Source organism: Moschus berezovskii, chromosome 6, assembly GCF_049115385.1.
Source record: "Moschus berezovskii isolate FMDL1 chromosome 6, NW_MosBer_1.0, whole genome shotgun sequence".
NCBI classification, from domain to species: Eukaryota; Metazoa; Chordata; class Mammalia; order Artiodactyla; family Moschidae; genus Moschus; species Moschus berezovskii.
Genome location: NC_142465.1, coordinates 32,025,908 through 32,093,704, shown reverse-complemented (window position 1 = coordinate 32,093,704; position 67,797 = coordinate 32,025,908). Strand labels below are relative to the sequence as shown.

The following is a 67,797-nucleotide window of genomic DNA, read 5'->3' as shown; positions in this document are numbered from 1 at the left end:
CCCAGAGCTCCCCAAGGGCAAGGGGGCAGAGGTAGGGTTCTCCTCTCAGTAAAGATGCCCTGAAGGCAGCTCTCCACCTTACAGCCCACCTGCTCAGCCCTGCCCTCATACTCTTACAAAGCAGACCCTCCTTGAACCTCACAAACCATCTGAAGCTCTCCGACACCCTTGCTGGGCCTGGCATTGAACAGGCATTCAAACAACACTGGAGGCAGGTATGTATGAACGATGAATTCAGAACCTATAAGTCATCCAACTCCACTGATTTCAACCAATTTACCCTCTCTGCAGGGCACTCCAAACACTGAACTCAGGCCCCCCTGAGGTCCTGTCACCTGTGTCACCCTCCAGGAGCTGAGGACCTGGGCGTCCCACCTTCCACTTCATGATGTAAGTTTGGGGGTGTAAGGTAGCTGCTCCCCACAAACTGGGGAGCACTTGGAGAGCAAGGAGAGCCCATTGGACACATCTATGTCCACACCTTGGCTGGAGTAGGGCATAGGGACGCAAAATAGGTATCCAGGACCTGCTGGCTGACTGGGCGTAGCTAATGCTCAGGGGGGAGGGGAGCGGACAGGGGGTGGGGGACCGAGCAGGGGTTCATGTCCAGACCAGAATTCGGGGTCAGCAGCGGGAGGTGAGACTAGTGGTGGTGCTGGGGGGAGCAGCCCCATGAGCTGTCGATGACCTTCAAGTTCTGGGCTTGGTTGCAATGGGGGTGGGGGCTGGAATGCCACTTTTGGTGACGAACTGGAGTCAGCTGGGCACTTCCACCCTGAAGCTGAAAGGCTGAGTTGCGGAGGCAGGTCCCAGCCTTGGGGGTGCAGCCGCCATTAGCTGAAGTGGGGGTGGAGATGGGGATTCTGGCTTGCGTTTGGCTGGGAGCTGGGCGGGAAGCAGGTGGCAAAGCCTGAGTGAGTAACCGCCTCCCCGGAGCAGCAGATCTTGCCGCCTCAGGAAGTCCCACAGACACGCTGCAGCCTGTCCCCCGCCCACGCCCACCTTCGCTCCGCCGCGGCGCGTGGCTCCCCAGCACTCTTGACCTCATCGCGGACGCCCACACCATCCCCCTCTCCCCGACAACCTTTCCTGCGTGTCCTCCCCTCATTCTTTGCCCCACTGGCACCCGCCGCCTCTCCAACCCCAAGGCCCGGATACCCTTTAGAATCGAGGGAAGGCGCCCCAGGCGCACCTCCCGGCTCGCTGGATCTGGGGAGGGGCCGTCCGGGAGGGGGCGTGGCTTGGGAGGTTTGCGGAGTTTGGGGCGGTGTCGCCCTCTGCTGGGCAGATCCGGAAATTGCTTCGCCTCCGTCGCCGCGTCTGTCCACTGCTTGTTGGCCCACCTGTTTTTGGACCTTCCTTGCTGATTGCAGCCATGAAATTAAAAGACGCTTACTCCTTGGAAGGAAAGTTATGACCAACATTGATAGTATATTAAAAAGCAGAGACATTACTTTGTCAACAAATGTCCGTCTAGTCAAGGCTATGGTTTTTCCCGTGGTCATGTATGGATGTGAGAGTTGGACTGTGAAGAAAGCTGATCGCTGAAGAATTGATGCTTTTGAACTGTGGTGCTGCAGAAGATTCTTGAGAGTCCCTTGTACTGCAAGGAGATCCAACCAGTCCATCCTAAAGGAGATCAATCCTGTGTGTTCATTGGAAGGACTGATGCTAAAGCTGAAACTCCAATACTTTGGCCACCTCATGCGACGAGTTGACTCACTGGAAAAGACTCTGATGCTGGGAAAGGTTGGGGGCGGGAGGAAAAGGGGACGTCAGAGAATGAGATGGCTGGATGGCATCACCGACTCGATGGACATGAGTTTGAGTGAACTCCGGGAGTTGGTGATGGACAGGGAGGCCTGGTGTGCTGTGATTCATGGGGTCACAAAGAGTCGGACACGACTGAGCAACTAAACTGGACTGAACTGACTTCTCTGCCATCTCTCTCCTTTCCTTGACCTGACCCTTGCAGGACTCCGACTATGCAGATGTCGGTCCTGGCTCCAGCTCTGTTACCTTCTGTGTGAGGCAGAGTCGCTGCCCCCTGGGACTTGGCTTCCTTCCCTGTGAAATAGCAGTCATGAAGTCCAAACATGGGACTGTGAAAGAAGACACTTTGTAAACTGAAAGCGAGCATCTGAAGATGAAGTGTGGTTGTTGCTAAAGCTAAGGGCGTCCTCTCCCGCCTTCTGGAAGAAGAGGCTTAGTTCATCCCTTGGGATCACATTTTGATGCATTGCTTTACAGTCTTTTTTAAAAAATGATATATACATAGTCACATTTGCATTAAATATATTTATTATATATTGTATATTTGGGGCTTCCCTGGTGGCTCAGGGAAAAAGAATCTGTCTGCAATGCAGTAGCCGCAGGAGATGCAGGTTGGATCTCTAGATGGGGAAGATGCCCTGGAGCAAGTCATGGCAACCTACTCCAGGATTCTTGCCTGGAAAATTCCATGGACAGAGGAGCCTGGAGGGCTGCAGGCCATAGGGTCACAAAGAGTCAAACACAACTGAAGTGACGTAGCATGCATGCACGCACACTATGTATTTATATACTAAATATATAATATATGATAAGTATATATAATGCAAATGCAGCCATACTCTGCACAGTGTTTTATGTCCTATCTTTTTTTCCCCAAGTGCACACATCATTGTAAAAGCCTGGCTTCTGGAGTCAGACAAACCTGATTCAAGTCCTTTCTCAGTGATTTTGTATTTCCGTCTTCGGGAAAACCACATAACCTTTATTTTTCTCAGCCTCATTTCCCTCTTCTGCAAAATGGTGATAATGTCGGGAATATCCACTTCACAGGCTTGCAGTCAAGTCCTGGGTATAGAGAGCTCAGAGCTTATTAGCTGGTGTTACTGTGTTGCATGTGTTTCGCGAAGGACTCTTTTCCAACCGTCTGATTCTTGGGGCACGAGTCTGCTGTCTCCCTTGTACACGTGGCATAACCCTAAGAAAGGGAGAACTGTCCATCTCCGAACTTGCTGAACCCCAACACCGCCTTGGCCATGTGGGTCTTTTATTTTTCCCGCCCACCCAGAAATGCTCCTTCTAGTGCCCTCCATTCATCCTCAGCCTCCTTAGCTTTTTCCCCAGGAAAGGGCTCTCCCTCACTTCCCTAAAGTTCCTGCTACCTTGTTGCTTCCTCAGAGAAGCCTGTCTGCTTCTTCATCACCACCTCTGTCATTCTCTAACTACTATTTTTCTTCCTAGCACTTATTACATGACATTATGTTACATGGGTTTTCCCAGTGGCTCGGTGGTAAAGAATCTGCCTGCAATGCAGGAGATGTGGTTCAATCACTGGGTGGGGAAGTGGGGAAGATCCCCTGGAGGAAGGCATGGCAACCCACTCCAGTATTCGTGCCTGAAAAATCCCATGGACACAGGAGCCTGGCAGGCTACTCTCTAGGAGGTCACAAAGAGTTGGACATGATTTATTTTTAAAAATTTATTCAAGTATAGTTGAGTTTCAATGCTGGGTTAATTTTTGCCATGAAAATGAAAGTCGCTCAGTCGTGTCCTCCTCTTTGTAACCCCATGGACTGTATAGTCCATGGAATTCTCTAGGCCAGAATATTGGAGTGAGTAGCCTTTCCCTTCTCCAGGGGGTCTTCCTGACCCAGGAATGGAACCAGGGTTTCCTTCATTGCAGGCAGATTCTTTACCAATTGAGCTATCAGGGAAGCCCATGTATGGAAGCCCATACCTGAAAAAGAATGTATATATAACTGATTTCTGCTAAACAGAAAAGGAATTCAGTTATACATATATATATATACATTCTTTTTCATATTCTTTTCCATTATGATTTATCACAGACTATTGAATACTGTTTCCTGTGCTATATCAGTTCGGTTCAGTCGCTCAGTTGTGTGACTCTTTGTGACCCCATGAACCGCAGCACGCCAGGCCTCCCTGTCCATCACCAACTCCCGGAGTCCACCCAAACCCATGTCCATTGAGTCAGTGGTGAAATCCAACCATCTTATCCTCTGTCGTCCCCTTCTTCTCCTGCCCTCAATCTTTCCCAGCATCAGGGTCTTTTCCAGTGAGTCAGCTCTTTGCATCAGGTGGCCAAAGTACTGGAGTTTCAGCTTCAACATCAGTCCTTCCAATGAACACCCAGGACTGATCTCCTTTAGGATGGACTGGTTGGATCTCCTTGCAGTCCAAGGGACTCTCAAGAGTCTTCTCCAACACCGCAGTTCAAAAGCATCAATTCTTTGGTGTTCAGCTTTCTTTATAGTCCAACTCTCACATCCATACATGACCACTGGAAAAACCATAGCCTTGACTAGACGGCCCTTTGTTGGCAAAGTAATGTCTCTGCTTTTTAATATGCTATCTAGGTTGGTCATAACTTTCCTTCCAAGGAGTAAGCGTCTTTTAATTTCAAGGCTGCAGTCACCATCTACAGTGATTTTGGAGCCCAGAAAAATAAAGTCAGCCACTGTTTCCACTGTTTCCCCATCTATTTGCCATGAAGTGATGAGACCAGATGCCATGATCTTAGTTTTCTGAATGTTGAGCTTTAAGCCAACTTTTTCACTCTCCTCTTTCACTTTCATCAAGAGGCTCTTGTGTTCTTTCTGCCATAAGGGTGGTGTCATCTGCATATCTGAGGTTATTGATATTTCTCCTGGCAATCCTGATTCCAGCTTGTGCTTCATTCAGCCCAGCGTTTCTCATGATGTACTCTGCATAGAAGTTAAATAAGCAGGTGACAATATACAGACTTGGCATACTCCTTTTCCTATTTGGAACCAGTCTGTTGTTCCATGTTCAGTTCTAACTGTTGCTTCCTGACCTGCATACAGATTTCTCAAGAGGCAGGTCAGGTGGTCTGGTATTCCCATCTCTTTCAGAATTTTCCACAATTTATTGTCTTCCACACAGTCAAAGGCTTTGGCATAGTCAATAAAGCAGAAATAGATGTTTTCCTGGAACTCTCTTGCTTTTTCAATGATCCAGTGGATGTTGGCAATTTGATCTCTGGTTCCTGTGCCTTTTCTAAAACCTGCTTGAACATCTGGGAGTTCAAGGTTCACATATTGCTGAAGCCTGGCTTGGAGAATTTTGAGCATGACTTTACTAATGTGTGAGATGAATGCAATTGTGCGGTAGTTTGAGCATTCTTGGCATTGCCTTTCTTTAGGATTGGAATGAACGCTGACCTTTCCAGTCCTGTGGCCACTGCTGAGTTTTCCAAATTTGCTGGCATATTTTGAGTGCAGCACTTTCACAGCATCATCTTTCAGGATTTGAAATAGCTCAAGTGTAATTCCATCACCTCCACTAGCTTTGTTTGTAGTGATGCTTCCTAAGGCCCACTTGACTTCACATTCCAGGATGTCTGGCTCTAGGTGAGTGATCACACCATCGTGATTATCTGAGTCGTGAAGCTCTTTTTTGTACAGTACTTCTGTGTATTCTTGCCACCGCTTCTTAATATCTTTTGCTTCTGTTAGGTCCCTACCATTTCTGTCCTTTATTGAGCCCATCTTTGCATAAAATATTCCCTTGGTATCTCTAATTTTCTTTAAGAGATCTCTAGTCTTTCCCATTCTATCATTGTTTACCCATCTATATATAATAGCATCTGGAAGGAGAGGCTTAGTAATAGCATCTGCTAATCTCAAACTCCCAATCCATCCCTCTCCATCTCCTTTTCCTGGCAACCATAAGTCTGTTGTCTGTGTCTGTGAGTCTGTTTCATAGATAAGTTCACTTGTGTCATAATTTAGATTCCACATATAAGTGATGTCATGCAGTATTTGTCTTTCTCTTTCTGATTTACTTCACTTAGTATGATAATCTCTAGGTCCATCCATGTTGCTGCAAATGCAATACTTCATTTTTATGGCTGAATAGTATTCCCTTGTATGTATGCATCACATCTTCTTTATCCATTCATCTGACATTAAGGTTGTTTTCATATCTTGGCTATTGTGAATAGTGCTGCTATGAACATAGGAGTTCATGTATCTTTTTGAATTATACTTTTGCCTGGATATATTCCTAGGAGTGCTGGATTATGTGGAAACTCTATTTTTAGTTTTTTAAGGAAACTCCATACTATCCTTCATAATGGCTGAACCAATTTACATTCCCACCAATTGTGTAGGAAGGTTCCCTTCTCTCCACAGCTTTCCCAGCATTTGTTATTTGTAGACTTGGAAAAAAAAATTTTATTTTTAATTGAAGGATAATTTCTCTATTTGTGGACGTCTTCATGATGGCCATTTCAACTGGTGCTAGGTGGTCCCTCACTGTAGCTTTAATTTGAGTCTCTCACTTTGGCCACCTCATGCGACGAGTTGACTCACTGGAAAAGACTCTGATGCTGGGAAAGGTTGGGGGCGGGAGGAGAAGGGGACGACTGAGAATGAGATGGCTGGATGGCATCACTGACTCTGTGGACATGAGTTTGAGTGTACTCCGGGAGTTGGTGATGGACAGGGAGGCCTGGCGTGCTGTGATTCATGGGGTCGCGGAGAGTCGGACACGACTGAGCGACTGAACTGAACTGAACTGAACTGAATAATTAGTGATGTTGAGCATCTTCCCATGTGTCTGTTGTCACTCGGCAGGTCTTCTTTGGAGAAATGTCTGTTTACGTCTTCTGCCCATTTTTCAGATGGGTTGTTTGCGTTTTTGCTGTTGAGTTATATGAGATGTTTGTATACTTTTGGAAATTAACCCCTTGTTGGTTGTATCATTTGCAAATACTCCCCGCCACCCCGCATTCTGTAAGTTGTCTTTTTGTCTTGTTTATGGTTTCCTCTGGGCGTCTTCACTTTCACTTTTCACTTTCATGCATTGGAGAAGGAAACGGCAACGCACTCCAGTGTTCTTGCCTGGAGAATCCCAGGGACGGGGGAGCCTGGTGGGCTTCCGTCTATGGGGTCGCACAGAGTCGGACACAATTGAAACGACTTAGCAGCAGCAGCAGCAGCTGTGTAAAAGCTTGTAAGTTTGCATGTGCTTTTTATCTGTATCTCACCATCCAGTATCTCCTTGGAACGCAGGGACTTTTTGAGCTTTTCCTCCACCTCTGTGGCTCCTAGGAAACTGTCTGGCACATAGCAGACCCTGGACAGATTTTTGTGTGAATATGATTAAACCTACCACTTGCCTTCCCTTCGGAGGCAGCAGTCCAGTAGAAGCCACTTCTGTCCAGTAGAGGGCACCACTGTATAGCATTTTGGGGTCTCTAGGAGTTAGTGCTAGGAATGAAGGTATTTATAAAGCCTGAAAGTCTCTCTCCTCCCACTCTGTGGGCCGCTCAGTCGGGCTGGAACCGGAAGCAGGAGGGCCCCCTGTGCTAATCTACCCTGGCAGCGGGGAGCTGGCATGCACTGGCCGCTTCATCCGGCGGGCTCCGGTGCCCGAGGTCGGAATACCCTGACTTGACCGCTGTCCTGGACACACCCCTTAGCAGCTGAGGCTTCGGGACAGATCACACCCTGTCCCAAGCTCTGCAAAATGAGGCCAATGACAGGAGTTGGGCGGCTGGCTCCTGGCTTTTCTGTGAAGCCCAGACAGGAATGTGTGTGAAATGTTTTGTGAATGTAAACACCAGGGGAATATAATTTACACACGCCTTTATTGGTAGTGGCAGCAAATTAGCAACAAAAGAGGAGAGATTAAGGGGCACTTGCAAGGCTAAGTGAAGGTGGGTTTATGAAGGGGATTAAAATAGTGAAGGAGAAAGAAGTTAAAAATAACAACTACCTTTCACCAAGAGCTTATTAGGAGCCAAGGCTGAGGAAAGTGATCTCCAAACATTGTCTAATTATAGCCAACACTTAGATGGGGCTACCCTGTGCCAGGCACTAAATGTTTTATGTGTAGAAACTCCTGAGATCCTTACAATTCAGGGAGCTGGGTCATGTCACACTCTACAAGAGGACACGGAGGCATGGAAAGCTTAAGTAAACTGCCCAAGGTCACACAGACAACATAGGATTCAAACCTGAACAATCTGCCTCCTGGCAGTCCTCATGGTCACAACCACACGGAAAAGGAGATAGATCGTTGCATCGCCCATACAGGAAGCTGAGCTCAGCAAGCTGACAAAGCCTGCCCAAAGTCGTGATGTGAATACGTGTATTTGAACCCTGCTTAACCTCCAGGGGATATTTCCCAGTCCCCACTGGAGTCAGGGAGGGGGCTTCAAGGACAGGTACAGACTTCTGTTAGAGGGGCCAGCAGCAGACACACTTGGCTCTTGCTCTGAGCATCAGGGAAGGTAAGAGAACAGAGGTCGTGCAGGGCAGAGACCTGGAGGAGAGGCTGCTCGGTGGCCTCAAGTCCATGGGTGGAAGGAGCCTGGGTCATTTTCTGGGTCATATAATTTACAGACGCCTTTATTGGTAGTGGGAGGGAGGAAGTGAAAGTGTGCTAGGAGCCATCAGGCTGTCCACAGCGATTCCACCCAGGTCTGAGCCTCGCCACACACACCCACATGGGGAACAGGGGCTCTGAGGGTCTGGCCCGGCTGTGGGAGGAGGGAGCAGCCCCACCCCTCGCCACAAGTGCCCCCAGCCCAGCCCCTGGCTTCCAGCCTGTTACATAAGCTGCTGCGTACCCAGGGGCTGGAAATAGCCATGGCAGGGCCCAGGCTGGGCTGGGGGCATGATGAATGGTCTTCAGGAACATCAGCTGACCTCTCCTGAAGTGACCTGAGGGACTGCCGGTGGCTCAGGTTACCCAGCCCTCCCTAGAAGAGGCCCTGCCTGTCCTCCGTGACTCTGTGTCTGGACATTTATGGTGTGTCTGAGGGATCGTCCCACTCTCAAGCCTGAGTGGCTGAGGCAGCTCACAGCTACACTGCGCCCACTGGGGCCTCCCTGGGTGTTGGGGGACAGAGCCTCGCCCAGAGAAAGTGTTTGGGGATCTCTGCCACCAACTCCAAGGAGGGCTGGGATCTCTGCCCCTCGGGGTCCTCTGCTCAGGGTCCCAAGAGGAGAGCAAGAGGAGTCAGAGAAACTGGAGGTGGGAAAGAGGATGTTGTGGCTGCAGGCTCCATTATTCCAGGGCTGTGCTTCACTCCCATCCCCACACCTCTTTGTCACAGCTCTCTCTGTCACCACACTCATGGCCCCTGGGCCCAAGGAGATGTCCACATACTCTGGTGCCTGCAAGAAAGGACAGAGTCATATGCCCCCTCCAGAGACAAGGCACATACGCTCCTACTCCTCAGAGCACCTTGGGTAGAATTTGGAAGATCCCCCAGGGTGTTCTCCCAGGGTAGGGTGATCATGGGGTAAGACTTATTCGTGTGGCTATTCCAATTCTGTGCCTTTAAGACACCTACTCCTCTAAAAACAAAATCCTCTCCCTAAAAATAGGAAAATGCTTTAAATTACCTAACAGTTAAATTGCCTAATTACCACCCCCCCCCAAATCCTTCAGTGGAAGGGGCATTCTTAAGGAAATAGGACTTCTTTATTCCATGACCTCAGAACTCCCTGACAGAGAGTGAAAAGTGAAAGTGTTAGTGCAACCCTATGGACTGTAGCCCACCAGGCTCCTCTCTCTGTGGAATTCTCCAGGCAAAAATACTGGAATGGGTAGCCAGTCTCTTCTCCAGGGGATTTTCCCAACCCAGGGATCGAACCCCAGTCTCCTGTATTACAGGCAGATTCTTTATCTTCTGAGCCACCAGAGAAGCCCTTCTGATGGATAGGAATCCTCCAACTGGAGAAGGGTGGGAAATTTTACAAAGGAGCAGTGGAGGGCTGGTGAGTTGCCTTACCTTCTTGATGATAGATTTCCTGCTCAACGATCAGACACACACACACACACACACACACACACACAGAGCTGCTCTTCTCAGTGCTCAGGCGTGGGGGCAGGACCCCCTCCCCAAACTCCTATGGTAGCACTCCATAGAAGGGCCTGCTGTACCGAGGCACTGCCCCTGCCTCTGCTCCCCTCCTGTGTGCCTGGATTTCTGAGCTCATGGCAGAGGAATATGGGAGACAAGCCCAAAGATCACCAGAGAGCTAAGGGACACCCACCCCACTGCCAGATAAACCTGTATAGGGAAGGCTTGGCCTCCACTGTTCTCCTGCCGGCCTCCCTGTGTCTTCCAGGCCCTCCCCTGGGGAGTTGTCACTGGTAACCAGAGCTGGATCATCTGGTGAGAGCTGGAGGAGCAGCGTCGCTTGGCAACCCAGAGAGCACACAAGATCCAGCTAATCTGGGCTGCTCTGGCAGGCCCCTCTGTCTCCAGGGCAGCTGCCTGCTGGCTAGCAGCAGACCCTGTTCCCCTCCCTTGCAGGGGAAGATGCTTTAAAACTTCTACCTATTTCCACTTCAGCAAATCCCAAGTTCTAGGCCAAGATCTGGGCAGGGAAGACCCTTTCTCTCCCCACCCTCCCTCCCTCCCACCTAACTCCTTATTCTCCTCATCTTCCTTCACAGCACAGTGAAAAATCTACAGACTTCTCTGGGGATCCTAGCTCTGCTGCCAGCTATGAAGTGCAGAGCAAATCACTTCACCTCCCTGAACTTTCAGATTCTAAACCAGGAGGCCACAACCTGCGGTTCACAGGAGAGACTTTAGGCCACACCAACCTGGATACAAACCATGCTCTGTGATTTCTCAGCTGCGTGCGTTAGGCACGTTATTTAGCTTCTTGGAGCCTCAGTTCCCTCAATACTAAACAGGACCCACCTAAGAGTGCTGCTGAAAGGCAGGAAGAGATACAACAAGGAAAGTGCTCAGCACAGTGTCTGGCACGTGGCCCTCCACAATGCTTTTGCCCACCTCCAAGCTTTACCACGTACTGTTTCCTCTCCCTGGAACACTTGGCCCTTCCCCTGACTTTCCACCTCATAAATACTCTTCAGCTGAAAACTTCCTGAGGAAGGAGAAAAATTACTTCCCTTATCCACATTCCCACTTCTAAATTGCAGCTCTTCATTAAATATGTCATTGACATCCTACAACTCGTTTTCTCTTTAGGGCGCTTATTACTTATTTGCAAGATGCTTTAATGGCAGCCTGGGTTTTAAGAAGGCGCAGAGATAGGGACTGTGTCTGTTTTGTTCTTTGCTTTGTGTCCCCAGCGGGAGAGTTGTCCCCTTTGTTCTCCAAAGTACGGTTCAGCTTTCTGTTTATCTCTATTTATTTCTTCCCTCTCTTTCCAACTTGACCTAACTAATGTTTGCATCATTTCTTAGATTCACTGATCTCCAAGAAGCACGGATTAACTGGAAAGATAGCTCAATAATTATGGGCGTTTATCCTTAATTACCCTCTAGTCCCCACAGGAATGGCCGGACCATATTTGAGATGGAAAGTCCCCAACCAGCTCCTCTATGGATTTCTGGGCCACTCTTTTTTCTCAGCCCCGAGGCACCCCTTCCCCCGCCGCCCCGCGCCATCCTGGCAAAGAAGTCTATTTGCATACTGCATACACCAGATCCAAAGGCAGTGAACGCCCAATGGCTGATTTGCATGCGCTCGTGCTATTGGTTGGAAGGGCGGCACGGTAGCCAATGGTTTGCTGCGGTGTTTACCCAGCGGCGGGTCCGCGCCGCCGGGTGATGTAATGGAATCCTGGCTGGACCCGGCGCGGACTCCCTCCGGTCCGCTTGGTGACGTAGCGGCTTCCCCGAGCCCCACCCGACCCAACCCGGCCTGGCGCGGGGCATTACGGCTGCCCCCGGCAACACGGAGTGGGGCACAGCCAAGGCCGCAGCGCTGCAGCGGGGCCCGGCCCTATTCCTTCCGGCCTGGCGTTCCGGTCCCGGCCCGGCGTTCCGGTCCCGGCCCCTCTGGGAGGGCCCGCTGGGCCAGATCTGATCTCTGGCAACGTGGAGGGAAATCTGGAAGCAGACAGCAGAGGATTACCAAACTCGACTCCTCTGGGAATAGATTACCGGTCTCTCACTTCGTAAATCATCACGCAGTTCTGTAACGTTTTGCATTTGTTTACAACGAGCTTGTTTGATTTTGTAATTTAAAAAATAAGTTACAGAGGATTTCTGTTTGTTTTTAATAAAGAGCCTGGCTTGGATTTAGGGGAAATCGTGGTATTAATTCCAGCTCTGTCACTTCCAGCCTGGTGACTTTGGCCCCTGTTTCCTGTTGGCCCTGACGGCCTTCCATGGCAACTAGGGAAGAGCAAATGTGGAGACACTTTTAAAAGCACCCAACAGGGCACCTCTTCCTCCTTCTGTCATTCAGAGCATGTACGCCCATCTAGGTCACCCGTGGACAGCCATGATCCCTGGGACAGCCCCTGAAAGGCCTGGTCTTTTGCCCCCATTTTTTGCCTTTTAATTGCTCCTAAAACTGGGGAAGGGGTGGGGGGACCCCAGGCTGGTATTTCTTCATCCTCAGAGTGAGGAAGGGAACCACAAAGGGAATCCCCTCCACAGCCCCTCTCCTCATTGAGGGCTGGGACCTGGACAGGGGAGCCCCTTCAGGGCCCAAATGGTCTGGGGCACCCCCTGGGTATCCTTTTACCCCCGCCCCCAGTGGGTCAGGGTGGAGGTAAGGTGGATTGGTGTCTCCCTGACTGGGCGGAGTTGGGTTACCGGGTTCCGCTACTTTGAGATGGAAGGGCGTATGGGGAACACCACTAAGGGTTTGACTGACTGTCCTGAGTCCTGGGGCTTTGTGCCCCCAGAATCTCTACCCTATCCCCACACCATACCTGTGAACTCTGAGGTCAATCTTTGTCCTCTGTGGAATACTCTTCCTTCTCTCTGCCTTACCTGGTCCTGTCTGTCCCTTCATGCTGTGCCCATATTCTCTTCTGGCAGGGAGGTGTCTTGTGTCCTGCCTTCCCAGCTTTCTGTGGCAAGAGCTTGTCCTTCTCCCTTAGGAATTTCCCAGAATGTGGGACAGCACTGGATGGGGTGTCTGTTTCCCCTCTAGTCCTATGTCCTGAGCCGCGCAAGGAGTTGCCCTTCTCCCCCCTCAGTTTTCCCATCTGCAGTGTGTGCTCTGTGGTAGTTTCTGAAACTTGTGTAGAAAGAGGAGAGGCTAAGTTATGGAGAAAAGGAACAAGATGGTGCATACAAATTAAAGCACTGGTCTGGGAGACGGAAGATGGGGGCTGCCGCCCTGGCTTGCCCACTGACAAACTGGGTCAAGGAGACAAGAGGATTGAAATTTGCTGGACATCTGTCATGACATCATGAGGTGACATCACCCTCATCTGTGCAGCTCAAGCCTCCAGATAAACATACTCTGGAAAAGCCAGGGTGAGTACTTTGGATGTGCAGCTTGAAGATGAAGTCCCCAGCCCTGCCTTAACCCAAATCCTCTTGTGTGGAAATGGCAGTTTTGCTACTGAGTCCCAGACTTCTTGCTGCTCTCTTCTATCTGTCTATCAGATGCAACTATCAAAGATGCAATCTTCATGACAACTCTGTGAGAACGGTATCTTGTCATCCTTGTGTTTCCAACTAAGGCCAGAGAAGGTAAGTAATTGCCCTGAAGTCACATAGTTGGTAATAGTGGGGACCGGGGTCAGTCCCAAGCCTCTCGAACCTGTGTTCCTTTGGCCACCTCAGTCAGTCACCACTAACCACATGGGGTGTGTATTTTAACATAACGTATTTTAATATATTTTTATTTCATTATAAAACAGGAGAGTATATAATAAAGCCAAGTTGTGCTAAAGTATTTATAGAAGGGAGAGACCTCTGTGGGTTGGAATTCTTCATGGAAAAAGTGGTAACTCAGACTTTAAAAAAATTTTATTCTTCCTGTCCAAATAAATGTATTTCTCCTACACAGGCAAATATTTTTAAAATGTATTTCAAAAGTTAGAATTCTGGAAAAAGAAAAAGAGGAGGTGGGGGTAGTGGCTTCTTTAAAAAGCCCGTTTGAAAGGAACTTCTGGGGTAGGAAGGAGAGGAGGGTAGAAGGGGGAAGGAAAAAACAGACTGATAGCCCCCCCCCACCTTGCCATTTTTGAAGAATTGGTTATCTCCATCTTGGCCTAATATTTGAATCTGGGAAAGAAATATAAAGGTTCTGAGAAAGTGATTTTGAGACAAATCAGAGATCCTTGGGATCATTTTCAAAAGGAGAGAAAGAGACTTGTGAGTTGCAGCAGGAGTTGAGGACAGGTCCAGGAAAGATTTCTGGGGGTGGGCAGGAGGTGGGGAGAGGAATGTGGCCCCGGAATGAGGGCTGGGGGGGGGGCGCGTGGGGCCTCTTCTGGAGAGTTTTGAATGCAGAAGAGATTCTTTGCTGCGTGGGGCCCGGCCTGGATGCTGGGTTGATTAGCATGCTGATGATTTAAGGTGGCTCCAAACATGAGTACGGGCTGGTGGCTGTGACCACAGAGCACAGGACTGGTTCTGCCTGATGAGTGTCTCCCAGGGCCTTGCCTGCCTCGCAGCACTGGAGCAGACACCATAACCCCAGCCCCACTGCATTGGCCTTGGCCTGTCTCCCTGAACCAGCCCCTCAGAAGTGGGCTGCTGTTGAGAGACAAGGATTGATTTGCTCAAGACAAGTATAGTTCTCCCATTTCCAAAGAGTGTACCAGTCACGTGGGAAAGAGAAACCTTCCAAGACTCTCATCCCCAGGAAGGTTCTTACTGGGCAGAAGAGAGTGGGCCACTCAGGGCCTCCTGGCCACTGCGGGGGCCTCTGCATAGGTATCTCTTGCACTAAGCACCTCTTGCACTAAGCAGTTCTGTGGAATGGGAAAGTCAAATTCCTAGAGGAAAGCGAGGAGAAAGGAACTATGAGAACCTGCTGTGTACAAGGCAGTTTCACAGTTGTTCAGTCCTCCTGACTTCTGATCCCCAGAAAAGGATGATAATAGTGTCATCCTCATTTTATAGGTAAAGAAACAGGCTGAGAGGTGAAGTGACTTGCCCTAGGTCACACAGCAGTATGGGAGGAGCTGCCTCGGGAAATGCTTCTCTCCAAGAGAAATTTCACCTTTCCAGCAAGTCCTCTTTCTCTAAGTTGCCTTCTTGTGTGAATGCTGGATACCCTGCTGGCCGGGCTCCTTGCCCTTGTGGTGGCGTGTAGGCCAAGGAAGGCTGGTGTGGGTGTCCGGGGTTCTGAGGGCCGGGGTCCTGTCCTCTCGAAGCAGTCTAATTGCTGTGTGCCTTTGGACCGCTGCCGAGCCTCTCTGGGCCTCATTTTTTCCACCAATTCCTCGGGGAAGCCCCGGGTAAATTTACTTAGAAATCAGCTCTAGGTTTGCAGCCTCGGTCGGAAGGTGTTAGCAAGGCCACAGACGCTTCACCTGAAAAACAGCTCCCCCACCCCGGCCACAGCCGGGCGGATTATGTAACGGGGTGTGCGGCGAGGGTTGGGGAGGGGGGCCCGCGGGGCGGGGCGCTCGCGGCTATTCCGGGCGCCGCTATTTTTAGCCCCATTGATGAGGCTGCGTCGGCCGCGCAGCCGGGATTCCGGAGACGTCAATGGGCGCGCGTCACGGTCCCCCGCCTGCCCGCCCCGGGCTGGGACGGCGGCGCGGGCGGCCGCGGGCTGCGGGGGCGGGGGGCGCGGCTGCGGCCGGAACTGCGGGGCGGGGGGCTGCCCGCGGGCTGGGGGCACGGGGCCGCGGCGGCGCGGCGGCAGGAGCGCGAGGCGGCGGCGGCGGCGCCGTGGGGACCCGCGCGCCGTGCCCGCGCCCCCCTGCCGCCGGGGCCATGGGCGCCCCCGCGCTGCTGAGCCGCTCCCCGCCGGTGGGGGCGCGACCCCGGAAGGCGGGGGCGGAGAGGCCGGCCGGGAGAGCCGGGCCAGGTGAGGGGCCCGGGGGCCCGGGAAGAGGTGGGTGTGCATGGGTGCTCGTCGGGGGGCCGCGGGCGCGCCGGGAGTCCCGCTTGGAGACCAGGGTGGTGGGGGTGGTGGGGGACGGGGACTGGATTCCCGGGGGAACCAGCTAGCTCCGAGTCAGCCCCCGAGTGAGGCGGCCAGCGCTTTCTCACACCAGCCCGCCAAGGGTGGGGTTTGGCCCGCGAAGGGTGGCCAGGCCGGAGAAATTCCTTCCATTTACCCGTTGGCTGCGGGGAACGGGTTCCAGGAGTTCAGTCCGTGAGCTCGGCTGCCAGGACGCCGAGCCGGGAGGGACCCGAGTTGCCCACTGCAACGCACCCTTCGTGGGCCGCAGCAGAGAAATTGAGCCTGGAGAGGGTCTCGAGGGGTCAGGAGCGAAGCTGGGATTAGAAATGCTGCAGAAGTGGCATTTACGGTGGTTTCCAGTGGAGTATTAATTTGGGTTTGGGGGGGTGTGCTGAGAAAAGGAAGGCTGGGAAGGAAGAGGTAGGTGGGTTCACAACAGTTACGCCCAAAGGGTGCTGGTGGAGTACGGGGTTGATAAGAGCCTGGTGGGAGGTTTCAGTGGTGGCTTCAGACGTGGTCCTAGACCCTCTTGCTGCAAGTGACTTGGATGAAGACTTGAAAGGGAAGCCTGCCAACTCTTTGTATTGACCGAGAGCTGGTGGAACAATGACAAGTACATAGTACAATAAAGCCAAGATTCCAAGCGATGGCAGACAGGGGGAAGGATGGACCAAGCCCAACAGGATGAATGTGACTGATTGTTAATTTTGAGGCCTGCGCTGGAGTTTAGAAAATTAGCTGAGAAGTTCAGCCTAGCAACCCAGGCCCCAGAGCTTCCCACTTGCTCTCTGGTGTTGGCTATCAAACTGTTCTGTGCCCACCAAACAGGTCCAAGGAGGTAAGGGGGATGCCCAGGTTCTAATTATGGCTTTGTCACTTAACTAACTGTGTGACCTTGGGCAGGTTGCTTAACATTTCTGTGCCTTAGTTTCCTCCTTGTTAAAATGTTCATAATAATAATCGCTTCCTCGTAGTGTTGTGAGGTTAAAAGAATACATGGGTGTAAAGTGCTTAGTGATGTGTTTAGTACATCAAAAAAAGTGAAAGTGACTAATGCTCAGTGCCTCCGACTCTTTGCAATCCCGTGGAGTGTAGCCCACCAGACATCTTTGTCCATAGAACTCTGAAGGCAAGAATACTGGAGTGGGGTGCCATTCCCTTCCCTTCTCCAGGGGATCTTCCTGATGCTGGGATTAACTGGGGTCTCCTGCATTGCAGGGAGATTCTTTACTCTCTGAACCACCAGGGAAGTTTCTTGGTGTTCAACAAATATGAGCTGCTCTTTTTATTGTTGGTAAGAGTAATATGCCCACTTCTGGGTGGGGACATTAGCCAATGCAGAGTTTATGCTATCAGGAAGCCACCAGGGCTGCAAAGGGTCTGTCATTCATGTCCTGTTGCAAGTTTAGATAAGAAAAGTCTCAAATATGCCATAGGAGGGAGGAGGAGTTATCAGATGGGCATAGCTATGCAGGACTGGGATCCAGGGCTCAGGGCTGGACTCAGCTGTGACTCAACATAAGGAAGAATCCGCAGACTTTGGGTATGCCCCCAGATAGAAGGGAATCCTCCTTAACTGCAGTGTCAACCCTCCTCCCAGCCCAGTTCTGTTGCAGACATGTGTGAGTCCCCTTCTCCCACATTCCACCAGTACTTACTGAGCACCTGTTAGTGCTGAGCTCAGGTTTAGGTGCTGAACTCTGCAGTCATTGCAGTGTAAACAAATGAATGGCATTAGTCCTGTGGAGATAAATAGATTAACACTGCAGAGTGGGAGTGGAGGTGAAATGGGATCGCCAACCAGATTGATGAGAAGGAACTGGCCATACAGATATCATAGGCAGTGACTTTCCTGGCAGAGGAAACAGCCAATGCAGAGGCTCTGGTGGGTAAAGAGAGCCCATGGGGCTGGAGCACAAGGAGGAGGGGCAGCTGGAGCCGGGGACTGAAGTCTGGGCTGATGGTCCCATTTCTCTTGGGAGGGAGTCACTTTCTCCTCTCCTAAGCCCACTCAGCCCTCAGTTTGTCCTCTGCACAGTGCTGATTGTAATTAACCTTGATTCATTCCCCCTTGTAAGCTCCTGGGGCCCACAGATCTTGGTTTGCTCCTTGGATCTCCCAGTGTTCATGGTTCACTATCTGGTTCACAGTAGGCCCTCAGTAAATGCTTATGGAGGGACTGTTGATGTGGGACTGGAGATGGGATCAGGTACCTGCTCTGAGATGTTTTGAATCACTTTCTGGGTCACCAACTGGATCCCTGACTCTGGCCCCTGTTCTCAGATACAAGTGGGGCAGACCTGGGCACTCAGGTTGGGCCTGACTGTGGCAGAAGGTGTTTGGCCTCCCTTACTCCTCAGCTGTGGGCTGGAAAGGAGAGAAGGGGAAGTTGGTGGGAGCCGGGGGGCCAGGGCCTGACCGCAGACTGTTTCTGGGGTATGGGAAGATGACAGTGTCACTCTGGGAGGCAGGTGTAGGCCATGGGCTGGGCCAGGTTTGCAGCCTGCTTTTGCCTTCTGTTTTGCTTTTGCCCTTACGATTATACAGTGGAATTGAGAAACAGACTCAAGGGACTAGATCTGATAGAGTGCCTGAAGAACTCTGGATGGAGGCTCGTGACACTGTACAGGAGACAGGGAGCAAGACCATCCCCAAGAAAAAGAAATGCAAAAAGGCAAAGTGGTTGTCTGAGGAGGCCTTACAGATAGCTGTGAAAAGAAGAGACGCTAAAAGCAAAGGAGAAAAGGAAAGATACACCCATTTGAATGCAGAATTCCAAAGAATAGCAAGGAGAGATAAGAAAGCCTTCCTCAGTGATCAGTGCAAAGAAATAGAGGAAAACAATAGAACAGGAAAGACTAGAGATCTCTTCAAGAAAATTAGAGATACCAAGGGAAAATTTCATGCAAAGACCGGCTCAATAAAAGACAGATATGGTATGGATCTAACAGAAGCAGAAGATGTTAAGAAGAGGTGGCAAGGATACACAGAAGAACTGAACAGAAAAGATCTTCCTGATCCAGATAATCACGATGGTGTGATCACTTATCTAGAGCTAGACATCCTGGAATGTGAAGTCAAGTGGGCCTTAGGAAGCATCACTACAAACAAAGCTAGTGGAGGTGATGGAATTCCAGTTGAGTTATTTCAAATCCTGAAAGATGATGCTATGAAAGTGCTGTACTCAATATGCTGGCAAATTTGGAAAACTCAGCAGTGGCCACAGGACTGGAAAAGGTCAGTTTTCATGTCATTCCCAAAGAAAGGCAATGCCAAAGAATGCTCAAACTACTGCACAATTGCACTCATCTCACACATTAGTAAAGTCATAATCAAAATTCTCCAAGCCAAACTTCAACAGTACCTGACCCGTGAACTTCCAGATGTTCAAGCTGATTTTAGAAAAGGCAGAGGAACCAGAGATCAAATTGCCAATGTCTGTTGGATTATCGAAAAAGCAAGAGAGTTCCAGGAAAACATCTATTTCTGCTTTATTGACTATGCCAAAGCCTTAGACTGTGTGGATCACTGCAAACTGTGGAAAATTCTGAAAGAGATGGGAATATCAGACCACCTGACCTGCCTCTTGAGAAATCTGTATGCAGGTCAGGAAGCAACAGTTAGAACTGGACATGGAACAACAGACTGGTTCCAAATCAGGAAGGGAGTACGTCAAGGCTATATATTGTCACCCTGCTTATTTAACTTATATGCAGAATACATCATGAGAATACTGGGCTGGATGAAGCACAGCTGGAATCAAGATTGTTGGGAGAAATATCAATAACCTCAGATATGCAGATGATACCACCCTTATGGCAGAAAGTGAAGAAGAACTAAAGAGCATCTTGATGAAAGTGAAAGAGGAGAGTGAAAAAGTTGGCTTAAAGCTCAACATTCAGAAAACTAAGATCATGGCATCTGGTCCCATCACTTCATGACAAATAGATGGGGAAACAGTGGAAACAGTGACAGACTATTTTTTGGGCTCCAAAATCACTGTAGATGGTGACTGCAGCCATGAAATTAAAAGACGCTTACTCCCTGAAAGAAAAGTTATGACCACCCTAGACAGCATATTAAAAAGCAGAGACATTACTTTGCCAACAAAGGGCCGTCTAGTCAAGGCTATGGTTTTTCCAGTAGTCATGTATGGATGTGAGAGTTGGCCTATAAAGAAAGCTGAACACCAAAGAATTGATGCTTTTGAATTGTGGTGTTGGAGAAGACTCTTGAGAATCCCTTGGACGGCAAGGAGATCCAACCAGTCCATTCTAAAGGAGACCAGTCCTGGGTGTTCATTGGAAGGACTGATGTTGAAGCTGAAACTCCAATACTTTGGCCACCTGATGCAAGGAACTGACTCACTGGAAGAGACCCTGATGCTGGGCAAGATTGAAGGCAGGAGGAGAAGGGGACGACAGAGGATGAGATGGTTGGATGGCATCACTGACTCAGTGGACATGAGTTTGAGTGAACTGCAGGAGTTGGCGATGGACTGGGAGGCCTGGCGTGGTGCAGTCCATGGAGTTGCAAACAGTCGGACACAACTGAGCAACTGAACTGAACTTTGCCTTCTGTTTGGGGTTGGAAGCCCTCTGACTGATCCAAAATGCCTTCCCCTTCTTCATGCCCTGCTCCCCATTGTACACCTAGGGTCATTGGAGGTGCTGGTAGCTCTGTAAGAGGAGAGTCTGGGTGCTTTGGGCCAGAGGAATGCCCCTTGGCCTATGGACCCCAAGACAGAAGTTAGGAAGGTGAAGGGGCCCGTCACCTACCCTCTGGGACTTCCTCCTCATTCCCTCTACCACCTGCCCTGGGAGCATCTACTTCTCTTCTCCTAGACTTCGTCTCAGCCTGAAGGGCAGCCTGATAACTAGAGAAGATCCCACCTTGACTGGTCCTGCCCTCACCTTGGGGCCCAGTCAGGAAAGGAGAGGGCTGGGTAAAGGGAGGAAAAGGGTAGGTGAGAAGTGGGGTCTGGGTTGCCCTGGCTGAGGGCTCTGGCACCAGCAGGATCAGGGGAGGGCTTGAAGAGTTTGGAGGGATGGCACACACATGTGGCGTTGGAAGTGGAGCCCAGGTACACAGAAGCGGCTTGGAAGAGGGACCAGGGTCTGGGGTTAGCTTTTATGTGTCCTCATTCAGCTCCTCCTAATAACAGTAGCACCTATGTGTATCCAGCACTGAGTCCTTTGCATGCGAAATCATTTTAAACCTGCTGGTAACCTTATGGTTGTTAATTTTAGAGACGTTAATTACAGATAGTCATTTTCACAGATGAGGAACAGAGAAGTTATGTAACTTGCCCAAAGTTACAAGTGAAGGAGCCAGGATTTGAACCCAGGCAACAGGGATCGAGCATCCATGCTCTTCACCACTCTTCCCTCAAGCTGAGCCTTCCTGTTTTGTGACTAGAATCCCCTCACAGAAGATTTCCTGAAAGTCCCCATTGCTCAGATGAGAAGGCTGGGCCTCCTAGAGATAGGAGCATGGAGCTCTTGCCTTGTGGGGGCCTCTGAGGCTTTGGGGAACAAGTTGGAGCCTGTTAAGGAGAGAGGGGTGTTCTGCTGTGTCCTCACAGTGGCTCCCTCTTGTCTACCTCCAGCTGTCCTTTTGTGTACATCAAGGAGCTGAAAGCTGGGTTGAGGTACCACCTGCCACTGCACCCAGGAGTGGGGTGTAAGGTTGAGGGGCTGTGTCTCCAGGGCTTGGAGATGTTCCAGACACTGTCAGCAGCTCCTGGCCACACTCCACATTCCCAAGTGCTGTTTGCTTGGGGTGTGGGCCCCCAGCCTCTGATGCCCAGCTCAGGGGGCATTTTGGGCTGGCCTGTCCCCCATCATGACCTGGTCCTGCCTCTGCTCCCATGTCTGTTTCTGGCTGTACTGTCTCCAGGGAATGGCCCTGCTGGCTGATTTCTCCTCTCTCACACGACTCCCTCTGTAGGCCTCCACCATGGACAGAGGCCAGCCCCAGCCCCTCCCTGGTGTTGGCTCCTTCTGCCAGGCCCTGAAGGTCCTAAGGATGGTCAACTGTTGTTTAAGGTCCGTCAGTCCATCCAGAGTGGTAAGTGCCCTGCCTTTGCCCTTTATATGCCCCTGGGGCCTCCTGAGCTGGTTGGGGGGCCAAGGTGGGTGTGGGAGCTGCCTGAAGCGGATGTGGTTTGGGGGATGGAGGGGGAAGCCCTGCAGAGGTGCTGCTAGGCATGGGGAGATCTGATTTCTTCGGTAGTGGAGGTAGTGTGGGGGTGGGGAAGGGGAAAGCCTGACTTTCTTAGCAGGACAGGCTTGGGGGGGCCTCTGGGCCTGGGTGTCATGGGGTTGTGGGGAGTGACGGCTGCCAGGGCAGCATGTGCCTGGTTCCAGGAAGTTGATGGGGTGAGGCTAGGGGTACCAGAGTCCTGATTATATCTTTACCCAAGAGAGCTGGAGTTCAGCTTGGTGCCCTGAACAGGGACCCTGTGATTCTCTTTTTCCTTCCCCAGAACTGAGGGCCATCTCTGAGCAGCAACCCCCTCTCAGCCATCTCTGAGAGAGCCCCCCAGGTGAAGTGAGAGCTGGCCCAGTATCCCCGCCGGAACCCCAAACACTGTTGCCTCATGTGGCATTGGTGTTTAGGGTCCAGAGAGTCCAGAGAGGTGGTGGGGTGCAGAGGACAGGGTGTCTAGCCCTCCAAGCCTGCAGAGAAGGAGAGAAAGCCCTGGGAAGCAGGGCCTCCTGTGCTGGGGGCTGGGCTGGGTGTGCAGCTGGCCTCCTGATGGCAGCAGGCGCTGGGCCACCAACCTCGGGCGGGCCGGGGCAGGGAGGGGAGTTACTGTGAGTGGGTGAGGCAGGTGTTCCTGGTCAGCCGGAGGTCTGGATGCGGGAAGCACGTGAGTGAAGATGTCAGCGGTGGGCCGGGTGACTCCCTCCGCTCGGCCCCCACCTCCGCCCTCAGCTCTGACTCGGCCTCCTGAGCGCCCGGCTTTCCCTCTGGGTACACAGTGGCTCCTGTGGGCAGAATTCCTCGCATTCAATCTGTTGTCTGGATAAGGGAGGTGATTGGGTGGAATTCCCATGCCAGATATGCTGCCAGGGGCACCCTGAGGGGCTGCCAAGGGGGCCCCATGAGCTTTCGAGCTGCTGGTCTTGTGACGTGGGCACCTGTCTGCCAGGCCCGGGCATGAGCCCAGGGTCATGCTCATGCCGGGGCTCCCGTCAGCTGACTATTTTGGGCTCTCGCTGACCCGGGCCAAAGTCAGGCCTCAGCCAAGAGGGCTCCAAGGCAGCTCCCCCGTCCCCAGAGGCCAGCTCTGGTTTCAGCTATATAAACAGAGGAGGACACGCTGCCGTGGAGGCCGCTCCACGTCCTGAGCCCACTCAGCTGGCGCACAGCCGCGGCCGGCAGGACAAGCTGGCTGGGAGGTCACGTCTCTTCCCGCAGGGCTCCTCAAGGCCACCAGGAAGAGGCCCCATCCAGCCCTGGCTGTCTCCCTTGGTGCAGTTGTCCAGGACCTCTGAGAATCAAAGCAGGTTGTGTGGAGGAAGCTGGTGAGTCTTAGGAATGGGGAAACCAAGGCACCGGGGCTGGGCCATTTGGATCTCTTTTCATCATGACTGTCTGAGTTGTGGTTTCTTTGGCCTCAAGAGGGATGGAGGGAGAAACCAGGGTGGTCAGTCCTCTCAAGGAATGAGAGTGAAAGCTTGACGGCCCTGGGACGGTGGGACTTGGATCACATTGTGGTTGAGAACCAGGAGACATGGAAGTCTCCTTCCCTAGAGATCTGCAACAGGCTCTTCAATCCTCCTCTCCTGTTGACCCGCCCTGGATAAGGCACTGGTCTGCTCAGCCTGGGGAGGGACGCTGGAGAGAGCTGGTTATCAGACTCAGCACTGGTCCCTGGGTAAGGCCCCTGGCCCCCTCGCTGGTTGGGACTTGGGATCTGAACCCATAGATTGATGTCTCTGAGCCCTCGGCCCTTGCCCTGCCCTCCTAGCCTGGCTTCCCGGCTACTTGGGTGCCTGAGAAGCAGGGCTGGAGTGAGGCTTGGAGGAGCCGCCAACCAGCTTGCCACAAACACGCTCCCTGGGAGCCAGGCCAGGGGCTTGGACCAGCGTGGAACAAGCGGAGCTTCTTACGTGGGAGGCTCTGTGCTCTCCTTGGTTCACGAAAAAAAAATTTTTTTTTCCCTTTCTGAACGTGAGTCTCTAAACGAATCCAGAGCCTGTGACTAAAAATACTTTAACAATAGGAAAATGCATCAGTCTTTCCGGCTGGGACTCGTTATCAGAGGGTTTTTATTTTGGAATTTGAAATTTTGCCCAAGGAGGCTGGGTGGAGACCTTGGGCAGGGGCAAGAGAACTTGGTGGGTTGTTGATGTTCTGCAGGGTGGTGGGAGACTCTCCAAGGGTGGGGGAGAGAGGAGCTGGCCAGGATCTGAGCAACCTGAGGGGATGGAAGGAGAGCTGAGGAGGGTGCAAATGAGGCGTGGGCCAGCTTTTCTCAGGGAACTCCGTGATCTTGTCTGTGTTTTTCAATTCTGTCTGGATGTTATTCCTGAAGGCTGGTCTTGTTCTTTTATGCTGTATGTTGATTCCTTCTGGCCTGAGAGGGGGCTGGGGGTGGAGAAATTACTCAACTGAAAATGACCTCTGTGGAGAGAGGTCTGATCTCCTTAGTCAACCAGCTGTCTTCAGAGCATCAGTTGGGCACTTGCTGCATGCAGTCTGGAATTTTCCTGGTGCTGGGTGGAGCCCCATCTCTGGACATACTCTCATTTCCTTTCACTCAGCCCTGGAGGAGAGAGGCGGGGCAGGGGTACTATTTGTCTCCGATTCTTGGAGGAGGAGGGTGCGGGGGCCCCCTAGTCGAGCTGATGGCCCTGGGGTCTCCTTTCGTGCCCGCCACAGGATCCTGCCCTAGAGCCCAGGTCCCCAGACAATGCTCCCATTTCACTGTGGAGCCTCCCCCTTCTGTCAGTGAATTCTCACAGCACCAGGACTTGTGATGTTGTCAGCATTGGGCAGATGAGGAAACGCTCTGGGAGAGGGCACGGGACTGGCCCGGGTCACACACCAGGCTTGCTGGCTCCTAGTCAGAGATGCATCTGAGAGTTCCTGTGTCTTTTGCCCTGTTGGAGGCTGGGCGAGACGTACAGAGCGGTGGCTGACCTGTGTGTCCTTGGGAGCCAGTTTTCCCGGAGGGAACAACACGCCTGGTCATGGCAGGGCCTGGGCCGGGGCCAGGAGATCAGGCCTGGGCCTGACCCCACATCCCCAGTTCCCAGAGCCGTCTGTGGCAGCCCCTTGGGGCAGTAGGCAGCGCTTCCCTGCCCACAGTGCAAATCCCCCTGGCAGGAAGAGGAAGTGGCCGGGTCAGGCCTGGTGATGGGTCCTGGGGCTCAGGAGGGGAAGCTCAGTGGTGGGGGTGGGGGAGGAGGCAAAGCTCACTCCCTCTGCCCACCCCCTGGGAAGGGTGTGGAGGCCCATGGGTGGGGATGGTCTTGGTGAAAGTAGGACAAGTTCCTGCCCTTTGCTCAGCAGGGGCGGGGGCCAGCCTGACTGTGTGTGTGTGTGTGGGGGGGGGCAGTGTGGGAAAGGGGCAGTGCAGTTCCACTTCCTCCATCTCCTATTCACCCACCGTCTTGACTGGGGGACGATGGTGCACTCTGGCTGCCCATCTGGGGCCTGCCCTGGGCTACGTACTGTTTGAGGATGCCTCCTGCCAAGGTAGGGGAGACAGGGCCTTGCTTTCCTGTTCACACATTGGTTGCGGGGAGGGATGGTCTGAGCACAGAAGTCTGTGGGCCACAAAGGATTTGACAAGCAGAGACCAGGGCCTAGCTGAGCGATGCAGAAAACACACTGGGAGAGGAGACCTTTCTCGTGCTAGATACTGCAGGCTCTCCTAACCGTAGCTGTGCTGAGTCTGGGTTGATAGAACAAATACATGAGAAACACCCTCCGTTTCTCTGTGATTTCAGTAAATGCCAGCGGCATCTGCATCCATTTGAATCAATGTATCGCTCCCATTCAGACATGATTATTTGGGCTTCCGTGGTGGATCAGACGGTAAAGAATATGCCTGCAACGCTGGAGACCTGGGTTCCATCCCTGGGTTGGGAAGATCCCGTGGGGGAGGGCATGGCAACCCACTCCAGTATTCTTGCCTGGAGAATTCTATGGACAGAGAAGCCTGGCAGGCTACAGTCCATGGGGTCGCAAAGAGTCAGACATGACTGAGCACGTTTTGTAAATAAACATTTTATTTCTGATAGTATAACATATATCCAAAAAAGCATACAAACCATAGATGTGAAATCTTGAGAGTGTATAGTTTGATGACTTTTTCATAGTGAGGACACCCAGGTGACCACCGTTCAGACTAGGAACTGGGATGCTTCCAGTTCCCACAGAGACCTCCTCGTAGGCACTGGTGTTTTTAGCTTGCAGGCCATGTGTGTACCTGGCTCTGTGGTTAGACTTATGAGACTCATGGCTCTCGGGGTCAGAAGCCACAGCTCTGGAGTTCAGAGTTGAGGGCAGTGGGTCCAGCATAGAGCTGGGAGTTAGCAGGGGTGGGGTTGGGGGGTTCTGATTCCTGGCCCCTAGGCCTCCATCTCCTCATTTATAAAATGCGGGTGGTAATTCCTTGAAGATTAGGGAGAGGGTGAAACAGAAGAATCCATGCAGTGTCCTAAGCCGAGGTCTGACCCTTCACTGGTATTCCCTACTCCTCACACCCCCAAACCTTCCGGGGAGAAGGTACTTATTATTACAAGTCAGGCTGGTCCAGGAGGGTGGCATGAGCTGAAGTCTTAGAAGGTCGGTGGGATTAGAGTAGAAGGCAGAGGAACAACGTGCCCAGTGGGTGGTGGGAAGGTTTAAGCCCAAGGTCTTTGTACTGGGGCAGTGGGGAGCCCAGTGGTGGTGGCACAGCACTTGTGCCGTGCTATGGGAGCTTGACCTTGGGCAGCTGTCTCTTGTCTCCAGCATGACATCTCTCCCTGCCCTTCCTGTGTTATCCTGGCCTTGCCTTACTTTCTGGTCCTCACCTCAAAGTTTTGCATACCTTTCCTCCCGTGGTTATTACCTGTCCCTTTCCACCCCTTATCTCCCATACAATGAGCTGTTCACTCTGACCTTGCTTATCTTAAGGGCTGGACTTAGTGAGGTCCCCTGGAGTCTCCATCTGCCCTTGGACCCACTTATGCTCTAGGCCTCCCAAAGTTTGCATCTGTTACGCCTTTTCAAGAGTTCCACCTTAGTTGGATTCTACTAAGATTCTGGATTTGGAGCCCAAGGCCACCCTCCCTGGAGGGCATCTGGCAGGAATGCAGCTCAAGGACCCCCAGTCCCTCTCCCCTCTGTCTTAGGCTAGGTGCTCCAGGCTCTGTTCCTACAGAGGGACTCTGCCCTTTCCTCCTTACTTATTTTCAGAGCGTAATGTGTTCTGAGACCCCAGCATCCCCTGCCCCCAACAGCATGGCCAGGTGGCAGCTGCTCTTGCTTCTTCCACCCTCTGCCTTTGGGACAGCAAGACTACTGCCTCCAAACCTGCCGTCTCCCGCCCAGGTGGGGCCTGGGCTGCCGGCATAGCTCTGGAGGCTAGATGCTTAGATGTGGAGATGTAGGCTGGAAACCTGGACTGCTCCTTACCACACTTGAGTTCCTGGAGGCTCCTGGGTGGACTTTCCCATGGGAGGGCAGGGATGGTCTGTGTTGCTTTTTATAAATGGAAAGTGGTGGGGTGAATAGGAGGTGCTAGGGCTCAAGGCTGCTGACTCAGCTTTCAAAGAGCCGTTAAGGCTGCAGCTAACACACCTGTTTTTGTTTTGTGTTTTGGTGGTGAGGTTTGGAGGGAAGAACATTGACCTGACTAATCAACTTTTGCTACCTTACTAGAATTGTTTTCTCTTCTGGGGAAGGTCCTGCTGGGGTGGGTGGGGAGCGGGGCTTGGTGGGGAAACCAGCCTGTGACTGGATTAGTTTCACCAGCCCAGGCTTAACTGTGCTTCTGAGCAAGGTGCAGCTCTTCTGGGCACCCTTGGGTCCTAATCTGCAAAATGGGAAGACATGAATTATATTAGTGGTTTCAAAGCAGGTTTAAGCTGTGGAATTCGTGTTTTTCCCAAGTAATAATATCTCAATGCAAAAGCCTAAGACAAAGAAAAACAAAACTTTGGTTAAAGATCATCCTACCCACACTTTACCTTCATGACGGTGGCCTTGAAGGGTCTTTGGAAGACGGTTTAGCAAAGGCCAGAGCTCTCCAAAGACTGGTCCGTGTTGAGAGTGTATGCTGCGATGGGGGAGCTATGTTAGGTTCTGACTGAAAGATACTGATGTTACTACATGGAGCCTGCTCCATCCGTCGTGGACTGTAGGGTTTGAAGAAGAGACAAATGGTGAAGGGGCAGTTTCTTAGTGGGTGTGGGCAGGGAGAAGGGCAGGTCACTGGCTTCACTCGGATGCTCTGCTGCCTTCAGGCGCCAGTGAGGCACGGGCCAGGGCTGCAATAGGAACAGAGGATCCAAGATTTTGGATTTTGGATCCAAATCCAAAATAGGATTTAAGAAGAAAGTGAAAAGTAGTGTGTGAGGCTTCAAAAGCAGAGATTGGTGGTGGGCAAGGAGTGCAGAGACAGAAGATGGTAGACGATGGGTGATGTCTGAAGTGCTGGTGGGACCTTTGAGTGGGCAGAACTGAGGGCTGGAGAGCAGGGTGTGGGAAACCTGAGAGGGAGGTGAGATTGGAAGTGAGGAGCAGGAAGTGCCTCAAGGGTAGAGGGAAGTGCTGTTGGGTGACCAGGGGAAGCGAGAGTGGCGTCCTTGGTCACAGGCTCAGTGTGGATGGGGGAGAGGAGGGGCTCTCTTCTCCTAAATATTAGCCTCTTTTCCTTCCTGTCTTATCGAAGGTGTTGGCTCTCCAGACTTGGGGCACCCCAGGGGGTGAGGGGTGACAGCCCCATCTAGGGAAGGCTGCAGGTGGCTGCAGCTTGGCCTGTGCCCTGGTGCACATGACAGACACACTGTCTGCAGGTGCTGGAGGTGAGGTGGGAGGGAGGGATCATGGGCAGCGGAGGGGGTGAAGAGATGCCCTAGAGATGTAGTCAGACTCCACCCCAGTGTGCCACCACCTTGCTCTGTGACCTTGAGCAAGTGTCATTATTTCTCCGAGCCCGTTTATTTATAAAATGGGGAAGAGTCGGCACAAATTCGATAAGATTTCTCAGGCTCCACCCGGTTCTGAAATTCGGTAATTTCCCAATTAGAGTGCTCTCACCCTGACAGGGACCGGGGAGGATAGTGGTGAGAAACCTAGTTCAGCTGTGAAGCACAGCATTGCCTGTCTCTGGCCTGGCGAATCCCTGCCCTCTAGAAGGTACTTTGCATAAGACATTGTGGGGAGGGAGTAGGGAGTAAGTGTGTGTCTGTGTGGTGGTGGGGGTACTGTGGTGTCTGACGTCCCTAGAAGGGAGTGTGCCTGTGTGGTGGGTACTGTGGTGTCTGACGGCCCTGGCCAACCTCTCAGCCCAAGACCCCTATTGTTCCCGGGACGCGTCCCAGAGTGGCCCAGCTCAAGGCCTGCCCAGGCCGCCCAGCCGGGCCGTGGCACCCCAAGCCAGCAGGGAAGGCTGGGGACGGTGCAGAGGCGGAGCCAGGCGCGGTCGTGGCTCCCAGGAGCACCCGGAGGGTGAGGAGATCCTCGTCCGGGGAAGCCCCGCGGCCTCGGAGCTCGAGCGCCCTCTTCTCGGGCTCTGGCCCTCGGGCCTGTTTTCTGCCCCGGGGGGCCGGGGTCCCGGGTCCGGCCGGCGGAGCCTCGCGAGTCCGCGAGCTGCTATTTTTAGCCGGCGCGGCGGGCGCGAGGGGACTATTTATAGATCAAACAGTCCGCGCTCCCTGCGTCAATGGAACCCCGCGTGCGTCACGCGCGCAGACATTCCAGGCCCCCCTCGCCCCGCCCCCTCGGGCTCCCCGGCCCCGCGCCTCCCCCTGGCCGCCTCCCGCCGGAACCGCGCCGCCCCCCGCGCCCTTGTATGGCCAAAGCGCGCCGGGCCGCGTGCGTCAGTGGCGCCCCCGCCCCTCCCCGTGCGTCACGGAGCGCTTAAGAGCCGGGGCCGGCGCGGCCGGGAGTCCCAGTGGTGGAGGCTGCGAAAGTTGGGGGAGTGTGCAGGACAGCGGGGAGCGCACGCGGGACCAGGCTGCGACTTGGGGCGCCGGTCCCGGGCAGGGGGAGCAGAAGCCAGCCGGGTAGGTGCCCCCTGGAAAGCGTGCATCTCGGCGGGGCTCTCCGTTTTGGCTTTGTGGCGGGGAGGGGCGGGGGGTGTTGCCTGAAGGAGATGAGTGTTCGCGAGGACCGAAAGAATGTTTTGGGGTTAGCGTGAAGGAGGGCGAGTATAGGATGCAACTCTGGCTTGGGGGTTAGGGGTTGGAACGGGATGAAGACCCAGATGAGACTGGAGTCTACTGGGTGCTGTGTGTGTGTGTGTGTGTTGGGGAGGCGGGGGTCTGTGCAAGGTGGAAGCCACAGAGTCCAGTTGGAGCCTGCAGTGGGGACTCGTTCATTCGGAGGCTGTCTAGAGTTCAGTCTCCCAGGGTCCCTTAGTTGGCACAGGGTGCCCAGGAGTTAGTTGCTGATGGGGGTCTCAATACAGTGCGGGGAAAGGTGCACAGAGTTTTGGGCTGCTGGGATCCGACTCTTTCCAGGACTGGATTTCCAAAAGGGTCTCCTTCTCGGCTTGTCAGCTCACTCCTGTACCGCTAGTAGTTTTCTTAACACTTATTCTTAATGCTGTGGGTTAGTTTCTAGGGTTCCCCAGTTGGAAGTTTCTGCCTGAACTATCTTAGGAGAGGTCTGGATTGTCCAAGCAAATGGCTTAACATTGGTGACTGAACTGTGGAGGGTCTGCTGCTGTGTGTTGGAATAAAAGAGGCTTCTTATGGCAGAGCACAGTCTCTGGAAGCGTAGGGAAGATTGTATTTTAATGTAGCTTGAATCTGTGTGTGTGTATGAGAGAGAGAGGTGGAAAGCTTCGTCCTTGGGGACCCTTGATTGAAGTTGCTGATGTCCCTGGTGGGGTACCACCTAGAGGATCCCCCTCCCCAGTCTCTGTCTGACTGGGGAGGGGGATCAGACAGGTAGGGGGGAGGGGGATCAGACAGGTAGGGTGCAGCCTGAGGCTTGTTTAGCACAACAGGTGCAAACCACATTGTTGCCAAGACCTGCCTGTAGCCGGATTCTCCTTGCTCCTTCCTTCAACCCCGCCTCTTCCCTCTCCTTGTGTCCCTGCCAAAGGCTGGATGGAGGTCCGTATCTTGTGTCATTAAGTACCTGCATGAAGGCAGGAGTGGGGGTAGTTTGGTGGGGGTTGATCCGGATGTGGGACTTCCAAGTGGAGAAACGGGATTTGAATAAGGCTGGAATGCCCAGCCCAGTCCTGCGTAGCTGCTGCCTCTTTTACTCCACCCCAAATCCTTCCCTGGCAGGCTGTCGTAGCACAGACAGACGGGGCCAGCCTTATCACTTGCAGGTACTTTATGCCTATGGATGGGCGCCACTGGTTGGTGGGGCCAGAGTTTCTAGGGGCTCTGTTGTCTGGGTTGGTTGTGGGAGTGTCAGGACAGGGGTGGAGCTGCCCTGTCCAGGGCCCAAGGAGGCGGGAGAAAACCTATTACAGGAGAACTCCCCAGGCTCTTGGGCAGGAGGTAATGCCAGCTTTTGCCCCCTCCTGCTGTCCCCCTTGATTATGGCACTCCCTGTTTCAGCTTGCTTTCTTCCCCAGCCTCCCTCCCTGACTGATGAGGCCAGGGTCATGGAGACAAGGCAAGGAGGTAGGATGAGAGTCTCCTCTCTACATTAGCTTTTGACTTGTCTGTGAACTTAAAGATCCCCCCTGAATGATTCTCTCTGCTCCTTCAGATTCCTCCGGATTTGAGGGGGTGTAAGCCCCCTTTGTCTGAGCTCCTGGGTTCTTCAGGGCACAGAACTCTTTAGTGGAGGGACCCAGACTTCCATCACCCCCAGCAGGCTTCTCCTTTGCCCTACACAGCCACCTCAGGTAGTCTGCTGGACTCTGAGTGCTCTTGTAAAAATAATAGGGGGAGATGCTGAGGGATAGCAGAGAAGTTCCTTTTCAGGACTCGAAGTCCAGGGGCTGCTCTCCCCACCACACTTAACCCCCTCCAGCATATGGCCTTTAAAAAAGGTCTGGAGCCCGGTTACCCGATCCCTTGGGGTACTGGGGAAGGAGGTCGGGCTCCTTTCCTCTTTGCTTCTGGGAGCATCCCAGGCAGTGTGGAGTGGGTGCCCATCCCCAGATGGCAGGACTGGGGTGCGCGTGGGATCTACAGCCTTTGCTCAGTATGTAGGGTGAGGGTGGGGATGGGGGTTGGGACAGGCTCTTTGCTGTCTAGGCTGCTTTCATAGGCAGCTGGGCCTTCACTCTCTGCTCCTCTTCCACTTGCAGGATGTTGTTCTTCAGCTCAGGCACTGAGGGGGGAGCAGGGGAGGGGGTTTTGCAGAGGCTGAGCCATGCCTGGGAATATTCCCAGAAGTGCCAGTTGGGAGGAACGGCGTATCTGCTCCCAGGACTGGGCTCCGGCTTTGCCTGGCTGCCTCTCCCACCCGCGCCTTACCCAGTTAGGGAGAGGCAGGGGGCTGGACGAACACAGCTTTCCCCTGTTCCAGCAGAGAAATGCTGGCTACATGCCCTCCCTAGGGTTCCCAGGCTGCCCGGGGTGTGGCTGGCCTTCCGACTTGAGCCCACCCTTGCTGGGACCTTGCCCAGGGACTTTGTGACATGGACGTTGAGATGGTGCTCTGGCCAGGTGCCAGGGTTCCTGGGTTCTGTGGTGGGCCATGGCCCTAACGCCTCAGTGTCCCATGTCTGGCTGGGAGTCCTGCCACCTGGCCTCTCGGGGACCTATACTTAGAGGTCAGGCTTCAGGCCTCTCCTACTGACTTCCCCCTCCCCCCGCTTTGGTCTCTTCCCTCTCCAGAGATGCCCTGTATCCAAGCCCAGTATGGGACACCCGCACAGAGCCCAGGACCCCGTGACCACCTGGCAGGCGACCTCCTGACCCCCGAGCTCAGCAAGCCCACCATGGACCTGGCCAGCACCGAGGCGGCCCCCGCTGTCCCTACCACCCTGCCCAGCTTCAGCACCTTCATGGATGGCTACACAGGGGAGTTTGACACCTTCCTCTACCAGCTGCCGGGCACGGCCCAGCCGTGCTCTTCGGCCTCCTCCTCGGCCTCCTCCACGTCCTCGTCGTCAGCCACCTCCCCAGCCTCTGCTTCCTTCAAGTTCGAGGACTTCCAGGTGTACGGCTGCTACCCTGGCACGCTGAGTGGCCCTCTGGACGAGACTCTGTCCTCCAGTGGCTCTGACTACTATGGCAGTCCCTGCTCTGCACCGTCACCGTCCACGCCTAGCTTCCAGCCGCCCCAGCTCTCTCCCTGGGATGGCTCCTTCGGCCCCTTCTCGCCCAGCCAGACTTACGAAGGCCTGCGGGCATGGACAGAGCAGCTGCCCAAGGCTTCTGGGCCCCCCCAGCCTCCGGCCTTCTTTTCCTTCAGCCCTCCCCCCGGCCCCAGTCCCAGCCTGGCCCCAAGCCCCCTGAAGCTGTTCCCCTCGCAGGCCGCCCACCAGCTGGGAGAGGGAGAGAGCTATTCCATGCCAACAGCGTTCCCAGGCCTGGTGCCCACTTCTCCCCACCTTGATGGCTCGGGGAGACTGGACGCGCCCGTGACCTCTGCCAAAGCCCGGAGTGGGGCTCCGGGTGGAAGCGAGGGCCGCTGTGCTGTGTGTGGGGACAATGCTTCCTGCCAGCATTATGGTGTCCGCACCTGTGAGGGCTGCAAAGGCTTCTTCAAGGTACTGGGCCGCCCTGGGTGTAGCTTTTTATGAGAAGTGGGGCAGGCTGGTCTCTCACCCCAGCGGGCTTTGTGGTGGCTTCGCTTGGGTTCTCCTTCCAACAGGTCTGCTCTTTAGGAAGTGGGCAGGTTTGGCCCAGTGGGCTGCCATCCTAGGATCAGGAAACTGGGGCCTTTCATGCTGACATGGGTGTAGAGAGATGGAGGGAGGGGTGAGAGTGGGGCAGAGGGTGCAGGCTGCGGGGTTACCCAGGAGGGGAGTTTCTGGGCCAGCCTCTGGTTTTCCTCTGCCTGGCCACCCCCTACCCAAGGTCCTGGTAGGAAGGGGGGCCCAGGCACTCGTGCTCCTGGCACGAGATGAAAGGATCCGAGGAGAGGGCTTGGTGCTGGAGGGCTGGGGGTGGACTTGGGAACAGGCTGTGTGTTTGTCCCAGGGAAGGGTGCCTGCCTCACTGCCCGTGCCCACCCCCGGCCCCTCCTCAGCCCTTTCGTGTCTGCCTCGGGGAAGGGGCAGGCGGACACAGGCACGTTAAGAAGTGTCAGTGTCTGGGCTGCTGGGGAGCCCCTTGCCCCTCATCCTGTGTCCTAAGCGTAAGGCTGAACCCTCCCCCAGTGTCCCCAAGACTTTTTTTCTTCCTCCCCCAACCCATCCATCTTATCCTCCCCTGCCACCCAAATGTTAGAAAAATAGTTGTGAACAGAGAACGCTTTTGTCTGCAGTGGCAGTAGGATCTGGACAGTCCCCTCCCCTGGGCTCCCCCCCACACCCACTGCACACTCTGACAGCCTGTTCCGTGTTGGCCCCCCCAGCGCACAGTGCAGAAAAATGCCAAGTACATCTGCCTGGCTAACAAGGACTGCCCTGTGGACAAGAGGCGGCGGAACCGCTGCCAGTTCTGCCGCTTCCAGAAGTGCCTGGCCGTGGGCATGGTGAAGGAAGGTGGGTGGCTGGGACAGGCCCCGAGGGACAGAGGTGGGCCGGAGCGGGGTGGGGCACACAGAGCCCCCACGCCCCAGGCATCTGTCCTGGTGGGCCGCAGGGGAGGGCGTGCCTGGGCCTTCTGACCTCCCCCGCCTCCAGTCCACCTGTCTGCCTTGTGGGAGCAGAGATCGCTGCAGGGTCCCCTGGGTTCTCGGGGGCTCTAGCTCCTCATACTTCGGCTTGCTTTTAGCACTGGGGTGCACAGCTTGGGCTGGGAGGCCCTTCCCTGGGCCCCTTTCTCCCTGCCTTACTCCTGCTCTTTTCTCTGCAGTTGTCCGGACAGATAGCCTGAAAGGACGGCGGGGTCGGCTCCCTTCAAAGCCCAAGCAGCCCCCAGAAACCTCCCCAGCCCACCTACTCACCTCCCTGGTCCGGGCACACCTGGACTCGGGGCCCAGCACTTCTAAACTGGACTACTCCAAGGTGAGGCCCTGCCCAGCCCGCATTCGGCATTTCCTACACACGAGAAAAGCCACCCGCCCAGCCCCCAGTTCCACAGATAGAAAAGAGGGTTGGCCCCTCTAGGCTGACCAGATGGAAAAATGTACCCCTCTGGGTGGTGGCCAATTAAAAAAAAAAAAAAACGTGCTCCTTCCAGCAGCCTCGGCCCTGGGTTAATAGGCGAGATTTGGCAAGCAAGCGTGGGCGGGATTTTGTCTCCTTTCTCACCCTGGGGATCTGGCATCCCAGGGAGTGCCACGGCTGTACACGGCAACCTGGGTGTGGGGCTCTTCCTGGGGTCTGACGCCGTTGGACCACCTGCCAGTTCCAGGAGCTGGCGCTGCCCCACTTCGGGAAAGAGGATGCCGGGGACGTGCAGCAGTTCTATGACCTGCTCTCGGGTTCCCTGGAGGTGATCCGCAAGTGGGCCGAGAAGATCCCGGGCTTTGCCGAACTGTCTCCTGGAGACCAGGACCTGCTGCTGGAGTCCGCCTTTCTGGAGCTATTTATCCTCCGTCTGGCCTACCGGTGAGCGTCCACTGTGTGCTCAGCCCTTGGCCTGTGCCCTGCCCTCCAGCAGCCCCCTAACGGCTGTCTGCACCCCACCTGCCAGGTCTAAACCAGCCGAGGGGAAGCTCATCTTCTGCTCAGGCCTGGTGCTGCACCGCCTGCAATGCGCCCGTGGCTTCGGGGACTGGATCGACAGCATCCTGGCCTTCTCTCGCTCCCTGCACAGCTTGGTGGTCGACATCCCTGCCTTCGCCTGCCTCTCCGCGCTCGTCCTCATCACAGGTGGGAGGCCGGTCCCCAGACCCAGGGAGATGGGGAGGGCCTGAGGGCATGGCTCTGGATGTACCAGCATCTGGTGTTTCCTGGGCCCCCTGCATTGTGGAGTGAGGGTGACGAGATGCAGAGAGGGCATGTGTGGCTCAGGGCAGTGCAGTTGGAGGTTGGCAGAGCCGGGTTTCAGGCCTAGCTGTGGCTGACGGCAAACCATCAGCCCCTGCCGTAGCCCAGACTACTCAGGATCCTAACTGTGTAGGTGTCATGTGTGGCTTCAAGTGTGATTTTCTTTTAAATCTTACTGAACCACGTTGCATGGAAATTTTCACAGAGTGTATGCATATAAACAACATATAGATTAAGAAACAGACACGGGGCTTCCCTGGTGCCTCAGTGGTAGAGAATCCGCCTGCCAGCGCAGGAGACACGGGCTCAATCCCTGATCTGGAAGAGTCCCACGTGCTGCAGAGCACCTAAGCACGTGTGCCGAAACTACTAAGCCTGTGCTTTAGAGCCCAGGAGTCACAACTGTTGAAGCCCATGAGCTGCAACTGTTGAAAGCCTCCTGCTCTAGAGCCTGTCCTCCGCAATAAGACAAGCCCTACAATGAGAGACCTGTGTACCGTAACTGGAGGGTAGCCCCTGCTCGTTGCAGCTGGAGAAAAGCCCACGTAGCAGCAGAGACCCAGCACAGCCAAAAATAAATAAAGTTATATTTTAAAAGAGAAACAGCCATGACCAGTACCCCAGAGCCCCTCCTGTGGACCCTTTAGTCATTAGCTTCCCGAAGGGCAGCTGCCACCTTGACTGCTGACAGCACTGATTAGCTGTGCTGGTTGTATACTTCATGTAAATATGTACAGGTAATTGTGCGAGATACGAGTTTTTGGCATGAAATGTGGAGGTTGTCAGGTCTTAAGCACCAGAATCTGCCCCATCTCTTTCTCTCTGTTTAAAAAAAAAATTTGCTCATTTATTTGACTGCGTAAGGTCTAAATGGGCTTCCCTGGTGGCTCAGAGGTTAACGCGTCTGCCTCCAATGCAGGAGACCCGGGTTCGATCCCTGGGTCGGGAAGATCCCCTGGAGAAGGAAATGGTAACCCACTCCAGTATTCTTGCCTGGAGAATCCCATGGATGGAGAAGCCTGGTAGGCTACAGTCCACGGGGTCGCAAAGAGTCGGACACGACTGAGCGACTGAACAGAACAGAACAGAACAGAAGGTCTAAATAGTGGCACACGGGATCTCTTGTCGTGGCACAAGCTCCAGAGTGCATGGGCCATGATAGTTGAGGCATGTGGGATCGTGGTTCCCCTACCAGGGAGCAAACCCCTGTCCCCTGCATTGCGAGGTGGATTCTTAACCACTGCACCACCAGGGAAGTCCCCCATCAGGGACTTCCCCTACCCCATCTCTTTTTCAGTTAATTTTTTAAGCTAAGTTTCACAAGGCTACATGGGACCAAAAAAACCGTAGGACAGAATCCGAGGTACTTTCGGCTGCAGAGAGAGCATTGGGTTTTGAGACCTGCTTTCTCTGGAGGTGACATCTGTAATGCTGCTGCACAAACCCAGGGTTTCTCACAATAATCTGGCGTGTTAGTCGCTTAATCATGTCCAGCTCTTTGCAACCCCATGGACTGTAGCCTGCCAAGCTCCTCTGTCCATGGAATTCTCCAGGCAAGAATACTGGAGTGGGTAGCCATTCCCTTCTCCAGGGGATCTTCCTGACACAGGGATCAAACTCTGGTCTCCTACATTGTAGGTGGATTCTTTACCATCTGGGGTGGGGGCAACCAAAAACCAAAAAAACAACACTGGGCTAGTCAGTAAAATCTGCTTAAGGTTTTGTTTCCTTTTTGTGACCTTAGGCAAGTCTTGTAACCTCTGTGGGCCTCACTTTGTCCCTTGGAAGATGAGGATGATGAGCATTGCTGCCTTACTGGGCTTCTGGTGGGGCTCCTGTGCTTGTGTGGAATGCAGGGGGTCCTGGGAGATGGTCAGTAGCAGCAGCTCCAGAGACCTAGGGGCAGCCGACTCTGCAGGGGAGAGGGGCGTCCAGTTCTGGGCAGTGCTTCTAATCCCACACCTTGTTCCCCCTCCACTGCAGACCGGCACGGGCTGCAGGAGCCTCGCCGGGTAGAGGAGCTGCAGAACCGCATCGCCAGCTGCCTAAAGGAGCATGTCTCGGCCGAGGCGGGTGAGCCCCAGCCGGCCAGCTGCCTGTCACGCCTGCTGGGCAAGCTGCCCGAGCTGCGGACCCTGTGCACCCAGGGCTTGCAGCGCATCTTCTACCTCAAGCTGGAGGACTTGGTGCCCCCTCCACCCATCGTCGACAAGATCTTTATGGACACACTGCCCTTCTGACCCTGGCCCGGGAACATGCGCGCACTCGGTGTGCACGCTTGTAATGCCACCCCACGTGCCTTTAGCCCATGGCCCACGGACCCCCGGAGCATCACCCCGGCCTGGGCCTGAGCTGCAGACTGGCTGCCCCTCCCCCTCGTTCTCTGGGAGGTCAGCAGGGAGCTCATGCCCTGGGGGAGAGGGATGCATTCACAGGGGTGACCCTTACTATTTGTCTTACCCCCCAGCCCAGCCCTGGTCTTCATGTTTTTGTAAGATAAACCGTTTTTAACACACACACCGCGATGCTGTAAATAAGCCGAATGCTGCTGTAAATACGGGAAGGAAGAGGTTGAGGTGGGAGCGGGGGTTGGGAGGGAGGAATGGGCCCCACCAGCCGCCTCCTGCTTGCTCTCTTGCCGTCCTCCTTCCACATGTACATAGATTCACTCTAGGAGGAAGACAAATGACAGATTCTGACATTTATATTTGTGTATTTTCCTGGATTTATAGTATGTGACTTTTCTGATTAATATATTTAATATATTGAATAAAAAATAGACATGTAGCTGAAGCTGAGATCCTGTCTATCTCTGGCACCCTCTACCCATACCACCCACCCCCAAAATGGCATAATAGAGACACAGGTGGCTCCTGTAAGTCTTAATTTATTTTTGGGCAACCCATGCCATGTGGCATATGGAAGCTAAGTTCCCTGACCAGGAATGGAATCCATACCCCCTGCAGTGGAAGTGCAGAGTCCTAACCACCGCACCACCAGGGAAGTCCCTGCTGCTGCTGCTGCTAAGTCACTTCAGTCGTGTCCGACCCTGTGTGACACCATAGATGGAAGCCCACCAGGCTCCCCCATCCCTGGGATTCTCCAGGCAAGAACACTGGAGTGGGTTGCCATTTTCTTCTCCCTAGCTCCCATAAATCTTGCATGTTACCAACTTGGCTAACAGGCCTCAGTTTACTCATTTATAAAAGGTGAAAGTAATGACCCCTGCTTCATGGGGTTGTTAGGCAAAGCACTCAGACTAGTTTCTGACATGAAGAAAGCCTCTGGTGAACAGGCCAGGCTTGTGGATGGGGCCTGTGCTGGGGGCCAATTCTTCCACTGGCTTTGCCTGGAAGTTCCTAACCTGAAGCCCCAGCTCACATGTCCCCTGGGAGTGTGGGTGGGGTGCTCAGTGTAGGGCTGGGTCCAGGGCAGCCCAGGATGGTGGTAGCCACTGTCCTTAGTACAAGTTTTTCCCCATCCCCACTTTCAGTATCTCTCCCCACAAGCCTAGTGCACCAGCAGCAGGACCCAGGTTATGGTAACCCTGACCTTCTTGGCAGGAAGACTGTTCTGAGTTCCCTGCTTGTGCCCAAATGCCCCCAAGTAGGTTCTCCAACTCCCAAGCCCATCAGATGCTTAGCTGGCTTAAAATGCAAATTCCTTGGCTCTACCCCAGAGACTGGGATGTGACGAGGGGCGGGGCCCACAGAGCTCAACTTTCACCCAGCACCCAGGTGCCTGTGAGGCTGGAGGTCTGGGAGCCACTCTTTGGAGAAACACAACTGTAGAACTGACCCTATACCGAAGTAGCTGGCTGCCACGCAGGGCCCGGCCCCCTACCCTGCGCTTTGTGCAGGAGGACCCTTGACCCAGGACCCCTGAACCTCCATCCCCACAGCCCCTAGGAACTGGCTGGATGAGGGCAGCCCCGGCCTGATGGAAGCTCAACAAAATAGGGCTCTGCTCCACAGTAGAACAGAATCAAGGGCCTTTCCTGGTGCTCCAGCCCCCGCCTACAGGTTCTCCAGAGAGTCCCCCACCACCTGCCCTCACTCAGGTTTTGGGATGATGGCTGAGCCCCAGGTCTTCTGAAGGGTCCACATGGGGGTAGGCTGGGGAGTCCTGGGCCCTGTGCATGATGACCACCACCCCCTGCAGTGTGTGAACATCCAAGCACATGCCCCTGGCAGCCCCGCCAGAGCCCCTGCGTTGTCACAGCCCTGGCACCTGGTGAGGCAGGGGTAGGGGGTGGGGTGGTCAGGAGATCTGCTTCATTTCTCAGCCCTGCCTCCAACTCCATGCTGCTTTCTGAGAAGCCCCGCTCCCTCGCTGAGCCTTGGTTTCCTGTCTGTTCCGTGTGGAGGTGAGTCTGGTGGCAATACTCTGGTTAGGAGCAGAGCTTGCTGGGAAGTCTCCCACCAGCTGTAGCTGGATTGAGTCTCTCTCCCTTTGGGTCACCCTTTGGCACAGACAGATGTAGAGCACGTGGTAGGCCCCCGGGGAAGGCAAAGGTGCTTGAGAAGATGCTTCCCAGGGTCAGGAAGCAGGCAGGGCAGTGGAGAACTTTCGTCCCTACAGGTATCTAGGCACCATGGTGGGGACAGCGGCTGCCACACCTGCTTCATCATCCACTGAGTTCATATATGTGCTATTTCTAGTCCTCGACACCACCACCACCACGCTTTTGAGGAAAGCGTGCAACAAGGAGAGGGAAGAGAGCGAGGACTCCAGAACCGGACTACCTGGCTTTTCAAAAAGTCTTTTGCTAGCCGTGGAATTTGGGGCAAGCCACTTCACCTTTCTGCGCCTCAGTGGTTTCATCTATGAGGCTGTTCAGTTGCTATTTGTGTCTGACTCTTGGTGGCCTCCTGGACTGCAGCACTCCAGGCTCCTCTGTCCGCCACTCTCTCCCAGAGTTTGCTCACGTTCATGTCCATTGAGTCGGCGATGCTATCTAACCATCTCCTCTGCCCTCTTCTCCTTTTGCCTTCGACCTTTCCCAGTATCAAGGTCTTTTCCAATGAGTTGGCTTTGCACATCGGGTGGTCAAAATATTGGAGCTTCAGCTTGAGCATCTGTAAGTGGGGAAAATAGTTGTATCTATTTCACAAAGTTGCTATAATGATTACAAGGTGAATGTATACAAAGTTGTTTCCAGCAGTGCCTGCTATGTAGCAAGCACCAATAAATAATGGCTATTGTTTTTGCCAAAGAGGAGAATTCATTTTAGAGAAAAGGAAATGACTTTCCCAAGGTCACTTGACTTCTAAGTGGCTGAGCTGGGTGGGTCTAACTACTGTACTTAATCACTAGGTCTCCCTGTACAGGGCCTTCTAAGTTGAAGAAACACCATGGACAGTGGCTTCTTTCCAGGACTTGGGCGATAGGGGTACAGGGTGAGGGAGCCGATTTCTCCAGCCCCGCCCTGCCCCACCCAAGGCCTGGTGCCTGAAGGCAGGCCCTTTCTTTCCAACTAGCAACTGGAAGAACTGGCCTCCGAGTCTTGCTAGGGGCTGGGAGGACGAACAAGGGGGCATTGAGCCTGGTGGGCCCTCACAATGGCCGCTCTGTCCCTGCAGCCTGGGGGCTGGGTCATTTCCGTCGGGGACAATAGTCAAAAGGCAGTGACGCCGGCAGGGCCTGGAATCCCAGGCGGGATTTTCCAAGGCCTCAAAGCTTTCTGTTTGTCCTCACAGGAGACCCAGGAAGCCTGCCTCCCTCTGTCCCCCACCTCACCCACGCTGGGCCGCATGCCCAGAGGCCCCCAGTCCGGAGGTGCCACAGTGAAGGGGCTATAGTTCTGAGGTCTAAGGTCTGAGTGAGTAGAGGCTGATGGCCCTTCACTAGGGCCTGGGAGGGAAGAAGTTGCCGTGGTTATGGAGGGAGGTGATGAGGGTCGGCCTCAAGGAGGTGGAGAAGCCTCTGACCCTCACAGGCAACCACTTGGTACTTGAGCTGTCCGGTACCTCATGGTTGCTCTGAATGTCCAGTGCCCCGGGCTGGATGGTAGCTGGCCCTGTGGCTGTGGAGAGAAGCGTATGAGAACTTCTCAGAGGTGGGCAGCTGGGGACAGTCCGCAGGTCTAGTGATGTCTGTCCATGGCTATGAGGAGCTATGTTGGGCCTATTCTGGTTGAGGGCAGTGCTGGGTTGCCTCGGGTAAGAGCTGGGCCTGGGGATTCCCAGGGTGTTTTAGCTTAAATCTAGATGAGCCCCAGCCTTACCAAGCCCTTGACTTTAGCAGTGACCCCAGGGCTGCTGGGCCTTCTCAGAACATGAGGCTAAAGGGATGAGTCTCTGTCCATGTGCTTCCCGCCCTGTCCAGGCCTGGTCATACAGCCCTACAGCTCAGACAGCAGCTGCTCTGCGTTACCGGGAGCCCCAGACCTCTGCTCTCCCTGCTCCAGGTTCAGGCCACTGCCAGCCCTGCCCTGGTCCCAGACTGGGGGCTGTTGGGTAAGGCCTAGGCCGCCCAGTGGGACTTGGAAGCTTCCAGTCTGCCGTGGGAAGGGCAGGAAGGAGCACGAGACTGAGGAAACCCCTCTCCACCCCCTCAGTATCTCCTTTGCCACACAACTGGGAACATTCTGAGGGTAGGGGGCACATTTCAGGGTCCCCAGCTGGACTCAGAGCTGCCTGAGGGCCCTGGGGCCCTGGAGTCTCTGGCCTTGGCGTCTGCCTCCTGCCTTCTACCCCTAGGCCCATGTTCCGGCCATCCTGCCCACCACCCCTGCTCCCCTTTGCTTCCTGCTGGGCCCTGACCCTGCCAGGCCCGGGTGGGGGGCCACTTGAGGTCTCCACAAGGTCTCACACAGGTGCTGGCTCAGGACCATAAATCATGCCGGCACGGCTGTGAGGGCTGGGGGTGGCAGCTGGGCCGGGGAGGGGAGTGCGGGGGGGCCCTTCTTGGTACATGCTGCGTTAGCAGGGAGCAGTGCCCAGCTGCAAGCTGGGCGGGCGGGTGCTGACCGTTGCTGCCCTCGTCCAGGCACATCAGAGCAACAGGGCCCCCATCCAGGGAGTCTAGCATCAGGGTTGCCCAAGCGGAAGACCTGGACCTATCCCAGGTAACTGGGGTACCATGAGGATAGATACAGAGGTGACCCCGCCTGACGGGAAACCTGGGAGAGAAAAGCAGCCCCCCCAGGAGTAGGTGGAGACACTCCCGTACGAAAGGTGGGTAAACAGGCCTCTTTTCTTGCACAGATAGTCTCGCAGAATCCTCTGCCCCAAAGAACAACAGTCATGCACACACCTCCCAAAGGAGCAGAGGCACAGACCTTGCAGGAAGGAGAGCTTGACCCTTCCCTCTGGGGGACAGACACAGAAACAAAGCCCCACCCCAGTTGGCCAGAGAGATAAACAAAAAGATCTTCTGGGAGACAGAGACATACCAGCCTTCCCCATCACCAAAGGACAGAGCCCCACGCATCCCCGGGCAAAGGGCAGCCAGTGTGCCATCTCCTGCCCTGCCCAGGTCTTGAGGCTCCTGACAGGGCTGGGAGGGCGGCCCCTCTTTCTCACGCTCTGTCACTCTCTTGTCCGCCCAGCCGTTTCCTCTGCCTTGGTTGGGGGGGGGTGGGGGTGGCAGGGAGTGACAGCCCAGAAAGAGTGGGAAGTGGAGTAGCCCCTGCCCAGGATCCCAGGGGGCAGATGTCACAAGCGGACAGCTGGTCCTCAGCGCCCCGACGTCCTGGCTCGGACTAGAGGGTCGGGAGGCAGGGTGCCGGCTGCCCAGCCAAGCTAGCCACTGTTAGGAGCCCCCAGCCTGACGTCAGTCCCACTCATTGTTGCTGCTGAGGCTTGAGTCACTCCCTATGACGCACGGGGGTCAGCTCTGGAGCGGCTGGGGGTGGCTTCAGGGCTTAGCTCTCCCCTGGGTACACTGGGATGGGGTGGGGCCATCTGAGGCCACAGTCGCCTTGCGAAGCCAGCTGCCTACTCCCAAGGTCTTGGGTTGGCCTTCAAGTTCTCTCCGCAAGCTTTTGCCGCAGACGTGCCTCAGAGGGCCTTCGCCAGTTGCCTGTCTGCCCGGCTGGCCGTGACTCTGACTGAGAAGTCAGCTCCCCCTGTGCTGGCCCGTCCTGCCTTAGAATGCTCGGTTTCCACCCTCGCTGAGACCTCTCCCTCTAGGTCCTTTCTTTCTCTTTCTTCAGGAAGCCTCCCCAGCATAATTCCCTGTGGCCCCACTTCTTCTCGGAATCGCCAGCCCCCCTTCTTGTCCATCTCCTCGGGTTGCTGTTGTCCTGGTTTTCTGCTGGTGCCCAGTCACCTCCCAACTTGCTGAGAGCAGGGCCTGGGACTCCTTTTCACTCTGACTGTGTCACTTTCTATTCCAGGCCACAGGCATCTCTCTGGGATTACAGTGGTGGCTTCTATCCTGGCCCCCTCTGGCCCCTGCAGAACCTGCTGTCATCTTTTCATAGCCTTTGTTGTGTTTTCCCACCCAGGGGCAACTCCTGGTCCATCTCCTCTGTGAGACTCTGAGGCCTTCCCGGAGGGCCAGGATTGCAACTTGTCCCCCTTGGTAGGTAGGACATGGGCCTGGCATGGGGACAGTTTCACAGGTGCAGCATGATTGCATGATTCCATCTGGGTCATCAGGAGTGCTGGCGGAGGATGGGAGAATTCATTCCATACAGCCTCATTTTGATTGGCTGAGACCCACCCGCCCCTGCCATGTTCCTGACAGGACCACCCAGATGGGTGTAGGACTCAGGGTCAGAGTTACAGTGAGAATGGCCCTTTAAGGATTCAGGGAGGTATGAGGAGGCAAGGACTGGCCAGGATCTGGGCCTGAGACAGGAGAGGTGAGAGGTCTCAACCTCATCCTCAGGCAGGAAAGGCTCCAGGGACGGACGGGGTGAGGTGTGGAGGGAGGAGAGTGGGAATAAAGACTGGCAGAGGACTTCTCTGGTGGTCCAGTAGTTAGGACTCCACACTTCCAGTGCAGGGGGCACAGGTTCAATCCCTGGTCGGGAACTAAGATCCCACATGCTGTGTGACATAGCCTAAAGATAAAAAGAAAAAAAAAAGAAAGACTGGCAGAATAAGGAAAGAGTAGCTGTGTGGCCTTGGCAAATGTATTAGTCAGGATTCTCCAGAGAAACAGAACCAATAGGATGTGTATATATAGAAAGAGATTTATTATGAGGAATTGGCTCATGTGATTATGGAAGCTGACAGGTCCCAAGATTTGCAGTCAGCAAGCTGGAGATCCAGGAGAGCTGATGGTGTGATTCCAAATGCTGGCAGGCTCAAGGCCCAGGAAGAGCTGATAGTTTGGTTCAAGTCTGAAGGTAGGGGGAAAAACCCTGATGTTCCAACTTGAAAGCAATCAGGGAGGGTGAGAACCTTTTATTCTATTCAGGCCTTCAACTGACTGGTTGGGGCCCACCCGCACATAGACTCTTCCCTGGTGGCTCAGATTGTAAAGAACTTGCCTGCAATGCAGGAAACCCAGGTTCAATCCCTGGGTCAGGAAGATTCCCTGGAGAAGGAAATGGCAATCCACTCCAGTATTCTTGCCTGGAGAATTCCATGGACAGAGGAGCCTGGTGGGCTACAGTCTATGGGGCTGCAAAGAGTCAGACACAACCGAGCTACTAACACTATTACTATTACCTCACTAGGGAAGGTAATCTGCTTTGTTGTTGTTTAGTCCCTAAGTTGTGTCCAACTCTTTTGTGACCCCATGGATTAGAGTCTGCTAGGCTCCTCTGTCCATGGAATTTCCCAGGCAAGAATCCTGGAGCGGGTTGTCATTTCCTTCTCTGGGGGGATCTTCTCGACCCAGGAATTGAACCCATGCCTCTTGCATCTCCTGCATTGGCAGGCCAATTCTTTACCACTGAGCCACCAGGGAAGCCACACTAAGTCTGTGATTCAAATATTTTTCTTCCAGAAACACCCTCATGGACACACTCAGAATAATATTTGACCAGATATCTGGGCACTCTGTGGCACAGTCAAGTTGACGCATAAAATATGCCATCACAGCTTGTCACTCTATATCACTGAGCCTCAGTTTCATTATCTGTACATTGGGAAGAAATTGTACTTAATTTCCAAGGCAGTTGGAGAAATCAGCACGCTAGTGCATGTGAAGTGTTGGTGTGGTGCCTTGTAAAGCTCAGTGACAGGTAGTTCTGATGATGGTGATGTCAGAACAGTGGCAGTGAAAGCTCCTGAGATGAGTGTGTCAGGGTAGAGTGCCTTCAGTCACTCCCCCCACTCTCTGGCATCTGTGGAAGTTAGGCTGTTTCTCTATTTTCCTGGCCTTGCCACATAGCGTATGGGATCTTAGTTCCCTGACCGGGGATCGAATCAGCGTCCCCTGCAGCAGAAGAGCAGAGTCTCTACCACTGGACCACCAGAGAAGTCCCTAGGCTCTTTCCTCCCCCTCCCCAGGGCTGGTTCTAACCGCCCTGGTTCTCCCTCCTTTGCCTTCTCACAGATCCTGCCCTCTCTCGGTAGTTCATCCTGATTCCTCCCGGTTACGTCCAGGCTCTAGAGGAGGATGTTGGCCTTTCAGGCCGGCTGCTTTCTCCTTCCCCAGGCCCCATTTATAAAGGAGGAAATCAGAAACGATGAATGACATCAAGAGGCCCATACAGAGGCAATGGCAGAATTACAAGCTTTACAAGAACAGCTACCAGACCGGTCATGGCAGAGCACCAAGAAGAGCCCCTGTGTGAAGATAACCGAGTAAGGTGCAGCCCCCTTTGCCTGGTATCTTCCATCATGCACATCGAACCAACTAAAGTTTTCCCACTCAGAACACTGGCCTGAGCTCATCTCCAGGGCACCTCTCCAAATGCCATGTCCCTCCTCTTAGGGGATCGGTACCTCTTCCAGTCCTCTGAAGCCAGAATTGGGGACCACGTCTCGGCCCCATCTGCCGATGACTCCTCTCCGCCTAGGGAGGCAGCACAGGGCTCGTCAGGCCCCTCCTTCCCTCTCATCTCTATGGCGGAAGTGAGTTGTTCCAGCCGAAACACAACAACATCCTCGGTGGCGGGGTTAAATGGACTCGTCCAAACGAGGGGGATACGTCTTACCATCAAATCTTAAAATCCGAGACGTAATCCAGGAGAAAGCAATCTTCAAAATATAGAGCACCACGCGGTTGTCCTTGTCCGCTGGTGTGGAGGGAGAACGGTCCGGGCAGCTGCCCGGGTGTCAGCGCTCGGCCAGCTGCGCTCGCGCCCCCGCCGGCGGCCGACGGAGCCGGTGGGGCCGGCCGGGCGCGCAGGGGCGGGCCAGGTCTTCCGGCGCCGGCACCGCCTCTTGCCGAGGTGATCTGGTCTCCTCGGGGAGGGCCGTTTCGTGCCCCGCGGGTCCCGGACGGGGGTTCTGGGAGGTGGGAGACAGTTCTAGCCGTGAGGCCCTTGTCCTGTGCGAGCGCGGGCGCGCCTCGAGCCCCCGGGCCTGGCCAGGCTGGGCGCGGGGCTCCGCTCCTCCCGCGTCCCTGGACCGTGGAGGTTCGCCGGCGCTGGCGGCGGGAGAAATTTAACCCCGACAGGAAGTCCTCCCTGCGTCCGCCGGGGTCTCCCGATGCGGAGCCGAATAACTTTGTGTTTTTGCGTTCAGCCTGTCTCTTGCGGCTCGTGGCGCGCGGGGAGGTTTCGGCGTACCTGCGGAGGGCGTACCTGTGCGTGAGGAGTAAGGGCAAGATCCAGCCTGAGTGACCCGCGTGCCAGCCTCTCCGCGTCAGGTGAGGCTGGGGGAAACCCTAGGCTCCGGCCTGACCCAGAGGAGGCATCAGTCAGCGTCTGCCCGGTACTCTGCAGACCCGGGCCTTGGGGGCACCGAAGGGACGAGACTTCCCAGGCACTGCCCTGGCAAAGTCCCCTGCTCACGGGGGGTCGAGGGTGAGGGAGCAGACAAGCTCATCACAGAGCAAAGGTGGCCGCGTTGGGAAGGAGGATGGGGTTGGTTCGTGTTGACTTCCTGAAGAAGTGGAATCTTGAATAGCACTGAGAATGAGGGAAGAACCTGGGTTTGGGGCAAAAGTGAAAAGAGGGGTGGCCTGTTTGACGGTTTGTGGGGGACACCAGAGGGGGTTTGTGGAAGAAGAGAGAGTTGGACCAGAGCTGGGAGTTTTCAGATGGGAAACTGCCAGATGGAGTTAGACTAGAGGGCAGAAGTGAGCAAGAAGCCCTGCTCATCCTAAGGGTATATATAGGATAAATCAGTCCAGCAATCCTTTCAGGATGAATTGAGCAGGAAGAAAAGAGTTGGACCAGAGCTGGGAGTTTTCAGATGGGAAACTGCTAGATGGAGTTAGACTAGAGGGCAGAAGTGAGCAAGAAGCCCTGTTCATCCTAAGGGTATATATAGGATAAATCAGTCCAGCAATCCTTTCAGGATGAATTGAGCAGGTGCTGTGTACTCGGAACCAGGTATACTGAGATTCCACTGATGAATAGGATACAGTCGCTGCCATTAAAGAATTGTCTACTAGTAGGAGAGACCAGACAAGATTAACACCTGTGGAAAGAGAACTGATGATAGAGGTAGTCTTGGGCCGATTGCCAGCTGAGAGGCAGAGCCAGCTTGATCTCTGAGTGGTATGTGGACTGCCTCCCTGACTTCAGGGGCAAAGAGACAAACCAGTACACTTTGAAGAGAGTTGCCCACCCCTGAGGAATTAACATGTGATGTGAAGCTGGAATGTTTATGGGGACTGGAGAGCTTTAACCTGTAGAAGAAGCAAGGGGGTGATGGCAGAGTTGCCTTTGAATATCTGAAAGGCTCCTTTGTGGGAAAGGGGTGGGACTTATTCTGTGTGTGACTCTTGATATCAGAATTAAGATTAGCAGTTTAAAGCACTGAGAGACAAAGTCCTTCCATAGAGGGAGTCTCTGAGTAGAACTTTGAAAAGACTGGAATGACCTGCTGGGAGAGGTGGTGAATTCCCTGTCAGGGGAGGTGTGTAAGCTGAACCTTCTTAGCTAAGAAATTTGACTGTTCCCTCTCCTTCTCAGCTCATATTCAGTTACTGATGAAGTTCTGGTTCTCAAGTCTGTTCTTCCCTTCCCACTCCCTCCCCTAGTCCTGTTGTAGCCTTTCGTCATCTCTCAGCAATAATAATGTAATTAGAGCAGCTCATACTGAGTGCTTAGTGCTTGCCAGGAGCTGCTTCAAGTGCTTTACAGATGTTAACTCACCCTATTCTGGAGAGGACCCCTTCAAGGTAGCTATTGTGAATATCCCTTTTTTATAGATTGGGGAATCCGAGGCACTTAGGGGTGAGGGAACATGCCCTTGATCACACAGTGAACTGATGAGAGAGCTGGGGTTCCAACCCAGGCAGTCTGGCTTTAGAGTCCCTGCTCTTAACCACCAACCTGCTGTGTTTTACATGTGTTATTTTATTCCATATTTACAGATAAGAAAGTAGACTCAGAGCTTGAGTGATTGGCTTAAGGTCAGAGAGCAGGTTACCGGATACCTGGGATTCGGACCCTGGGCCATTGGATGTGGAAACCCTGCACTCTGCATATCACTCTGCCACATCCCATTGCATTGTCTGGAAATGGCACGACTGTGGTGCCCTCTAACTGGACTCCTTGCCCAACCCTTTCTGCCTTAAATTGACAAACTGCTTTTTTTTTTTTTTTTATATTTATTTATTTGGCTGCACCGGGTCTTGGTTGTGGAACGCAGGCTGTTCGATCTTTGCTGGGGCATGTGGGATCTAGTTCCTTGACCAGGGATCGAACCCAGGCCCCCTGCACTGGGGGTGCAGAGTCTTAGCCACTGGCCCACCAGGAGAGTCCCTTAAATTGGCAAGTTTTACGTCAGAGTCTGAGGTTTGGTGTGTGTGTGTCAGTGAGGTTTTCAAGTTCAGTCTTAGCTTTCACTGACTTCTCAGAGCAGTCTGTGGCCCCTTGGATAGTGACGAGCCAGTCTTCACCCGACGGCTGGAGTTAGCTTTCTGATGCGCAGATTCAGTGTTGGACAGTGACACATGGACTCTTCACCGCCCCTGGGACAGAGTCCAGATGCCTGGTTATTCAGGGCCCCAGGAGATCAGATTCCAGTCTTCCTTTTCTTCTCACCCCCATCATGGCGTCTCACTACCCTGGTGAAGTTTACCTGCCTGTCTGTCCTCCATCCTGGCAGCTTCGCAAGGGCTGGGGCTGGCAGGGGTTCACAGTGAGCATGTGCTGTCAACCACACTGGATGCCGTCACAGAATTCAGGCCAGAGGGGTGTGTGGACTGGTAGCTTTGAGGCTCTCCCCGTCTCCCATCCCAAGAGTCTGTGGTCCTCTGCCAGCATGTGCGGCTGCAGAGCAGAGAAGGGCCATGATGGCTGGGGACAGGGCTGGGCCTGGAAGGATGTGAACGGGTGACATGCCGATCAGGCAGAAAGTGTAACCACATTCTGACCTGGCTCCTCTTGCAGGGTGGCCCCTGGGTGGGGTGAAGCGCCACCGTCTTTGCTCTGGTCCCTGACCTCAGCGTGGGCCACCGGCTACAGGATGAACTGTCGTTCGGAGGTGCTGGAGGTGTCGGTGGAGGGGCGGCAGGTGGAAGAGGCCATGCTGGCCGTGCTGCATACGGTGCTCCTGCACCGCAGCACCGGCAAGTTCCACTACAAGAAGGAGGGCACCTACTCCATCGGCACCGTGGGCACCCAGGATGTGGACTGCGACTTCATTGACTTCACCTATGTGCGTGTCTCCTCGGAGGAGCTGGACCGTGCTCTGCGCAAGGTCGTCGGGGAATTCAGGGTAAGGTGGGGTGCAGTGGGCGGCAGGTGGCTGCTGCGTGTCATCACCTCCTCGCTGTTGGACCAGCTTCCCCTTCCTGGGTGTGCATATCAGGTTCTTTCAGGTTCTCGGGAACAGGCGTGTTCAGAGCTCCTCTGGGTGGGGAGTGCTTGGTAGGGGGGTCGGTGAGGGGGCCTTGTAAAAATACCAGCAAAGAGAGCAGGAAGCCCTTGGAGCACGGGCGGCCAGGGCCCCTGGGCTGATCATCGCCTCTGCACTCTTGGCCTCCTCTCTTCTGACACCTCTCTGCTTCTGCTTCCACACTGGGGCCTTTCTCATACGAGATTCCCTGAGAGGGAGGGCTGCTGGGCTCAGGCAGTGGCTGTCCCAGAGAAGGGTCCTGTGGGCGGTGTGGCAGGTGTCTGTGTGGGCCTGTAGGGGCCAGGAGAAAAGTGGAAGGGACACGCCAGGCTGCTCACATTGGTCATCTCGGGGCGGGAATGGAGGTGTGATTTTTAATTCTGTCTTCATTCAGGGTTGCAGTGTTTCACTCTTTCAGTGAGTGCATATTTTTAAAATTTAACCAAGGGAATTTCTTGAGCTGCCCTTCCTGAGATTGGAGGAGGAGCGTTGTCTGTCTGGCTTCCATTCCATAGACGTGTGATCCTCATAGGGGCTGGGCTCTCTACCAGCCACAGGGTACTCCCCACCCTCCCATCACTCCAAGCCTAGAAAGGACACGTTCATGAGTTTCCCAGCCCCCCTTCAGGGGAGGCAGTGGTATTCAGACCCCTGTCCTCCAGATGCCTATGAGAGGCACATGAAACAGTGCACTCTTAAGGGCATGGACTCGAGCCAGGCTCTACCACCCACAAGTGTGTGATCTTGGGCAAGTGACTCTGCTCCTCTGGACTGTAGTTTCACTATATGTAAATTTGGAATGAAAGCTGTACCCATCTCATTGGGTATGTGCACCACGAGGATTAAGTGAGTCAAATATGTCAAATGCTGGAAAGCCTTCACACAGGAAACACTGTAGAAGTGGCAGCTGTTGTTACTGTCAGCAGAGGGAATGGGAGCTTGGTTTCTCAGTAAAGGAGAGACTTACTTCCTGATGGGCTGTTAAGGAGTTGAGGGAGGCATCCTTACTTTTGGGTTGACCCTAACTCAGAGAGAAAGGTAGAAAGCTGCTTTAGGGTCTTGGCTACACTGGGAGGAAGAGTGTGGGCCATCGCACCCCATGGGGGGACAGGCAGATTTATTAGACCAGGTGGCCCCATTTGCTTCTCAGAGGAGAAGGGGGAGAAGCTCTAGATGTGGTCTGTCCTTCCCCTCCCACCCGCTCTGTTCCTTGGCTTCTGTCTCTATTCAAGGATCACTGGGCTTTTCTTGAGAAACTGTGAGTTTAGGTTGTCTTCACGGGAATGAAGGAGGATTCTGCTCTTAAGAGGAGCCATTTGTGTCACTTTACACAAATCCGTTACTTTCTGGGTCTCGTCCCCTGCCCTCCCTGGAGGTCTGAGAAAGAGAGCGATTCTCTGGGGCGTAGGAAGCTGGCCCTCACAGGGTGAGAACCCAGTGGCGGCCTTGGCCTGCTCACTCTTGCTCCTCCTTCCCCAGGATGCTCTGCGCAACTCCGGGGGCGATGGGCTGGGGCAGATGTCCCTGGAGTTCTACCAGAAGAAGAAGTCTCGCTGGCCTTTCTCTGACGAGTGCATCCCCTGGGAAGTGTGGACGGTCAAGGTGCACGTGGTGGCCCTGGCCACGGAGCAGGAGCGGCAGATCTGCCGGGAGAAGGTGGGGGAGAAGCTCTGCGAGAAGATCATCAACATTGTGGAGGTGATGAACCGGCACGAATACCTGCCCAAGATGCCCACGCAGTCAGAGGTGGACAACGTGTTCGACACGGGCTTGCGGGACGTGCAGCCCTACCTCTATAAGATTTCCTTCCAGATCACCGACGCCCTGGGCTCGTCTGTCACCACCACTATGCGCAGGCTCATCAAAGACACCCTGGCCCTCTAGGCCTCTCCGGGGCCTCGGCACTCCTCGACGGCTTATGGGCCTTGGCTTCTGGGGATCGTACTGTTAGGCCCTTGGGGCTCTGGAACCCGCTCCGGGTCCTTGATGAAACTTGGAAGGGCCGCCCTGGGTTCCTCGTGGTGTGGTTGCCAGTCTCTGGTCGTCCTCGGCACCTTCACTGACGGTCAAGTCTGGCCTGCACTGTCTCTCCATACTCCTGGTTTTGGGGGGGAGGTTCCCCTTTCCTACACTGTACAGAGAAGCCATCGCTAGGATGGTGAATAAAGCTGAGAATGTGAGTTTGGGTTGAGCTCTCTCTCCCTTGACTGGTGTTAGGCCCTGAAACATTTTAACACTTTCTGGCAGAACTTTGAGGAACATCTGAATGTGTTGAGGGCATTATTCCAAGATGGGGGTGCATGATGGGATTGAAGATAGATTAAAGCTGATTGATCTTGTACTTTGTTGGACATTCACATAAGCAGGTGTGACCATGATGACACAGATCAGGATCTGCTGCTTTTGGATATGGCTGTGCTATTTCTCCTCCCTTCCTAAGGAAGCTATGACCTGCCTTTTATATTATCAGATGACCCCAAAGAATATCTCCTCTGTCTCCATAGAGCACACGCAGGCCCCCACTTCCACAGAAAGCGCATTTGACTTGGTGTCTTCTCCCTGTGGAGAGAGATTGGCCACCTTGAGGCTGGTGTCTGTGACACTTCGGGTTTGGGCTGACATGGGCTTCTGTGGTGGCTCAGACAGTAAAAAATCTGCCTGCAGTGCAGGAGACCTGTGTTCAATCCCTGGGTTGGGAAGATCCCCTGGAGAAGGTATGGCAACCCACCCCAGCATTCTTGCCTGGAGAAGTCCATGGACAGAGGAGCCTGGTGGGCTACAGTCCATGGGGTTGCAAAGAGTCAGACATGACAGAACAACTAACAGTTTCACTTTGGAATCTCATATCCATTTCTAGGCAAATATTGTCAGGATTAGTGTGCTTTTCATTGATTTATTCTTCCATATTTTACAATGCTTTTTGGTACACAGGGGCAAGCTCTAACCAAACTAAATGAACAGTCTATAAGCAAGCAGCAGTGCTAAAAGAGAAATGGCCAGGGTCTGGGGGTCTTGTCCATGGTCCTGGAGCAGATAGGTACCAGGATGGCCAGGAAGTGTTTGCACATTTTTCTCATTTCAGGCCACTTTTTGGTCATGTGTTATTTCATGAGGAGTTTTGTGATGTCATACCCTTGGCCTCTGGGGCACTGGTGAATTGGAGAACTCAGGAGGTTCTCAGGGGTTTGGAGATGGGGAAAGCCCATTATCAGCAAGTCCTTAATGAGATGTGATCCTACCTGGCTTGCTGCAGTCTGGGGGCCCTTTTTCTCCTTAGACCAGCTCATTTACTCTGAGGAGTTGGCTGATTCAGCTGTTCACTAACAGTGACTTTGTTTTAAACAGCGCTCAGGGTTGCTACAGGAGTTCTCAGGAGACCTGGGCAGGAGGGTCTTTCCTCCATCCCAGCTTCCCCAGACTTTGTGCTTTTCTGTAGCCAGGCTCTGCTCCAGACTTTCACCCTGGCTTGACTGTGGGACACCCAGTTGGCAGCAGGCTCCCTTCAGTGGGCAGTTCAATAGCATCTCTATCCCCCTTGGCATTGTGACTTCCCAGGGGTAGGGGACTGGTTTATTTAAGGTCAGGACAGGAGCCCTGGTGACAAATCTTTCCCCTTGATCTGTAACTCTCCTTGACCTCGGGCCTGAGCAGAGGAATGGGGGCAGGCCTTTAAATTCCTCCTCCCCTCCATCACACCTGGGACCAAGGGGGTACTGGCCTGCTTAGCCAGCCCCAGGAGGCTCCCAAGGCGGTGATGAAGGCTATGCATCACTAAGGTTCTAGACACTGCTCATTTGCCTCCTGTCCCAGTGGCACTTAGGTCGTTGGTTGTTTTTAGTAGCTAAGTTGTGTCTGACTCTTGTGACCCCATGGACTGTAGCCCGCCAGGTTCCTCTGTCCATGGGATTTCCCAGGCAAGAATATTGGAGTGGGTAGCCAGTTCCTTTTCCAGGGGATCTTCTGACCCAGGGATCAAACCCACATCTGCACTGGCAGACAGATTCTTTTCCACTGGGCCACCAGGGAAGCCCAAGCAGCGTTTAACTTTGGCCCAGGGACAGAAAGCCTAGGAGCAGGGATGGCCCTTGCTTGTCCTGTGTCTTGCTCAGTGGGGGCAGCACCGTGGCCAGCACCTGGAATGTGGTCTAGAATGGCTTAAGGGTTCTGAGAGAGGGCTATCTCCTGACCTTTTCTAAGGGGGAGGGAGAGCTCTGGGGACAGGACTCCTGGCTTTGTCTGGTTGTGTGCATGGGTCGGTTCACATGAGTGGGCGTGTGGGCCTTTGGGCTGAGAAGTACACCGGTCTCCGGGATTCTGGGCGGTAGCTATGAGCCCTTTCTTTGTCTAGAAAGAGCCTCCTCGCTCGGCGCCAGGGGTGGGGGCGCACGGCGCCTGGGATCCGCCCCTTGGGCCCCTCCCCGACGCAGCTGCCGCCCACCCGCCGACCTTGGGCTCCGGCACATCTGGCGGTCCTCAGCGCATCTGGGCAGCCGGCGCCGAAGCATGAACAGCTCGCAGGCGGGCCCCGCAGCCCGGGGCGCCTGGCAGAGCTTCTGCTGCAACCACTCGGGGGTGCCGCCGGAGCCCCCCGAGGGGCCGCGCGCCGTGCAGGCGGCGGTGCTGGGCGTGCTATCGCTGCTTGTGCTCTGCGGGGTCCTCTTCCTGGGCGCCGGCCTCCTGCTCCGCGCCCAGGGTTTAACGGCGCTGCTGGCCCGAGAGCTGCGATCGTCCCGGGAGGGCGAGCCCGGCGGCGCCAGCGTCGATGACGACTCCTAGGCGCCCGGCTGCGTTCGGGGGTCGCGGCCTCCTGGCGGCCCGTGGACTCCACGCCAGACTTTGAGGGAGCGGCCCCCCAGCACCCGACATCTGCAGCGGGGAGCCCTGCCGCGATGCTGGTGAGAGTGCGCACAGGTGACAGAGACGCAGCCCTCCCAGGCCCCGGCTTCTTCTTTCTCCCCTCCTCTCCTTCCGGAAGCCTTTCCCCTCAGAGGCGATTCGAGTAAGATTCCTCACTGTGGCCTCCCTCTCGAGGTACAGGTACGGATGGGGGTGTGGGTTGAGAAGCAGGGGCTTGGATGACCCTGGGGGATGGAGAGGTGTGCTGCCCCCTCCCCCTCAGGCTGGGGGGAATGCACGTGGCCCAGAGCAAGCAGCTTTGGGGTGTGCTTGGGGGGGGTAGGTGACAAGGTTCCTAACAGCCGGGAGGCCTCAGAAGCACGTTGCTCCAGGAGGCTGGAGCTGAGGATTCCCAGCTGTAGGGGCTCCATCTGGCCCTCCTGCCTCTCTCTCCCCAAGGACAGGAACCATCTGGAGGGAAGGGCCTGGGTGGCCTAAAGACAAGGTAATTCTAGGCCAAGGCTGTCTCGGGCCAAGCCACAGGGGCCAGTGAGGGAAGCCTTCTCTGTCCTTCTCTATTTCGCGGTCGCACCTAGGGGTTCCTGGGAGGTTTTTGTGGGTGCGGCTGTTCACTGGAGGTGCCTCTGATCTCTCTTGCCCCTTCCACTGTAGAGCCCCTCTCCTGTCTGCCAAGGCAGAGGCAGGGTCCTGGCTGGCCCCTGAGAGGGGAGGGCGGGGTGCGTGAGGAGGGGCCGGTGAGGGTGAGGGGCCTGAGTGGGCAACGTGCAGCTAAGCAGCTGTGAAGGCGACGACGTGTGATCCCTCCGTAGAGGAGCCCAGGATTTGGTGTTAATCCCGGGCAGCTGTGCGCACTGGACTTGCTGAGCTGTGGACTTCTCACCTCAGGCACGCCGCCCCCACCCCCTTGGAGAGAGGGCTGGCCAGGGCAGTGAGGGGTGAGTGTGACTGCTCCTGGCCCAAGGGCAGCAGTGCTGGGCCCAGGGACATTCCCCACTGCCCTTTGCTGTGTCCTGGGGGAGGGGCTGGAACGCCTTCTCTTTCCTGTATCCAGTTCACCTGCCCCTTGCCCACAACATTCTGCTGTATTTCCGTCCTGTCTCCCATCTCCTGCCTGTGTGCCTTCCTCCTTCTCCAGCTGGGCCGGAGTCTCCATGTCTGCTGTGAGGCCTTCATTTTACAAATGGGAAAGCTCAGAGGGAAGAAAGTGACCTGCTCGAGTGAATGACAGAGCTGAAACTGGACTCTGGGGCTCCTGATTGATTTCGAGCTCCGGGGTGGGAGTGGTATCCCTGAGCGAGGACCCTTTGGGTCTCCCCTTTTGCTCTGTTCTCTCTTTCCCTGATTTCTCATCACTCTTTGAGATGCTGATGCAAAATATGGTGTCTCTCCCCCAAAGAATGAACCTTCACACCACACATTTGGCATATGGTTTCTGGGACTCGCACCCCAACTCCCCCCTCCCCCTTGGTGTCCTCTCTCCCACCCCTACTCCCCAGCAGCCTTTCTGGATACCTGCTTGCTGCTGCGAATGGCCTCCCAGGTGCCCCAACAACTCCCTGGTAACTGGGCTCAGCTTTTCTAGCCTGAACATGAGGGCGGGGTGAGCTCAGAGGGTCAGCTGGAATATACATCTGAGGAAATCCAAGTGGACAGGGCAGAGGGACCAGAGGTCAAGATGATGACTGGGGTTGGCCTTTAGGTTCAAGTCTGGGTGGTGTTAGGGGTGTAGGGAGATTTGATGGCAGGAAAGGCTGTGTCTGCTCACACCCAGGCAGGACTGGGGACGGAGCGATGGGGTGAAGAAGGGGTAGGCAAAGACTTTCTTCATCCAACTTCCTGTCTTTGCTGTCCCTTCAGCTCAGTGCCTGGGAAGCTGGCCCATGGTGTGTGCTGTGGAGGACCTCAGTGTTCCTGGAGGAAGAGCCTGAGACGTTTGCTAAGAAACTCTGACCCTGGTCAAGGCTGTCAGACTGAGTGGGGAGGGAAAGAATTCGGAAAATTGGGAAATGGGTGTTGTTGTCACGCCATCTGTCAGGCTCAGGTTGGGAGTGGCAGGGATGATGACTGCAGGTCAGTGTGCCGTGGAGTGAGGCCAGGCATTTGGATCCCAACAAGCTCCATTAGCCCGCACTGTCCTTGATGGAAAGGCTGGGTCCATGCATGCGTGGACATCTTGGCTTACTCTTCCTCTAAACCCTGAGTCTCACCCTGAGGTGGAAAGGACTGTCATTGCTTGACTCCCTTTCCAGCAAAGATGGGGGCGGCTATCTATTACAGATTCCCAAACCTGGCATGGTGTGTCTCCCAGAGCGCTTTCCTCCAGTCCTACCGGCCACACAAGGAAACTTTGATCCACATACAGTACAGATGACAGCCTTTGAGAAACCTGGACTGTGGTGAGACCTCAACCTGGGATTCCTGCACACAGCTGCTGCCCCTGACCTGCTCCATCCAACCTCCTGAAGTGCTCATGGTGTGGCCTGGGTGGTCAGCCCCCAGGAAAGAATGGGCCTCCTGGCAACTGTTGTGCGTCCTGGGCACTGAAGTGGCCACACCCTCAGGATGCTCAGTGCTCCAGATGCTGACAGACTCATGCCTGCTGGGCCTAATCCCATCTCTGGTGCTGGGTGGCTGTGGTCTGACAGCCTAGTGACTTGTCCCTCCTGAGGGCGGTAGGCCAGTGTCCCAAATTTGAAGGTCTTGGGTGCCCCAGCAGTGCCTCATCACTGCCCTGTCACTTCCTGTGGCTTGTTATTAAATATGCTGGTAATGTAAAGTTGGAGTATACAGTCAATGTTTCCAGCTCCTGACTCTTGGAATTAGTGGTAACCCTGGGCCAATGGTAAAGAGCCCACCTGCCAGTGCGGGAGACATGAGATGCGGGTTGGATCCCTGGGTCAGAAAGATCCCCTGGAGGAGGACATGGCAACCCATTCCAGTGTTCTTGCCTGGAGAATCCCATGGACAGAGAAGTCTGGTGGGCTCCATAGAGTTGCAGAGTTGGACATGACTGAAGTGACTTAGCACGCAGCATGTTGGGCCCGCTCCAGTTTGGACTGTTTCAGATCCTGAAATAGCAACCCCAGCCACAGCCCGGCTCCGTTGGTCTCTTCTCAGTGCTAGCTTTTCCCTCTCCACACCCAGATCCACATCTACTGGTAGGTAGGAGGTGGGGCAGTGACTCTCACACCGACTCTCTACTGCCTCCCTGTGGTCAGTGTGGGCAAGATTGCGGGGAGAAATAGAAACCTCAGATATGTAGGTGGCACCACCCTAATGGCAGAAAGTGAAGAGGAACTAAAGAGCCTTTTGATAAGGTGAAAGAGGAGATTGAAAAAGCTGGCTTAAAACTCAACTTTCAAAACTAAGATCATGGCTTTTGGTCCCATTGCTTCATGGCAAATAGATGGGGAAACAATGGAAACAGTTACAGACTTATTTTTTTGGGCTCCAAAATCACTGCAGATGGTGACTGCAGCCATGAAATTAAAAGTCGCTTGCTCCTTGGAAGAAAAGCAGTGACCAACCTAGACAGCATACTAAAAAGCAGAGACATTACTTTACCAACAAAGGTCTGTCTTGTCAAAGCTATGGTTTTTCCAGTAGTCGTGTATGGATGTGAGATTTGGACTGGAAAGAAGGCTGAGCACCAAAGCATTAATGCTTTCGAACTGTGGTGCTGGAGAAGACTCTGGAGAGTCTAAAGGAAATCAGTCCTGACTATTCATTGGAAGGACTGATGCTAAAGCTGAAACTCCAGTCCTTTGGCCACCTGAGGCGAAGAGCCAACTCTTTAGAAGAGACCCTGATGTTGGGAAAGACTGAAGGCAGGTGGAGAAGGGGATGACAGAGGATGAGATGGCTGGATGGCATCACTGATTCAATGGACGTGAGTTTGAGCAAACTCTGAGAACTAGTGAAGGACAGGGAATCCTGGTGTGCTGCACTCCATCCGGTTGCAAAGAGCTGGACACGACTGAGTGGCTGAACAACAGCAATTGGGGGTCTGATCACGTTTTGGCCAGAGCTTCTGCCTCTACATGAGAGTGAATTTTGTGAGCATATGCATGGAATTCTATATTATAAACCTTCATGAATCTCAGTCTCTTCATCCCTAAAATGAAGGCAACAGTGTCATAAGGATCAAATATATAGTGTGCTTGTCTATAGATAAAAGGCTTTCTACACTGTGTTTATCGTGTGATGTTATTTTTTTCTCCAAACCTGACCATCTCCACCCTGTAGAGCCACCCACCCTGTTTCTGGGAACATGTCATTTGTCTTTTCCATGAGTGTTTTTTTTTTAACTTTTTATTGTGTAACTTTTTATTGTGTATAGCTGATAACAGCGTTCTGATAGTTTCAGGTGAACAGCAAAGACAGAGAAGAAGCTATATGACATCACTTATATGTACAGTCTAAAAAGAAATGATACAGATGAACTTGCTTACACAACAGAAAGAGACTCACAGACTTAGAGAAGGAACTTATGGTTGCTGGGGAAAGGGATAGTCAGGGAGTTTGGGATGGGTATGTACACACTGCTATATTTAAAATGGAAAACCAGGAAGGTCCTACTGCATAGCACAGGGAACTTTGCTCAGTGTTATGTGGCAGCCTGAATGGGAAGGGAATTTGAGGGAGAATGGATACATGTATATGTATGGCTGAGTCCATGAGTGTTTGTTTATTTATTTATTTTCCCTTTTTGGCTTTTTTTTTTAACAAGCAGTTGCATTGCGGGCTCAATGTTAACATGTTCCACCAAACATCAAACTGGTGTTTCTTGAAAACAGGGCCCCTGGCTAAAGCATGTCTCCAGGCTCCCTGGTAATTGACAAGGTAGTCGCATGAGTGTTTATTGAATGCCTGCTCTGTGCCAGGCCTGCTCTGGGGCTGGGGATGAGATGAATGATACAGAGGCCCTGCCTTCAAGGAGCACACAGTCCAGTAAGAGCGCTGCTCACAAGACTGAAGTTAACACAGACAAGAAGTGCTGAGTATCGACAAAGCCAAGCGCAGAGAGTGACTGGCTCGGCTCTTAGAGGAAGGGGTACTGAAAGCATTCACCGGGCAAAGAAGGGGAGGAAGAAGATTCTGGACAGAGACACAGAGGGGCGTAGGGCTGGAGGTGCCCTAGAAGCAGGTAGGTAGAGTAGGTTGTGAGGGGCCGTGAGACCAGAGGGGTGGCAGTCTGGATGGGAGAGTTTATCCTGGAGGCAGCAAGAGGTCTGGAGGGGTCTGGAGGGTTTTAAGCTGGAAATGACATGGTAAGATCTGAATCTTAGGGAATTGGGGGTAAGTCTGAGGGTGGGAGCAGGCTGGACGTAGAGAGACAGCAAGGAGGCTGTGGTCACAGCCTGACAAAAATGATGATGGCCTGGACTAGGGTGGAAAGAAAAGGGGACAGGTCCAAGTGATGTTTGAGATTTAGGCTTTGGTCCCTAGTTGGGTGTGGAATGAAGTGGGGTGGAGGATGAAGCCCCAGCTCCTGGAATTAATTACCCAGGGGCTGGTGACGCCTCCCACCCACCGAGGGGGTGTGTTATCAGTTAGGATATTTTTGGTCTTAGTTTACAGGAAACCCTAAAGATATTTGGCTTGACCAGAGGGTAATTTATTGGCCCACATAACTGCAGAGCCTAGGGGCAGTTCTGGCCTCAGGCCGGCTGTGACTCAGGTCTGACTGTGAGAGCTGCTCTGGCCTCTCTGGCTTCCATGCCTTGGTCTGCAGCCTCTGGCAGCCTCTGGCAGCCTCTGGCAGGGTGGTCTAGTGGTTGGGGCAAGGGCTTGAAATCTCGTGGCTGGACTTGAAAGCTGGCCCCACATTCTCTGGCTATGTGACCTGGGTAAGGTGCTTAGTCCCTTGCGGTTCAAATCTCTCCTCTTTAGAGTGAGGAGAAACAGGGCGTTAGGATAAACTGAGATCCATACATGTAGAGAGCCTGGCCCAGTAAGAGTGCCTGTGATCAGTCTCGGCCTCCACGTGAGGCAGCAGGCATCTCAAGTTCAAATCCATCAGGAAGGACGGGTGATCTCCCAGGTCCCTCAGGCCAAGCCCCACAGCAGTTGTGACTGTGTGCCAACGCTGGGGTACTGTGTTGCTGGTATGGAATGTTCTAGGCCTAGTTCACATGCTCTGCTCAGACATCCCAGACCACAGGGCCCAAAGGAGAAGGATGTCTCCTCACCAGATCTAAGCCTGTTTTAGTTCGGGGGTGAACAGAGGCTGGGTGTCCATAAACTCACTCATGGGCAGAGGCTTGGCGGATGAGTCCAGTTTGGGTGTGTTGAGTCTGAAGCACGGCAGTGGGGTCATCCAAGGTGTACAATTAGTGTATGGGGCTGGGGCTCACAGAGAGACTCCCGGGCCAGGGTGTTGCTAGAGGCAGAAAATGGAGCTGTGGGAAGGGGCCAGGTGGGCTGAGAAGAGAGGAGGCGAGCTGGCCACCCCTGAGAGGCAGGCAGGGGCCAGGGAGGCGGGGAACACGGGGATCCAGTTCTCTTGGGAGTCAGGGAATGAAGGATTTCGGACCTGGGGAGTGTCCATGCTCCCCACAATTCTGGAGGCAGAAGGCTTCTTTCTGGACCACCTGGCTTCCCTGAGTTACCCACCCCCACTCCCACTGCCTTAAACCTGGGTGATGGGGAGGGGTGGGAGGAGCCCCCATGCAGAAGAAAGTGGGAACATGGTCCCCCTGGGCTGGCAAACCCACTGCAGGGAGAGAGGTGGGCTTCTTTCCTTCAGTTTACTGCTCTGTATGTGTGACTGCTCTAACACGAGCGCACACACACACACGCACACACGGCTCACCAAGGCAAAACAAAACAGCGCAGAGCCCACACAAATGAGCTCATCCGACTCCACGGCTCCTGTGCCTCCCTTCCAAGTGCAGGGACTTCTGCACTGCTGCATCCTGCTGGGCAGGCAGCGTTTGCAGCCACGTCCTCCATGCCCATGGTTCCTCTGCTTACCAGACTCCACAGGACCCTCTCGTTTGTCTGGTTGCTTGCTCTCTCCTCACATACTAACTGCAAAATCCAACCACTTTCAACTCTGCCTCCACACCCTGCCTCCCATCTCCCATACTCTGCTCAGATGCCCTCAACTCCTACTTCTCACAAAAAGGAGGTGCCTACAGACATGACTCCCTCTGCTCTGTCCCCACACCTCCTCTGGAGCCAGGGGCTTTCCATGTGTCCCCAGGAGAGGACCACCCCCCACCCCCCCATACCACACACACACTGGATGCTGTCTCCACCTCTGCACCATACCCCTTCACTTTAGTTTCTTTAATGCTCCTTTAACCACTCCTCCTTTGCTGGCTCCAGCTTCAAAACACTCAGGTTTCTTCCACCTTAAAATAGCCCTTCTCTGCGCCTGGTGTGTGCGCCTCCTGTAACCACCCTGTGTCTTGCTTCATCTTTACAGCCAACCTTCTCCAAAGTTATCCACACTGGCCGTACCCCCCTCCCCTCCCCCTGCCTCCTTTAATCCTCTCCCACCTGACTTAGTCTACACTGGCGCTGCCTGGTCAAGATCAACCCCGGGATGGTTGCTTGAGCCTGCCTGTCCGTTCTTTTCTCAGCTGCTCTCCTGGTCACTCATCCTGCTGCTGACTGCTCCCTCCTCCTCACAGCGTCCCGGTGGCTTCTCTGACGGCTCCAGCAGGAGCTCAGCGAGAAGCTTGGTGACGTGCAGAGGAGAGGCTGAGACTGTGGGCTCCAGCACATTACTGGGTCCACATCCTGGGCCTGCCGCTCACTGCGTAACTGAGACCCTGTCCCTCGTCAATGGAAGCGGATAACACTCACTTGGGGAAACTCCTGAGATGAAGTGGATTTCAGAGGGTGGGCCCAGGGCCCTGGAGCACCTCCCTGGGTGAATCCAGGCTCCCCGGCTCCCAGCTGCCTGCCCTTGGGGAGGTCTCGCTTGGCCCTGTCCCTGCCTCACCTCTCTCTGGGGGTCCCGTGCCAGCGCCTCCTCTCTCTTTGCCCAGGGCGTGCATGCTGAGTGTCTCAGAATGGTCTGAGGGCTTCCTCTTCCCCTGCCTTCTTGTTCTGGCTGCTCCTCACCCTTTCCTGGCACTTAAATCGCCATCTAGAAACCATGGCTCTGAAAGCTGCAGCCCCAGCTGAACCTGGGCGCTGAAAGTCGCATCAATGCCTTGATCCATTCTGCAGGGCTTTCCTAGCAGCTAACTCTGGCAGCCGCTGGAGAACACGTCATGAATGAGGCAGAGGGGCCCCCGCCACAGAGCCCACATTCTGGTGGGAGGGGACGTTTGATGGACCTGTGAGCAAATACATGAATGAGGTCACTGCAGATGGTAATACAACAGGGCAATGGGGAGGAGACCTGCGTGCTGACTTTAGGTGCAGGTGGTCAGGGCAAGCCTCTCCAAGGAGGCGGCATCTGGGTCAAGACCTGCCCAGGAGGAGGATGCAGCCAGGCCAAGGGCTGGGACACAGTGTTCCTGCCAAAGGGACCATGGGTCAAAGGGTCCTGCTGTGGGAATGAGATGAGCCTGTCTGAGGGGCCGGAAGGAGGCTGGCGTGGCGCGAGCTTAATGAAGCGGTCGGGGAAGAAGGACTGTGATCCGGGTGCGCCGTCCTTGCTCCTGACCTGACTCCTGGCTTGGGACCACCTCCTCCCCAGCAGGTGTCCTCGAACCGCCCCCCCTCCTTCCCCTGCACAGCCCGACCACAAATGTGGTCCACTCTACCCCTTAGAAAGCTTTGCTCCATCTCTGGCTGCTGGCCTTACCTCTCACCCAGCCCCCATGTCCATGGGTCCTTCCTGGCCCCCTCTCCTCCACGGGCACCAGAGTGGTTCTTTTACAAAGGGGTAGCCTGTCAAGCTATTCCCTGTCAGGCTGGAGTCCAAAAAGTGGCCCCCAAGCTGTTGCCCTCTTGGGTCTCTGCCCCCTCCTCATTGTCTCTGCCCACACTCCATCGTGCCCTCTAGGCCTCTGACCGCCCTCCTCCCATTGCCCAGCTGGCCCCTTCCCCTCCTTCAGGCCTGGGGCTTCCTGACAGTCTTCTCCAAGTGTTCAGTTACACGTCCATGTCCCCCTGTCAGGTAAGCGCTGCAGGAACAAGCCTGACTGTGTTCATCCCCTGCTGCCTCTCCAGTGCAGCTGTGCTCGGCACCTGGTAGGTGATCAGTCAACACGTGTTGGATGAATGACAGGTTGAGTTCTGCAGAGAGGCCGTGGGAGGAGAGCATGGGGCTTCTGCCTGGCCCACCCGGCCTTCAAAGCTGCCTACCCACCCGTGTACCCACACAGGCACCTCGACCTCACCCGGCAGCGTGAGCTCTGCCCACCTGGCATTCTCTCTGCCTCTGTCTGGACCATTCCGCCCGACCCCCTCCAGCTCCGATTCCCTGCCTGCTGCTGTTCTATTCCACCTGCTTGGCCCTTTGAGCTGCGGGTGAAGGAGGCTGCTCCCCTGCCCCAGGCCTGGGCTCCTTCTTGACTCATTTGTTCTCACTTCTCAGATTACAGTATCTTCTCTGGGAGTCGTCTGCAGCCGAGACAGCCAAACCCTGGGTCTAGCCCCGATGCTGACCCAGATGGGGCAATTCCAGGTGATACAAAGTTCAAGGGAAGGCTCAGGTAGCTCGGGTAGGGTGGATGGCAGGTGACTGGACTTTCATTAAAGGGCAGTGTGTTGGAGGGTCATCCATGCTTCACAGAAGGTACCCAGGGGTGGAGGGGAGAGGGAGAGGCAGCCATGCACCCAGTCTTCAGTGGGTACAGAAAACCAAAGGTTTAATTCAGTCATTAACTCATTCATTCCACTAAGGTCATAAAGCAGCAGTCCCCAACCCCTGGGCCATGGACTGGTACCAATCCCGTGGCCTGTTAGGGACTGGATCGCACAGTAGGAGGTGAGTGGCAGGTGAGTGAGGGAAGCTTCGTCTGTATGTACAGCCATTCCCCACTGCTAGCATTACTGCCTGAGTTCTGCCTCCTATCGGATCAGCAGCGACATTAGTTTCTCATGGGAACTCGAATCCTACTGCGAATTGCGCCTGTGAGAGATCTAGGTTGCATGTTCTTTATGAGAGTCATCCTGAAGGCAACCCCCTCCCCACCTAGCCCTTGGAAGAATTGTCTTTCATGAAGCCCATCCTTGGTGCCAAAAAGGTTGGGGATAGCTGCTCTAAGGACTTACCCCCATGCTAGGCACTGCTCTACACCCTGAGGACGTAGCAGTGAACAAAGCAGATAAAAGTCCCTGCTCCTTGCCGCTGGCCTTCTTGTGAAGGAAGGCAGATGATGAACATTACATGTAATATCAAATAGATATAAAATAGAATCCCGGATGTGTATTGGTGACTACTTGCTCAGTTCTAGAGGCCAGGCATCCGCAACTGAGGTGTTGGAGGGCCCTGCTCCCTCCATGATTTTCCAGGAACCTTCCCTTGACTCTCCTGAGCTCACGTGGCTTTCTGGCACCCTTTGGTATTTCTTGGCTGGTACCCACATAACCCCAGCTTCTGTCTTCAGTGTCTTGTGCCATTTGCCACGGGACACCTGTGTGCCTGGCTCCAAGTGTCTTTCTTCTTAGAAAAGACATGTTGGAATAGGGGCCCTCCCTAGTCCAGTGTGGTCTCACTTTAATTTGATGAATTACCTCTGCAGCGCAAATCAGGTCATGTTCCAGGTACCGTGGCTTAGGAGTTCAACACATCTCTTTTTTTTGGGGGGATACGGTTTATAACAAGTGATAATAACGAAACAGGGAGGGTGCACGGAGGGTGTGGGGGCAGGGTGGTCATGGGGAAGACCCGAGTGAGAAAGAGCGGTAGGGCTAAGTGGGGAAAGGCCTCTGGTGGCAGAGCAGCGAGAGCGGGCAGCCTGAGGAAGGAGCCCCCCGACAGCGGGGAGGCCGAGGGAGCAGGGCCGTGGTGAGGACCGAGGTCAGGGCTTGAGGAGACAGGGCTGAGTGAGAGGCTGGCCAGGCCTTCCACAGAGACCCGGGGTGTGCCCCCTCGCCTACGTTTTCTTAGGAAATCAGCAAAGAACGTGCCCTACTCAACCAGAGAGCAACCGGGAAATGATGGCGCAGGGGTGAAGGAAGGAGAGTTCCCCCAGCAGTGTTCAGGGAGACAGGGATGCCTGGCGGACTGGGCTCCCGAGCTCTCAGGCCCAAGCATCTGTTGACTGATGCTCTTCTCATCTGAGATGGCCAGCAAGTCACACAGCCTCTTCTGGAGTACTGTCTGTGTCCCTGGCTGCCACCCTCCCCTGGCCCAGATCACAATGAACTTTGTTGGAGGCCGAAGATCTCTCTATATTTTTATAATTTTATTTATTTATGGCTGTGCTGGGTCTTTGTTGCTGCGTGAGCTTTTCTCTAGTTGCAGTAAGCGGGGGTTACTCTCTAGCTGTGGGGCACGGGCTTCTCCTTGCGGTGGCTCCTGCTGTCGCAGAGCGTGGGTTTTAGGGCAGGAGGCTTCAGTAGCTGTGGCTCTCTGGCTCTGGAGCACAGGCTCAGTAGTTGCGGAGCATGGGCTTAGTTGCTTCGTGGCATGTGGGATCTTCCCTGATCAGGGATCGAACCCATGTCTCCTGCATTGGCAGGTGGATTCTTTACCACTGAGCCACCAGGGAAGCCCCTGAAGATACGTTTTAGCAAAGCATGCCATTAGGGTTCCAAGCTGTGGGGGTAACGTAGCTGCCTTGGTGCCTTGTTACCACATGAGGGTCCCTGACCTTCTCGCCTCCCTGTGTGCCCTCTGCGTTCTGCTCCGATCACCTCTTCTTGTGCAGATCTGCTCCACCGGCTCCAGGGCGCTGTCATGGAGGTGTTCGCAGCCCGGGCCTCTGCAGCCGCCACAACGTGTGGGGGGAGACACCAGGGCTTTTCTGTGCTAGGGTCTCTCTCCTCAGCAACCTGGACTCCTCAACCCTAAGATAGCGGCTCTTCACCCACAGTTAACACCCATGTGAACCCTCCTATTTTCATGGCTTTGAACCTCTTCCTTGCCAAACAACAACCTAGCTGAAGGT

At 54.3% G+C, this 67,797-nt stretch overlaps 4 protein-coding genes and 1 long non-coding RNA gene across 11 annotated transcripts; all 5 read left to right on the top strand.

Moving 5' to 3' along the window:
- The first annotated feature begins 15,493 nt into the window (after positions 1–15,493).
- LOC129535976 (uncharacterized) lies at positions 15,494–22,970 on the top strand. Its single transcript, XR_016037574.1, has 3 exons — positions 15,494–15,790; positions 21,812–21,931; positions 22,350–22,970. It is a non-coding gene; the product is annotated as an uncharacterized LOC129535976 (long non-coding RNA).
- Positions 22,971–23,046: 76 nt separating this feature from the next.
- On the top strand, positions 23,047–30,100 carry LOC148777575 (uncharacterized). The gene is made up of 2 exons (XM_088836985.1): positions 23,047–23,100; positions 29,378–30,100. The coding sequence occupies exons 1-2, from the start codon at positions 23,047–23,049 to the stop codon at positions 30,098–30,100; spliced, it is 777 nt and encodes a 258-aa protein (XP_088693111.1).
- LOC129535747 (nuclear receptor subfamily 4 group A member 1) lies at positions 23,264–38,840 on the top strand. 3 transcript variants are annotated; one of them, XM_088836892.1, is made up of 7 exons: positions 23,264–23,394; positions 32,845–33,722; positions 34,532–34,661; positions 34,975–35,126; positions 35,470–35,672; positions 35,758–35,936; positions 38,037–38,840. In XM_088836892.1, the coding sequence occupies exons 2-7, from the start codon at positions 32,847–32,849 to the stop codon at positions 38,291–38,293; spliced, it is 1,797 nt and encodes a 598-aa protein (XP_088693018.1). In that variant the 5' UTR covers positions 23,264–23,394; positions 32,845–32,846; the 3' UTR covers positions 38,294–38,840. The 3 variants fall into 3 exon arrangements, with proteins under 3 accessions (XP_088693018.1, XP_088693017.1, XP_055250319.1); XM_088836891.1 differs by lacking the exon at positions 23,264–23,394 and adding an exon at positions 25,507–25,573; XM_055394344.1 differs by lacking the exon at positions 23,264–23,394 and adding an exon at positions 29,956–30,096.
- Positions 38,841–47,216: 8,376 nt separating this feature from the next.
- ATG101 (autophagy related 101) lies at positions 47,217–53,097 on the top strand. 5 transcript variants are annotated; one of them, XM_055394348.2, is made up of 4 exons: positions 47,217–47,352; positions 47,648–47,771; positions 50,470–50,797; positions 52,397–53,097. In XM_055394348.2, exons 3-4 carry the CDS (start codon positions 50,546–50,548, stop codon positions 52,799–52,801), a joined length of 657 nt encoding a protein of 218 aa, XP_055250323.1. In that variant the 5' UTR covers positions 47,217–47,352; positions 47,648–47,771; positions 50,470–50,545; the 3' UTR covers positions 52,802–53,097. The 5 variants fall into 5 exon arrangements, with proteins under 5 accessions (XP_055250323.1, XP_055250326.1, XP_055250325.1 ...); XM_055394350.2 differs by lacking the exon at positions 47,217–47,352 and adding an exon at positions 47,772–47,928 and having other exon boundaries at positions 47,359–47,741; XM_055394349.2 differs by lacking the exon at positions 47,217–47,352 and adding an exon at positions 47,399–47,417.
- Positions 53,098–54,898: 1,801 nt separating this feature from the next.
- SMIM41 (small integral membrane protein 41) lies at positions 54,899–59,947 on the top strand. Its single transcript, XM_088836890.1, has 3 exons — positions 54,899–55,954; positions 56,584–56,709; positions 57,632–59,947. Exon 1 carries the CDS (start codon positions 55,421–55,423, stop codon positions 55,691–55,693), a length of 273 nt encoding a protein of 90 aa, XP_088693016.1. The 5' UTR covers positions 54,899–55,420; the 3' UTR covers positions 55,694–55,954; positions 56,584–56,709; positions 57,632–59,947.
- Positions 59,948–67,797: the final 7,850 nt, after the last annotated feature.

Coding starts and splice junctions, on each gene's coding strand:
- LOC148777575 (XM_088836985.1), top strand. CDS start 23,047: ATGCCGGGGCTCCCGTCAGCTGACTATTTTGGGCTCTCGCTGACCCGG. Junction 23,101..29,377: donor TCTCGCTGACCCGGGCCAAA/GTCAGGCCTCAG, acceptor CCAACCTCTCAG/CCCAAGACCCCTATTGTTCC.
- ATG101 (XM_055394348.2), top strand. CDS start 50,546: ATGAACTGTCGTTCGGAGGTGCTGGAGGTGTCGGTGGAGGGGCGGCAG. Junction 50,798..52,396: donor AGGTCGTCGGGGAATTCAGG/GTAAGGTGGGGT, acceptor CTCCTTCCCCAG/GATGCTCTGCGCAACTCCGG.
- LOC129535747 (XM_088836892.1), top strand. CDS start 32,847: ATGCCCTGTATCCAAGCCCAGTATGGGACACCCGCACAGAGCCCAGGA. Junction 34,662..34,974: donor CGTGGGCATGGTGAAGGAAG/GTGGGTGGCTGG, acceptor TTTTCTCTGCAG/TTGTCCGGACAGATAGCCTG. Junction 35,937..38,036: donor CGCGCTCGTCCTCATCACAG/GTGGGAGGCCGG, acceptor CCTCCACTGCAG/ACCGGCACGGGCTGCAGGAG.
- SMIM41 (XM_088836890.1), top strand. CDS start 55,421: ATGAACAGCTCGCAGGCGGGCCCCGCAGCCCGGGGCGCCTGGCAGAGC.